The sequence below is a fragment of the Dipteris shenzhenensis genome, chromosome 17, assembly GCF_047967505.1.
Source record: "Dipteris shenzhenensis isolate YYH24624 ecotype China chromosome 17, Dip_SZ_1.0, whole genome shotgun sequence".
NCBI lineage: Eukaryota > Viridiplantae > Streptophyta > Polypodiopsida > Gleicheniales > Dipteridaceae > Dipteris > Dipteris shenzhenensis.
The window spans coordinates 10,383,696-10,450,782 of NC_141612.1; the positions used below are offsets into that span (position 1 = coordinate 10,383,696).

The window sequence follows — 67,087 nt, forward strand, 5'->3', positions numbered from 1 at the left end:
TCTTGGCTAACGTTTGAGCCAATTGATTATCACAGTATATTGTTGTTGGCTTTGATTCATCAAAGTAGTCTATTTTTTACTATAGTCATCTGAGCCATATAGCCTCACATGCACCTGTTGTGAGTTCCCTATATTTTGCTACAAAGAAACAGTTGGTTGTTTATTTGACAACCATGATATAGCACCTTTACCAGGGAAAAATGCATATCCTTATGTGGATCTCATGATCTCCTACATAGTCACTATCACAGTATCCATGTAACCTTGGATGACTTCCTCTATATTCAATTCCAAACTATCTTGTACCTCTGATGTATCTCAAGACTCTTTTAGCTACATTCCAGTGAAGCTATTTTGGATTTGCCATAAACTGTGCTAGTGAGCTTACTACATAACAAATATCTAGCCTTGTGATAGCCAGTTATATAAGAGATCCGATGAGTTGTCGATAGTTCTTGTCAATCGACTGTAGGCTTTTTTGGATCTTTAGTAAGTTTCAAAATATGTTCCATGGGAGTGTCTACAGTTTTGCAATCTGCCATATGAAACTTCTTCAGGAAACTATCAACATATTTTAGCTGACTCATTAAGATGTTGTCTGAGTCTCTCCAGAACTCAAAACCAAGACAATAGTGCATAAGTCCAAGATCTTTTATGTCAAACCTATAAATAAGTTTTGTTTTAACTTGTTGATGAAGCTATCATGCTGCCTATCACAATCAGATCACCTACCTACAAGAGTGCAATAGTGATGCCTTCCCCTTACTTTGTAGTAGAGAAAATGATGTACATTCGACTTCATGCATCCTAGATTAGCAAAATACCTATAAATTTTGCTATACCAACTTCTGGGTGCTTGCTTTAAGCTGTAGAGACTTTTCTTGAGATGGCAAACCTAATACTCTTTCCCTAGCTCAACAGAACCTGCTAGTTGTTAGGTTACTTGTCTAGGCTTCCTTGTCTAGGTTACTATTGAGAAAAGCATTCTTGACATCTAGCTGGTACACATTCCATTTGTTGAGTGTCACAAGTGATATCAAAAATTTTATGGAATCCATCTTTGCTACTAGAGCATAAGTCTCATCATAATCTTGACTATATTGTTGTGCCCTTTTACACCTCGTTTGGCCTTGTATCTTTCAATGCCTCCATCTAGCTTATACTTCACTTTGTAAACCCATTTGTTTACTATGGCCTTCTTTCTTGGTGGAAGGCCGCATAATTCCCGTGTTTTTTTTGTACAAAGCTTCCATTTCTTCATTCATAGCAGTTTGCCATTCCAACTTGTCAGTTGCATCTTCGAAGTACACTGGCTCTTTTGTAGCCATGATGGTAGTCATAAGAGCATAATTGGTAGTGTTAACCTGAATTGCTTTTCCTTTCTAAGCATATGTCAATCTGGATCGTGATTTGCTTTCCCTTGTAGACTATCTGAGTTGTTGCTCTTCTTGAGGTGTTTCTAGCAATTCTTGCTCTTCTTCATCAACCTTTTCTGTAGGTGACTGAGTAATTTGTGTGTCTATCTCTTGTGTATTTGATGTTTTCTATTTTGATTCCTCACATCAAAAGTACGTCTCTGGAGATTATAACCCAGTTGATGGGATCATACAACTTGTATGATTTGCTCTCTTCACTATAGCCAACCATGGTGTATTTACGTGACTTAATATCCAACTTTCTGTGATGATCGTTGTGGGCATATGTTATGCAACCAAAAATGTTGAGATTCCCAATACATGACTTGTATCCAGTGAATTTTTCACAAGGTGTGATACCCTGAATCGGTTCAGTAGGAAGCTAATTCAACAAGTAGTTTGCACTGGCAATTGCTTCTGCCCAATAATGATTCGAAAGGTGCTTCTCACTCAGCATTGATCTGCTAAAGTATCGTTCTTCCTTTCAACTCTTGCATTCTTCAGAGAAGTATCTGCACAAGTGAATTGTCTTTGAATGCCATTACTTTTGCAAAAGTTCATAAATGCTGAAGACATGTATTCACCTCCTCTATCTGATCTCATGACTTTAATCTTTTTGCCTATCTGGTTCTCTACCGTGGCTTTGAATTCTTGAAATCTGCAAAAAACTTTAGATTTCTCTTTCAAGACCCAACAACATCTGTTGTAGTGGTCAATGAAAGTCAAGTAGTAAAGTGAACCATTGATGTTGCGGGTCTGTGCATAACCCCATACATCTGTATGAATCAAGTTAAGAATTACCAAAGTTGGTTCAATTTTGTTTAACGAAGCAACATGCTTTGTAAACTTTTTTAAGAAACTGTAGCTTAGGAATTCCAATTGCCATATTCTGATTTCTTAGCTGAATTAGGCTTTTGAAATTGACGTCCATATCTCTTGTACCATACTCCAGAAAGTGGCATCAGTTGTTGCTGAGCTAACATGGCATGCAAATCTGGAACTGAAGCTAGCATTTAAATAAGCACCCTTCCTTGATTGCTTTTCCTACTAGCTAATATCCTCTAGATTTATCTTTGATATTGCACTCATCCCCATCAAAGATGACTTAGTCGTTGTGTTACATCATGTTCCATCGAAGATGACTTAGTAGATTTGTTCCATCATTTTCCATCGAAGATGACTTAGTAGTTGTGTTCCATCATTTTCCCAACTAACTAGACGTTCTTGCTAAGCTTTGGAATATAGAATACATCTTTTACCAATCCTTTCATACCAGTGAAATTGTTCATAGGGACAATCCCTTTCCCTTGAACTTGATTTAGTGTGTTCTCTGTGGTGTAGATAGCATTCTTATGTCCTTCTAATGGTTTCATCTCTATGATCCATTCTTGATGCTTTGTCATGTGAGATGAGGCACCACTATCGATGTACCAAGGATCTTGATCTGCTTAATCGACTTGATAACTGCATTCCCCTTTGGAATCACAATCAATGTCAAGATACATTGTATCTGTCTTTTGCATATCCTCACTAGCAAGAAACATATTCTGAGGTTCATTGACATAATGATTGTGACTTGAATGTCCACTGTGGGGATTTGCTTTTCCAACAAAATTCCCTCGGTTGCTGCTGGATTGAACGCCTTGGTCGTACTTCTTCTTGTGGCAATCTCCTTCATAGTGTCCAAACTTTTGATAGTAGTTGCATAGAATGTTTGACACGTTGGTGGATGCATTTCCTCTTCCTTGAAATCTTCCTCTGTTGGAATGATTTCCTTTTCGTTGTTGATGCTGATGCTACTGAGGATGATGCTGACCTTGATGTTGACTTTGATGATGACTTTGTTGCTGATGATGACCACTTTGCTGAAATGCTCTACCTCTTCCTCTGCTTCTATCTAAAGTTGTGAATGCTTGATTATTAGAATGACCTTTGCGTGCTTGGATGGCATGAGTCCTGAGTTCTTCACCACTAGATTCTTGTATCCCTCTCCTAGTCCATTCAAGATGACTTGGACCATTTTTGCGACATCCATGGTCTCTCCTCCTGGTGCAAGGTGATTGTTGTAATCCTTGATCCTGACCAGACTCATTACTATTGCGAAAACTCTGGTTTATTGGTTTCTCAGTATGAGAATCCTGGAAGTGTTCTTAGACACATAAAGAGTTGTGAACATATCCCATGCTTCTTTTGATGTCTTCATTGTGTTGAGTTGTCCAAACATGACATCTTGCACATTTTGCTTGATCAAATGATATGCATATTTGTCTTTCTTGTCCCATTCTACCTATGCCTAGGCAATGGCAGGATCTACTGTAGGTGCATGCATAGATCCCACTACTTGTGCTATGGCAATGGTGGGAGTTGATGCTAGACCGTTAGATGTTCTAGGTGCAGATTCATTGACATACTCCCATTTGTCTTGAAGTACAAGAATGGTATGCATTCAATATTTCCATGTGCCATAGTTGGAATTGTCTAACTTGTGATGACAAAGATGGCATCGACCAAGCCTAATAAGCTAAGTTCTTGTGAAAAAGATGTTGGAAGAAATGGCTACTAAAAGAAAAGACACGTCAAGAAAAGAAATGGTGTAACAAGTGCTCCAGGAAGGGACATGCGGAAGATGATTGCAGGACAAGATACTGTGGGATCTATTCCAAATATGGGCATGACGAACCTTCTTGTTGGTATGCTTAAAAGGACCTTTACAGATACGTTATTACTTATGCAATGGTAACCATACCAAGGCCGAATGCCCTTTGTGGTAGGAACATTTGTGGCAAGAAGTTGAACCTAGATGCTAGGAAATCTTAGCTAAACTTTCAAGTTCAATTGATGCCCATGTAATAACTCGTTCACAACACCAAGTCACTAATGAGGATAGACCAATCTCTCCTATGGGTGATCTCAACTGGAAGGCCCAAAAGCAGATCACCTCTCAGAATTAAAGGGTAAAGCTCTAGTCATAGACTTGCCTCTTGATTTAAGGTACCACTCGCAGATAACTCGGCATAGGCTTCTACAAGTCAGTCTGAGAGATACCAAGTTCTAAAGGAGACCCGAGTCCTGAAATGGCAAAAGCATGGGAAATTTTCCAATAAATGAAGATCAATCTTACAACAGCAGAGTTGCTCAGAAATGCACCTTATTGAGGCAGAGACCTTCTTATTGGAACAACTTCAAGCTTATGAACCACCTATCAATACAGTGGATTCACTTGTTACTATTCAAGTAATTGATACTCCAATGGTGGATGATGAAGTACCAATAATTACTATCAAAATTGATACTCCAATGGTGGATGATGATTTAGCAGTAATTACTGTCAAAATTGAAAAGCACAAAGTCTCAGGAGTCATTGTGGATGGTGGCTCTGGAGTCAACACCTCATTTTTGCAACTGTGGTGAATGAATTGCACTTGAAGAACATGAAGCCATGAGTTCAAATGGCGGATTAACCACCTGTGGAACCTATACCTATGCTTTTTTATGTTGTTCTTACTATTGGTGTTTGCCATTATACATTGAGTTTGTTGGTTATTCCCATGGAAGAGCATGCATATCCCTTATTGTTAGGAAGACCCTAGTTGAAAAGTACCAAAGTACTGCATGATTGGGAGACCGAGTTGATTACCAATCCAAGTAAAGTGTCTAAAAGTTTTAGGCCTCAAAATCTAGAAGTCAAGGATTAGTTTATCAGGGGCCTTCCAAGAAAAGCACTACGAAACGATTGGTGGTTACTTATGAGGTGGGAATTGACCATATACTCCAAATAATGTTGCGATGCATAATCCATTCAATCCCACACACATTGATCTCCCGATATTGGATTTTGATTCATGGTATTAGCTCATTCTAAATCCTAGAAATGGATTTGGGTATTAGTACTAGTCTATTTTCCAATAAATACGTAATCTAAATCCATTTATTTTGTTTTCTTTTGTTTGTAATAACCCGTAGCTCATGATTTTGTATCGTGGAGAACCACTAAAAATTTTTGCCTAGATTTTGGTACAAGTGAACCTAGTTCTCATAGTCTAGAGTATATACTCCCAAGATCAAGCACGTTGAGTCTAAGTTCCTAGTGCCAATGATCTCACCTTTTAGTTTTTCCAAATCCAAATCCCATTTACTATATACCATTTTTTGTGACCTTGGGCAAATGCTCTTGGACCCGAATTGGCTTCTTTCCAAATTGTAGACTAAGGACCACCAAATGTAAATCTTATTGATGTATCACAGGATTGGGAAATGCAAGTCTTACTAGCGAATAACAGAGAAATGTCATTTTCTCTATTATTCGTCAAGGTTGTCATTTCAATTTTTATTCAAACCTTGGTAATGAAGCGTTCTTACAGTCTTCTAGCTATCGAAGTTCAATAGCCTAGTGTCTCATAATGTATCAATTGAATCATATGAATGTATGCATCCTTTTAAATATCATTTAATACAAGATTCGACGCTGTTGCAACCATTGTCACAAAACCTATTGGCGGTTCTTGGGCCCAAACCTTGGGGCTTGAGGGCTACGAATTCATCCGAGTTATGGTTGTTCTTGCAATCTTTCATGAATGGATGAAAATTCACAATCAAGAGAAATTGGGATGTTCCACCACCCCCACCGCACCCACCCCAATCCCTTCTCATAGTAGTCCTTTATTTCCCCTAAAGAACACAAGGATAGAAGGTAGGTCAACAAGGATGATATGTATCCCAATGATGCTTTCGTGAAAGAATGAGCAATCCATGTAGACGCCATATTCTTGAAAGAAAATGAGTGTCACATGGAGACACCAGTCCCAAGGGTTTTGAATAGTCTACAATATTTGTAGACTACAAATATTTGTAGGTTGAAAGATAGGGCATAGAAAACAACAGATATTTGTAGCACTATCTTTCAACCTACAATATTTGTAGGTTGAAAGATAGGGCATAAAAAACAACATGTATTTTCCTCGCCATTAAAATCCCACGAAAAAAGATGTCATGTATCTTTAATTAATTAAACATTGTGAATGATCTACCTCTACAAAATCAAGTAGACTTTCTGAAGCTCATGTATGAAGGCCTATAAATAGGCCTATTTCATGCACATCGTAGTTCAACTAAGCATCTTTCAACCCTAGGCAATAACTCCAATAGCACCTAATAAGCATTGAATATATGGAAAGAACCTTCCTATAATTGCTCAAATCATGCATGGTGCCGCCTTTTCAACAAAGTGAGACGCGAATAAAATGTGTGCTAAGGAGGAGCAAACTATACATTCACTAAATCCAACTATTTGGTCAAACTTTTACTCAAGTACATCTTTACATACGATCTTTGCATACCATGCCCAAGAAAGTGCATTTCAAAAACTTTTCCTACATCCCATGAGTGATGTGAATTGTTTGAAAATACCACTTCCAAATGCTTTCTTGGAAATCGACATCATTGAAGAACACACTACTCCCTTGAAGTATTTTCATCAAATATTAAAAGTAGCGAGTGCATTAACCAAGTGCTTATAGAAATCATAATATTATTTGAAATGTTGTCTTGTTCATATTCTCAAATACTATTGTAATTGTGTAAATTTTTCAAATCCCTTTAACTAATCAATCTATCAAACATATTATTGATTCTCTATATAAGGAATCATAGCTCTCAAAAACCAACAAACTATTTCTAATTAGGGGGTGTCATTTCAAAACATTATTGGTAGCCACTTGCTAAGCAAGGCACACTCATTGAGCTTCGGATTACCTAAGCCCTCGCTTGATTTAGAAGCCAATAATGCCTCCCAAGGAACATATGACAAATATGGAGAAGATGAATCAAATGCTGAAGCTGCTAGCTCTTCGATCCATAGAAACCAAGTACAACAAACTAGCCAACAGACTGTAGGTGCCAATAAGACATGTTGAATAGCACAGATTCTAGCACTCCACCCTAGCTTCTCACTCCATTTACTCTGGAACAAATTGAACCTTTTTCCCAAAGATATATCCCCTCTCCCAACACAGCTAGATACAAAACATCTCGGTCTAGCCTTGAATGTCATAACAAACTTTCAAGACTCGAGCATCACTCCCAAAAAGCTCCAAACAACTTCCTCAAATATGGATGTCTTTATATTTGTGCCAGAGGGTGAATGCATGCTCAGGTCCCTTATAAAAGGTTCAGCCTTCTTTGTTGTTAGGCATCTCTGTGTTTCTTTTTCTTGTACAGGCTTGCCCATTGAATTTGAAGCTGCAATCAGCTGGTCAGCAAGCATATATTCATGTGAGTTTATGTAATGGCATTCCCAAAGTGATAACGGGTACTTGAGGTGCTGCTGAGACCTCCAAATATTCTTCGATTGACAGGTGCACTTGCTTTTATACAACCTTGAAAACATCAAGTCTTTCACATCTTCACCTAATTTTCCAAACCATGGGATTAAGTTATGGGACCATCATAAAGGATTGATGATCCCTTACCTCACTACTCCCAAACTCATCCTCTAGAAACACAACACACACAGTTTCAATCTCATGAGTCAATAATGAGATTGAAAACCATAAACTACATCACCTACAAATAATGGTTCAGTTCAAAGGTGCTGCAATGTTTTCTTCATCCCACTCTCTTGCAAGGTATGAAGATTTGCAGTGTCCCCCCCCCCCCTTTTAAACTACGTACTTCAGCCCGACATCTTTATTGTGGCAAGGCTTTCACAAAAAAGAGAAAGAATGATCTTTTGCTTTGACCCATTGTTTTTAACAAGGTATCACAGCCCCATTAATTTTTAACGAGGCTTTCCCAAATAAGAGAGAAATGACCAAGCTTTTTCTCCTAGTCCACTATACCAGCTACCTCTTTCAGATGTTTGGGAAGAAACTGAGATGATATTCTTCCAGGATTTTCTACTTCCGACAAGAACCACACCGTTCAATCGGTGCAGCGTCCCCTTTGTCGTGGCACCACCATGAATTACAGCTCCGGGGGAGGAATCCTCACTTTTCAACAAGAACCCAGTTCCAGCATGCCCGAGTGCTCCCGTCAGTTCCAACAACAACAGCAATGTTTTCTTCTGGCTCGATTCCGATGGTAATTTCCAAGCTTACGTGTACAGGCTGCACTACATACCTAAAGCGTTCTTCAAATAATATATTTAATAAAAGTTGGACCTCAAGCTTGCCTTACCTTTTTACTTCATCATCATATCACAATTGTGATTTCTTGTGTTCTATGTATCTTCCAATTGCATATATCCATTAGTCCACGCCTAAGGCTTATAGAAGCCAATGTGCAATGTCCACACAAGACATTTACAATAATGCAATCATAATGTAGTGAGAAGAATATCTCCCTAGCAATGTAAACAGGCAGGAAAGTGAATCTGTAAACCAACTCATATCGACCATAGTAATTCATTGGTGCATGGGGACCATACAAATGTTCTCTCAAGGGATGGAAGTTTGGCATAAGCAGCTCAACTTGACAATGGCAATTTTAAGTCAGTGAACTAAAAATTTTCACCATTTCAATATTTATTGGAGAACGCTGTTGGCTCGTACAGTGGTTGGAAGAAATTGAGGCAATGAATGGAACATGTCAATTTTTTATAGACAAGATTAGAATGCAGGTATGTTGAATATAAACAGACAAACCATAGAAAACTACAAATTTACATCTTGGTATGTGACAAGTTGGCCGGCACCACAAGGAAGGCATACGTGAGTGGGCGGGGGGGCAGGGGGGGCCGATAAAACTATGACGAGCTTTCTTTTGAAGCTTTCCAAAAATCACCAATAAAAGCTGTAGTTTTCTTACTATTGAAAAATACTACTACCATGTTTAAATTTTGCCACTCAGACATTTGAACATCACACTAATTTCTTAAAAAAAATTAATTCTTATGAGCTCCAGTAGCAAAAGATTTGAGAGCACACTGGTATGGATATCTGTTGACAACTGTACACAATTCCACTGAAACCTTGAAAATAGGAGTGCTCTCTCTCCAAGATCACTCAAATAGTATACTGAGGGCTAAAAGGAAGATTACTTGTTAAGCTTTTATCACCTCACCTTGTTTTTCCATGTGACAAGATACTCATATCAACTCGTGAAATAAGCCACTGACATTTAGGGATGGCTTGATTAACTCTTTGGCAAAAGTCACATGCTAAAACAACTGGGAAGAAGAACAGCAAATCGTTTGTTCGAGCTGTACTCAAAAAAATATCAGCTTCGACATTGACAGACAAAGCGTTCTTCAAGCATGTCAATGCTTCTATACATGTACAAGTACACTTTGACAACATCCCAAGGACAAATGCCCCTGAGATGTATGAGGTCCTTTAAATGTACAGTGTGGGTTGAAATCTTACCTATTGTACATTTATGTGGCTTTGTAAAAACTGTATATAATTACAGTGTACCGAGTCACTCGTTCTGATGACTCTGATCCTGCTCAATAAAGTACAACGCATCCTCTCTGGTAATAACATCCACCCGACTTACTCGATTTTTATGAGTTACTCCATATATTCTGTCAGCAACCTTTACGAGCTCTGGACGAAATGTTGTAGTGATAAACTGTGTATTTGATGTATCTGCCTGTCTCTTGATCATGTCTATTGCAAACAAATTAAGGTAACAATTGCGAAACACAAAGACTGCACAGAATAAACTTTGTGAAAACCCACACAAAAAGGAAACAACAGAAAAGAAATACCAGATGAATTGGATACTTCCCACAGCAGTTCTGTATTGTGGATCTAATGCTGCATCTATCTCATCAAAGAGATAGAAGGGAGCCGGATCACATCGTTGTATGGCAAAAATTAAGGCTAGGGCTACTACAGTTTTCTGTCCACCAGATAATTGCTTCATAGACTGGGTTTCCCCCTGGCCCGTAAAGGAGACCTGTCAAAGGCAGCAGCAGAAGCATAAAAATACACAAGGTCATACACTAGGGTCCAGAAAATATATCCCCCCCCGGCACTTTTCTATTGATTAAACACACACAAGCACACAAAAGCGCAGCACACACAAATTTGGCACGCCCTTCAACTAAGGGATATTAGCTCTCTAACCTACCTTCACTTTGACTCCAATGTATTTTTCTACACGACCTTCACTGTCTGCGTTGCGATCAGGATCTTCATCTGCATCCTCATCATCCATTTCATCAGCCTGCCAAGGATATTCTTCTTGCATTACAAAGCAGCTTTACATCCAATTATGTTAACTTCAAGCCGTGGATCTACAAACAGCATGGACTGCAACAATATATCACCTTCTTTTTCTTCATCATAACTAGGGATCCATGCCCGCCAGACACAAGTTCAGCAAAAGCTTCCTTGAAATTCTTAGCCACACTCTTGAACGTCCTCTCAATTGACTCATCTTTTCGTTGATCCAAAGCAGATATTAACTCTCTTATTTTCTGCATCCCCAAATTTCCCAAACAGCAAGAAACAAAAATAGCTTGAATTCACATCAGATTATAAGAAAATGAAACATGATAACAAGAGTTATTACACTCTTGTAAGATCACTCATAATTGTTTCATTAGTTTACACAAGTATAGTGAAGTCTTTCCATAGCACAATACCTCATCCCCAGCATCAAGTTCAGCCTGTCGTTTGTGCAGTTCCTCCCTCTGTTCAGTGAAGTTGACATATTGGTCTAAGGCTTTCTTGTTCACATGACTAAATTTCTTGATCTGCTCATTACATTTATGAAGCATCTTGTGCAGTTCCTTTAGGCTTTTCTTCTGGTACCTGAGAGAGCACATTGCTTTTCCAACAATCAGCAAGTGTATGCAATGCAAGCATATTCACAGCAAGTGTTCGAAGTTTCCAGATTGACATTTGAAAGCCAAGATCCAGCTTACTTCTCAAATGCATCTGACGGTAACGAACCCAAGTCCCGGATTTTCTTCAAAAGATCTTCACGTTTCACTTGCAGGAGGTTACGCCTATTAAGAAGTTGTTCAAGATCTTTTCTTTCATCCTGAAGGGTTTTCTCATAGTTGTCTTCCAACGTCTGAAGAGTAAGACACAATTTGAAAATTTTTCGAAATTATGTTAGCTGTGTCCAAAGGAGCTAAGCAAATGTGTGCGAAGCAAAGTTGGGAAAGAACAAATTTCCCTGGATTGCTTCTTATGTTATAAGACATAAAATACGCACCTTGAGGTCATCTTTTGACAGCTTTGAATCCCTTACTTGCTTTGAAAGCTTATCAATTTGATCAGTCACAGCTGTATGAAGAAAAAACCAAACAATATCACACAAAAAAACAGCTGTTCTGCCTTCTAATATTCCCATCCTTGCGAATACTTTAGGACACAAGCAGAGCACAACTTAGTATATAGGCACACACAGTAATCAGCCATCTGCAACTTTAGTCTTCAACAAGCCACCCGAGTCTCTAAGGACCTTAAGCCTTACTCCAAGCTTCAGGGAGCTATGAATCAGTTATACTATTATGCATGCAGACGATATGGCTTTCCTACATGTCTTCATGGTACCAAATCTTCACAATGTGGACACGCACAATTCGCTTCAGCTACATTATTAGCATCTTGTTGCCTGGCATATGAGCTATATCCCTTCAGGAGAAGCAATTACATCCAATTCTTTTCAATTAGATATCTCACTGAAATTGTCTTTTCAATGCAACGCAGAATAGAGTTCAAATTGAAAAATGCACAAAGCAGAAGAACTGATGAAAAGTGCGGTAAATTGCCAGGTCCCTTGTGCTTTCAATATCAAACTGACCTTTCAGTTGCTGTGTTGCCTCGTCTACAAAAATCTTCGCATCCTTTAAGTCTTGTTGTTTCGATTCCAGATCCGCTCTCATAACTTCTGGATCAAGAGATGTAAGCTGGGCCTCAAGCTCCTGTTGCCTCCGCACCAGGTTTGTTGACAACGAAGTTTCAAGTTCGCTCATTTTGGTCTCTGTCTGTACAAGCAAAAAAACAGCTAGGATATTACCAAAACAACGTTTGCAAATAGGCTCACAAAACAATTCCCCCGTACATTTAAAATGCATTCGGAACAATCATCCACTCAGAGGCCCCACAAATCATCCAATTTCATCTTGTTTACCTCCATTCTTGCAGTCTTGCACTTTATAAGCTTCTCCTTCAAATGTGTGATCTCTGGGTTCAAAGAAGAAAGCATCGCTTTCTCTTCAGGGGTCAGATGATCGATAAGATCAGTACCCATTTCAGCTTCTTTAACCGCCAGAGTAGATTCTAACTGCTCAATCTGATTATGGGCATTCAACCGCAATTGCTCCTGTTCAAAAACGTTTAAAAAGGTCAGTCAGCTTTATATTGGCAAAAACAGACAAACCTAGTGCACAGAGTGACTTACCTTCTTTTCTAATAGTTTTAGTATGGATGCCTCCTGTTTCTTGGTGCTTGAACTATCCTGTTTTAGCTGCTCTAACTCAGACTTATGATGGCCCCGCTTGGCCTCCAGCTTTTGTTGTTCACTCACAACAGCTGTTATCTTCTGGTCGGTATGTAAGAATGGTCAAGGACTAGTTCACAAAAGCAACCCAGGATATGAGCACAGAAATTTCACCTTCAACATGCCACACATTGGAATTGCCCCTTCATACTCTCCAAATACAATACAACCTTAGTCAATACATTGAGTGAGACATCAAATGATCAAGCACAAAGTGCAAAATACTTCAAAGGCCAGAACATATTAAGACAGGAATGATATTATTCCATGGGGAGTAGATGGGCATAGGCCTCTAGCTTGACAAGACTCTGCTTAGGGATCACGATGACCTTTAAAACTTGTGAAATGCATGCCCAATCATCATACAATTACAGAGACTATCATCTAACATCTGACCACCTATTTTTTCACATGGTAGCCCGCTGTCGACCTAATAGGAAGGAGCATCCACATCAGAAAAGTAAAGGAACCATAGCTCTCCAAAGGAAAAACAAACTTGTCTCAAGATGCTTTCACCCAAAAAGACAATTATCTCCAAATCCCTCATAAACATTCACCACTTCAACAATCCATGTATATCTATGTGAATCCAAAAATTTAGAATATTTCCAAAGATAATGTAAAAGGAGAAAAAAGAATGCATCCTCTCACAAGTTGTAGACCACAAGATTGCAAACAACCATATTCATCTAGAGTAATATTTAATTGTTCACACCAATGAATGGTGTAGAGCACAATGTGCATTCCGCTACTTATGCTCCCAAATCACAATTTGACATTCTATCAACTCTTCTTGTAGATTAAGTGTCGCACTTCTTTGCCTGACACTGACATATTGAACATAACAGCTGTAAAAACTGAATCAGAATAAGAGAACAATTTGCTCTATCAACATATATCAAGCATTGCTGGTAACGAAAAGGATGGTAGGATATCTTGGAGGGAAAATCTCACTTTCTCCAACTCATCATGCTTTAAATTTATAGACTTTGTGCCTTCCCGTATAATATTTATCAATTTTAACTTTGATCGTCTGTAGTCGTAAAAACCCCCAGTCATGCCACCCTTCTTGCTGACTTGATCACCTGCAAGCAATAAAAAGTTCCTCAATTAAACTTGAATTGGAGTGTGAGCAGCAAAAGTACAATAATGACCTATGTCTTACCCTCCAAGGTGATGCAATCAAGCTCAGCAGTACGAGCTACATTTGTCGCTACATCCAAATCTCGACAAATGACAGTTCGGCCAAACACCTGTCAAGTCAGCATTGCAATGCCAACATTAGCCATGCAGAGCCATATCAGTTGCTCATGGTCCTCTTAAACCATCCGTGTGTTGAATATATAAGGATGTGTTTGCAATAAAGACAACATCACTCATGTTGTATGACAGTTTGCCCTAACTGCATCCTTGCACGTAATGTCTAGATTGAATGGTAGTCCAGACTTCTTACCTGAGCAAATGCTGGTGTAAAGCGCGAGGAAAATCTTAGCTTTCTCAAAAGAGGAACAACGTCTGGGCTATTTGGATAGTTCGTTTTGGGAGCCTTTACTCTATTCAAGGGCATGAAAGTAACTCTTCCACCTTTTTCAGCACTCAGATAGCGAATGATTTTTGTCGAGATTTCATCATTCTCCACCACGACATGAAACAAGCTGCAAAACAAATTGTAGTTGCACAGGGTTTTAAAAAATATATCGGTAATTACAAAATAAAGCAATACAATAATGAACTGCAAACTAGCCCTATTTGTATTTCTTTTGCTTTTCAATGTGTATGAAGTAGTTGAAAAGGCCCTCTAGGGAGGAGAAGCATGCCACAGGGAGGGCAGGCCTGCCAGCAGGTCAGAAGGGGAGAAATGCAAGGAGAAGTTGCAGGGAAGGGTCGGTCTGAAAGCTGTATGCGAGAAGCAACAGCAGCGGAGTGGGCAGATTTCTCCTGCAAGGAGAGCAGGTGGGGACCAAGATGGCAAAAGGGAGGCGAGGATGAAGAAAGTGAGGACAAAGAAGGGAGGCGAGGTTGGATGAGGGAGAAGGGATGCAGGCAGTGAACAAGGTGGACGCCAGAGCATTGAGCACTACAGCATGCTAGTTTTGGGTAAACATAAGTCAATTGATTTGAAGATCTTTAAATAAACAACCTCAATTTCCGTTAGGTGATATGATTTCAAAGTTTCAATCAAGGGAGACCCAATGGGGTGGAGTCAGTGGGTTCAGATGGATATTTCAGATGGATATTTCTGACTAGAATGGAAAGCTGCAGTCATGTAGGGAAGGATGCTAGTAGCACTTCGCCTTTTTCCAATCAAGGCAAGGATCCTTGGCACAAGCACCATTTCTCTCGCATTCTGAGAAACCTCTGTACTCACAAAGCTCTGGAAGTATTCTCTGAAGAGAGTCAGTCCTCTTTAATACAATTCATTTTGATCTCAACATGTTCTCATATTTCATGCGTGAATTTCACATCGAGTTCTCTATGTCTGAATATCTTTTCCTACAGCTATCAAAGGAAAGCTCTACATCATGAGCAAGGGAGACCCGGAGGTTAAACTACCAAATTTCAAGTATGGATCAACATTTCAGTACAGCAACAAGTGGAGCTCAACCAAGCTCTCAAGCAGTGTTGCAAATGAATTGTGTAGACATTTCAAACGTATGAAACATAATACATTTTTTTAATTAAGAAAAAAAAATTTAATTAAGGGCTTTGTCTTTCTGACAGCCCTATCTTGGTATGATCCGTAGTTTTTGAATGTGTATCTTGCAATCTATATTTGTATAATGTTGTATTATGTATATGACATGATGCATACCCTAGGTTTAAATGTGTGTATTTTCACTGTCGAATAAAACCCATTTCATACATTTTACGAAACCCGTTCAAAACCTATGAGCCTGCCATTTCAGAAACACCTGGCAACACTGCTCTCAACTGCAAGAACTCTCAAGTGGTGAACCAGCCATGGCATTAAACATAGCCTCTTGGTGGTGTTTCCATAGGGCATGCATAAGGAAAGCTCCTAGATTTGATTTGCAACCTTCATTAGGCTGGATCAAATGGCACCCGTACCACACTGGCCCAAGTTACTTGGCAGACAATGATCCGCCCTCAACACCAGACGCGAAGATGCAATGCTGAGCCTTACTAGGAAAGCTCATAGTCTGAGACCTGGTCTGAGACCTGACCTTGTACTCCATGGCCTTACCTTGGACTCAGAGCCTTGGAAGCTTCAGCTACAACATGGCCTCCTCATGAAGGCATGGGGGGACATGGCAGCCCACTCACAACTGTTTATACTCAAAGCACCCCAGGCTGACCAATAATCTAGTCGGGTGAGAGTTTGGAAGCCCCCAATGTAGGGATAAATCAAAGAGGCAGCCACTACTTTGGTATGCGAGGTCCATGTCTGAAAGGGGAAGATGATAGGAGCGGGCTCAACAGACGATGGCCTAGCCAAATCCCACGGGCTTACTGAGGGAAAAAAATTATGCAGCACTCCCATCCAAAAGGAGCCAACCAGACGTAGTAGACGTTGAAGCAGACATCCCAAAGGTCTAGGGAGTGGGACTGGTGACGATCCTTCATGACTTGAGGGTGAAAGGTAACCTCACAGACTCCCCCATTGTCCAGGATCTTGAAAGGAGGAGCACTCAGCCATGTTCCCTCTCCTTTTTCCCATAGCCTCGAACTGTCTTCGCAAAGCAGAGAAGGATTGTTTAAATATCTTGTGAGTGATTTTTGTTCTAAGTTTCAAGAATCATGGGTCGATAATTCGAGCCTGCTGGGCATCATTCTATACGTTGAAGATTGCATGGATGCTTCATTTCCATACGGAATAAGTATTTGGTCTTTCCTTGCAGGAGATACCTTGTCTGAGAGTCAAGACGTGCCCACTAGTGCCTCTACTTCCTCCACACATATTCATTGTCACCGGATGCGCTGGGTTTAATAACCCAAACCCAGGAGTAGTTATGGGAGATGTGCCAATAAATCATACTTGCTCCTCAAAAAGTGGGTAAGATGGTGTCAGGAGCTCCGCAAAGATTCAAAATGAATCGCATTGCGCAAGACTAAGGAATGTGCACAATTGCAGTAACAGGGAAAAAGTAAACTGAGGCGTTTTGAAACATATCAAAGCAGCATATTATTCTATGTTTAGCTGTAAATCTCCAGACTCATTCAGCTAGTAATATCTTCCCCCTAAAAATACATAGTTAACATTTGCCCTATCTTTCAGTGTCTTGTTCGAGAGAATTGTCTTGCTGCAACATTACCTGTTGCCAGCAGTGACCTCTACTGCTGTAAAAAACTTCTCGTCGCAATCAAGCAGCTCACAAAGTGGGCCATGAACACCAGGAATATTATGATCTTTGCATATACGCCTCACAGAGTTCAATCCTCTTCTGATATCCTGTGTAAACAAGGAAACATTGTAACTAACAGTAAACAGCAAAGGAGTCAAAAATGTGCAGTATGTCTCTATATCTGTCCTGACATTCAATTACAGTAGACATATACCCCTGGAGCAGCATGATCTAAACTTTTCTCAGCTTTCATAATCTCTGTTTTCAGCTTATCAATTTCACTTGTCAAGTCACTTTCCTGCTTCCAAAGCTGCCTGTTTCATGGCAAGTCGATGTATCAGAAACATACATGAGTTACCGGGACCTTCTGTTAAAAGGAGGACTTCGAATAAAGTAACAATAGCTGAAGGCCCTACTTCCTAATTTCCTGGAGTTCATCCCTCTGGACTTTCAAAGCAGCAAAATCCTCTTGACATTTCTGGATTAGAGACTCCTGCCCATGGAACTCTCCAGAACGATCTTCTTTATTTGTGGCAAGCTGTGCAAGATCCTCTTTCAACTGCCTAATCTCTTCATCAAGCTTCTCTGCCTAATCATCAGGAAGTATATCACATTGAATAAGAACTGAAGGTGTAGGCATTGCCAGCAGCAAGCAAATACTAGACCGTTAAGATTAAAAAACCTACTGCAAACCGTAAGATTAAGTTGATCTTGGCTTGCTTACATATTCGAGTAGAAACTTGAAAGAGCACTATGAACAACATTACTCGGAACATTTCAGTCAACGTGTTCCTTCCTAGCACGACAAAAACAAAGCCATGCAAAGAGATACTACCTGCAACATGTTTGATGCGCGCACAGACTGCAGCTGATCAATCTCTTTCTGCAACCATTTGTCTCTAGCACCTTTGTTTGTAAACTGGGTAGCACGTCCTTGTTTTTGATAAAGAAGGCTCAGCTGTTTCTCCCGTTCAGTTATCCTATGAGATGAATCAGAACAATGTGTCTCATTAACAATAACGAGGAACGCAATCATGTGAATCATAAAGTACACAGATGCCCTTTGCAGTGGGATAAAAATAAACAATTTAGCAGGAACACAAACCCCTTAGTTGTCTCCTCCTCTTCGATCAGCTGCTTCTCATACAATGGCTTCACTTTCTCCAAGTCTCTCTTTGATCTCTGAACTTCCCTTTCAAGTGCCTTAAGCTCTTTTGCAACTTCTTCCTATGCATAGGCACAGTAGCTTACTCTTTAGAATCTACCAGATAATCATAGGTTTGCATATAATTAGATTACATCATATCTACATATTGTTCACTGCCCCCACATATATTTAAAACCGAACTCAGCATTCACTACATACAAAAGCAGACCAAAAAGTGGTTGCACAAATGCAAAAGCATACTTTCACTGTGCAAACATATACTTTAAGATTTTCGTGATATTTTCATTTCAATTTGAGTTCGCCATTGTATAAAGCTCTCCCAAGATCTATACTTTCACTTGCAGTTTGCTGGCCTCTTTGAGAATAGATATAGCCTGGACCCTCGATGAACCAACACCGAGGGGCATAGCCTTAAAAAAGCCAGAGCTAAGCCACTACAGGGAGATCATACTGCTCTGTTTTCTGTGAAAAGAATGAGATGTGGGAGCATAATCCTGTCAAACCTTTTCCTAATATAAGGGTAGGCAGGGCATCCCCCAGGAAAAGGTGGTCCCATTTCTATCAGCTAGGTTCTTCAAGTGGATTTATCCCATCTCCCCAATTTGCATCATGTCCTATACCATTGCTTTATGACCCGTGTAGGCGCGTTAACAGGATACACGGTGACCCAGGGTGATTCCAAGAAAGTTCAAATTACCCACAACTCGCTATTGAATATTATACCCTGAGATTCATCTGCTTTCCTAGAACAAGGGTTAGCAATAAGGCACGAGGCACAGAAGTTCTGAGGCAGTATATTATATTGTAATCTTCCTTGCACTGATTTCCATTTTTTCAGAGTCCAGACTTTCAGGGATGATACAGACATTTTTGAAGGTGTGATCCATTTCAGGTCCCATAGACCATTCTGTGTCTCAATAAAGGACGCTTTACTAAACCACCCATTCTGTCACAAACAATTGAGAACTATAGGTGAAAGAAATCCAACGCAAACCTTTGTTCGAGCCTCAGTTTTTATCCTTTCCTCAATGTCTCGAACATCAAGCTCCACTTTTGTGTATGCTTTTATAGCTTCTGTTTTCTGCATATCTGCAGACTCCCTCTCTTTGGACAACCCTTGCAGCTCTTTATTGATGCTTTTTAAATCCTTCTCTAATGCCTTCAACCGCTCATGTGATTCCAATACTTTGTTGTACATGGCACTCGATTTTTCAGAAACCTTTGCACGTGCATCCTCAATCTAAATCAAAACCAGATGACAACAGGTGGTTAGTAGTACTTTTATTCCACATTAAATCTATTGACCTCCCACAATCATCAGAATCCTTAGCCTGGCATCCAAAATCTGCTATGAAATACTATAGGCACGACAGATTGGTCGTGAAGGAAAATCCATAAGAGCACTTCAGCAAGACAGCAGCAAATAATTCCCAAATACTACCAAAAACTTTAGCAGCTACAAGAAATTGTTTACTAATCCAATCCCAAAAAGTTACACCTCTTCAAGTTTCTGCCTTGCATCATGCAATTCTTTTTCAAAAATTGTGTACTCAAGGGACCTCCGCTGCTTGTCAAGTTGCTGGTACTTCCTCAGTTCCTCTTTTTCTTCATCCAACTCCTTTAACCTCTCTTCGATATATTGGACAACTTCAATGATCTGTTTTCTCCTGTTTTCTGAACGCCAGGTACATAATTGGAAAACATGGTTAAGGACCTTAGCATATCAACCATAGTGTTATTTTTCCCTTGCTTTAAGTGTTTGTGTGGTTCATAGAGAGGGGGGTGTTTAGGGGGCTGCCGGGAGGAGGGGGCAAGGGGGGGGGGGGGGGGGGGGGAGCGCTGGAGGCATTTTTAATTTTCCCATTTCATTGGGTAATGATAAGTCGAAAGAAAAGTTTCATGTTAGGAGCTGGCGCAATTAGAAAACCTGGGGCATTGGAGAGGGGTTATCCACACAATTGTCAATGAGTTACAATTTACTCATTAGCAACACATCTCAGTCAAGCATCACAACAGTAACCACCATTATTACACCAAAACCTCCTTTTGTGTAGATAGCTAGAGCTTCATTAGTAGATGAGTTTAGAGTCATAGCTGATGTTATTCTAAGCACCAAGGACCCAAATATGGGATCTTTGTTAGCTTAGGCACAATATACATTACAAAGGGGCAATGATCAACTTGTTTGTGTGTGCGTGCGCATGCAGGCGGGCAGGTGGGCGTGCATGCGTGCATGCGTACGTGCGTGTGTGTGTGTGGTTTCACCAAAAAAAAAATGTGAGTGTGTGTGTGACCCCCAAAAAAAAAAGTGGTGTGTGCATATACATGTATGTATGTACACGCGCGTGCGTGCGTGCGTGCGTGTGTTGGGGGGGGGGGGGTGTGCAGCCACCATGTGTCAATTAGTACTGATCTCGGACCATATTAAGTATCATGGATTGTAAGGTCATCGTGCAATAAACAATCGCATTATACAGCTATTTAAAGATGCTAAGAGTATCTCCTTAAACCATTAACTCAACTCGCACTCTTCTTTTCCCATCTCCCCCTTGCCAGCTTTAACCAGTTTTTTTTGCAAGTATTGTATGTTATGTCCCAAATTAAGCCTATACCTAACTTGGGTGAATGTATATCAGCTAGGCATCTTGGGTATTGGCAAGGGAGAATAACCCTAGTTAAGGACGTGATAACTAGCATCATAGGGAAGGTTTAGGGTGATTAATTAAAGCCCCACCAAATATAGTTGTAGGGGTTATGGCCACATAAGTGGCTCATCTGTCATTATTTAGGGATCCATCATTGCGAATCCTAGATTGGTAGCCCTAGAGTCCAGTAGTGGCGTAAATTGGTATGAGACATTGTAGGGTGATCCACCGTATATCTGGAGGTGAATCTCACGCTTGCCTAAATCTATCATCCTTTATCTAACCCTATGTCTTCTCTAAGTGCACTTTTTAATGTGATGTTTTGGGCATGTTCTTGGACTCGTCTAGGTATATTTTTATGTTGTATTAGCGGACAAGAAATTTTTTGTCCAAGTTTGTGGCTAGATGATATTGTGATAATTCTTTCTATCTTTTAGTGGTGAGCATGCCCTAACAACTACCCTCTTTGTTGTAATAAATTATTATAATTCTTCCTATTTCTTGTTTCCTTTTTTATGTAGGAGAGATTAAAATGAAATAATTACATACATGTTCTTTCACAAGCCATGGTAGCTTGGATGGAGTGATTGTGGAATATTGTTTGATAGCCTTTTACGTAAGTGTTAGGCTTCATTCTGGCTGAGTTAGCCTTGCATCTTCCTATCTTTGATAGAAACTGAGTACACAAGCCTTTGTATGAATGCATGTTCTTGCACTCATTAATGTGAGAGAGCATATGGACAAAGGGCAATCCTAAGAGGAGAAAGAAAGAAAGAAAGAAAGTTTTTTAAAGTCTTCGGAAGACCGATGGATCTATGAGACTGTGAAAATCCTGATACAACGAGCTGTGGTAGTGGAGCTACTAAACGAGCATCCATACCAATGCAAAATGCAAAAAAAGCAAAAATGCAGAATGGCAATACTAAGTCCTAAGTACTTATATGCATAACTTTGTAAGGAATATATCCAATCGTACAAATTCAGATCTTTGAGAATTTTTCGCTGTTGGGGCTTCCGCATCCGCATAAGATATTTTGATATAGTTGAACAATTGCCCACTACTTGGACAAAAATTAAAAGAATTTGCATGTCTACTAAGGTGATAGAAAGATATACCTTCGTAAGACTAGAATATATCCAATCGTACAAATCCAGATTTTTGAGAATTTTCAGCTGTTGGGTCTTATGCACCCGCGTAAGATATTTCAATGTAGTTGAACAGCTGATCACCACTTGGATGAAAATTCAAATAATTTGCGGTGATAGAAAAGTAACACTAAAATATATCCAACCGTAAATTCAAATTTTTGAGAATTTTTAGCCATTGGGGCTTCTGCACCCGCGTAAGATATTTCAATATAGTTGAACAGTTGAACACCACTTGGACAAAAATTCACAAAATTTGCATGTCCACTAAGGTGATAACCTTTGTTGTACAAATTCAGCTGTTGGGGCTTCGCAGCCGCATAATTATAGGCATGATAGCAGTGTTGACTAGAAAGAAGGCTTATCTTGCAAATTGTGATCTCTTGTAGAGTGCTTATAGTTGATGGTCGGGAGCATTTTGGTCCTATAGAGATTGCATTTGCAATTTGAAGAGGGATGGTATGTCATACTTGCAGTTAGCTTGAAAGGCCGCAAAGGGATCACGAAGATCCAAATAGCAGTGCAACTGCTGCATACAAATTTGATGTTTAATTGTGATTTGTGAGGGGTAACCCCTAGAAGCAATCGTAGGGCAATTGGGCATGCACAAGCAAAAATAAGCATGCACACGCAATTGTGATTTGTAGGTTGTCTAGCACCAATGACGGTGATTTGTAAGTGTGCATTTTACATGCTCGTGATTGTGAATTGCACATAGGGATGTTGTCCACAAGTCGTGGTGCAAGCTTGGCTAATCTGGAACCTAGTGGCTCGAGGATCTACCGCAAGCTCGTAGAAACTTGTGGATCTAGCTTTTCTAGTAGTCAATCTAAATTTGTTCCCACATTCCATGGATTTTCTTACCAGGGGTGGTTTGTGCTGCCTGGAGTCAATTTCAAGTGGAATGCCATGTAGACTATAGAACAGCTAGTACTAGTCCTACGAGGGCAGGACATTTAGTCCTAAGTTGGGCCATATAGGCCACACTTGTACACTTGGGGCATCTTTAAAAAGAAGTATAAATCCTCTTGTCGAACTTGGAGATTAGCTGTTGACACATCCCAGCACTCCTGAAACCCCTGATCTGCAAAACAACCACACACAACATCAGAACAGAGCAGGCTGCTCACCACCCAACCGTGACATCTACGGGATGTGATCCCGAATCAGAAGATGTCCCCTCCGAGCCACGAGCTGAGCTACTGGCACGAACTCCCAATCAGATCCAAACCAGCCTGGTGTCCCATACCGCCAGGTGGCGCTGTGAAGCCCTGGATCTGCCACTGGGCCTTGGGCTACGCTAAGATGCAGGCGCGCGTCCGCGACACAATCCAGGATCAGACCTAGCACCTGGGAACGAGACTTGCTCCCAACTGCACACTGAGAACTGAACCCCCTGGGCCTCTTTTATAGACTCGGGCCCCGGCGCCAAAAATAGCGAAGACCTATAAATAGTTCGTACCCTTGCCACTCAACCCGAGAATCAAGCCTGCCTAGCTCTAAGCCTCCCCAGGCTAACCTGAGCTAGTTCTGTGTACCTAGTACACGTCAGATACCAATCCGTGCACATGACATACTCCCCCTCCTCTAAGAACTCACTCCTGAGTTCGCTGAGAAATCTGAAAATGTTCTTTGGAGGTTTTGTAATGTCTCCCATGTTGCATCCTCCTCAACACGATCCTTCCACTTAATCTTGTATTTCGTGATAGTACGATTTCGAATCTGTCTTTCACGAAATTCAAGAATAGATTGAGGTTCGTGAGGAATAAAAGTCAAATCTGTAACTTCTATAATCTCATGAGGAGAAACAAGTTGATCATCTGCACCCAATACTTCTTTCAGTCTACTGACATGAAAGACTGGATGTACTTTAACATCAGGAGGCAATTCTAGTCGATATGCAACTGGTCCAATTCTTTTAATGACCTTGAATGGGCCACAGTATCTGGGGGATAATTTCGGAACGAAACCAGTACTTAGGCTCTTGGATTCCTTAGGAATTCTCAAATATACCATCGTTCCTTCAAAGAACTCTCTAGGTGAACGATGTCTATTAGCATAAAATCTGTCCCGATCTTGGGCACTTCTAATAGACTCCTTGGCAAACTGCAACATTTCCTGCATGTCTTGCAAGAAGTTCTTAGCAGCATCATTTTGAATTCCTTTTAATCCAACCATAACTGGTGACTTAGGTTGAAACCCGTACATAAGCATAAAAGGACTGTAACCTGTACTAGAATGCTTTGCACTGTTGTAAGCAAATTCAATCATAGGTAGATAATCTTCCCATGAAGACTGTCTCTTAGATACATATGCCCGAAGCATGTCTTCAACCTGTACTGCCATCGGATTGTGCATGATCTGAGGAACTCATGCTTAGAGTAGTTTCCAACTTCTCAAATACAAGTGTCCAAAAGTTACTTGTAAACTTTGAGTCCCTGTCACTGACTATGTCAGATGGCAAACCATACAGCTTGAACAAGTGATCCACAAACTCGTGAGCCAACTGAACAACTGAAATAGTTGTTCTTGTAGGTAAGAATCTAGCCATTTTTGTCAAACGGTCGACTATGACCCAAATAGAGTCATGACCCTTGCGCGTTCGAGGTAAACCAGTAATAAAATCCATGGAAATACTTTTCCATTTATTACCTGGAATCTGTAAAGGCTGTAATAAGCCCGCGCTTCTAAGGCATTCAGCCTTAGTAACCTGACAAACTCGGCAACCTACTACATAGTTCTCTATAAATGCACGCATCTTAGGCCAATAAAAGGTATGCTTCACAAGAAACAGAGTCCTATGTATACCTGGATGTCCCGCACTAGGAGCATCACGACACTCCCAGAGAATCTTGGATTTAAGGTCCAGAACATCAGGCACACAAATCTTTTCATTCCGGAACAGCAAGCCGTTCCTAATCATCCACTGACCTCCCGCCGCCTGTATCCTAGGTGGCACAATCCCTGAGTCCTGGTCAACCATGGAGCTCCCATCCTGGACTCTCTGCCAATAAGAACTGAAATGACTATCAGTTGCGTATAGCCCTCTCAAGGATTGAAATAGGTCTGAGGAGATTTCCGTAAATGACAAAGCATTTACAAACTTAACTCGACTTAAGGCATCCGCCACACTATTCAACGAACCCTTACGATAACGTATTTCGAAATCAAAATCCTGCATTAACTCTGTCCATCTAGCTTTCCTTCCTCTCAATTCTGAGCCATCACACACATACTTAATTGACTGGTGATCAGTCAATACAAGGAACTTTGAACCATACAAGTAGTGTCTCCAAACCTTGAGAGCATACACTACAGCATAAAGTTCCTTCTCAAGTGTGGGCCAACGATATTGAGTGTCGTCTAGCTTCTTACTCTCGAAAGCTACAGGTCTGCCCTCTTGGAATAGAGCTGCCCCAATCGCATAATCACTCGCATCGGCCTCCAAAACATAAGGCCGAGTAGGATCGGGTAATGCAAGAACGAGTGCTTCCTTGATAGAAAACTTCAAGGTTTCAAAAAGCCTTGTTCATTGCATCATTCCAAGAGATCGGCTGGGTAGACCTGCGTCCACGACCTTTCAATATGTTGGTCAAGGGTGCCGTGATACGTGAATAATCACGCACTGACTTCCGAAGAAATACTGTAAATCCTAGGAAAGAACGAAGTTGTTTCACAGTCTGAGGGATAGGCCATTCTAAAACCTTCTGGATACGATCCAGATCAATGCTAATACCTTCAGAAGAAATCTTGTGTCGTAAGTAAATGATCTCCTTCATAAAGAAGTCACATTTACTCATCTTGGCATAAAGCTTATGCTGTCTTAGAATAACTAAGACAACCCGGAGGTGTCCTATATGATCCTCAAGCGTTTTACTATATACCAAGATATCATCTAAGAACACTACAACAAATTTGCCCAGAAAATCCTTGAACAAATCGTTCATCATCTGCTGAAAAGTAGCAGGAGCATTGGGCAAACCAAAAGGTAATACGAGGAACTCGTAATGACCATACCTATTCCGGAATGCGGTCCTATCTATGTGTTTAGCATAGATACCGATTTGGTGATAACCCGTACGCAAATCAATCTTAGTGAAATACTTCGCTCCGGCCAAACAGTCTATCAAATCATCGGAACGAGGTAAGGATAGCGGTTCTTAATTGTGACTTTATTTAATCGTTTATAATCTATACACATTCTCCAGGAAGAATCTTTCTTCTTTCTTAAGAGGACAGGTGCACCCCAAGGTGATTTACTTGGGCGGATATAGCCCATATTCAGGTAATCCTGAAGCTGGATAGCTAACTCATCCTCCTCTACCTGGCTCATCCTATAAGGTGGTACACTGATAGGTTGAGCCCCTGGGACTAAGTCTATACGATGATCTACTGCCCGTTCTGGAGGTAAACCTTCCGGCAGTTGAGCTGGGAATACGTCCTTAAAATTATCTAACAACATTCTCAATTCCCGGTGTTCAATCACACTGTTCAAACACACTCAATTCATTCTTGTTAATTACCGAAATAACAAATGAAGAAAGTGGAATCAAAACACACTGATAGACATCATAATGAGAATTGTTTAATATATTCCGAAGCTGCATCGCAGATACAATAGGCCCCTGAGAAGGGGGGATTTGATCACACTGAATACAAAATTGGGTGTCCTTATCTACAAAAGAAAGCGTATGCTCCGTCCATCCGATCTGAATATTGTGGGTTTTAAACCACTCTATCCCGATCAACAAGTCTACATGCTCCAGATGCATAACATAGCATGTAAGAGCTCCCGTGTAGGCCTGAATCCGGATAGGAAGCGCTTCAACCTTGCGATCCCAAAACTGATTCCCAACTGGAAGCTGCACCTCATAGGTATGGTCGCTAGGTACTGTGGACAGCCCCATCTTCTGCATAAATTTGTAATTAACAAAATTGTGAGAGCTGCCCGGATCAAAGAGAATGTGAACCTGTTGGTCCCTAACTTCTCCATAAACTCGGAAAAGATCATGGGAACCAAACAACGAAGTATTGAAAGTACAATTACAAGAAAGGGGGCAGGTAATGACATTTACTGAAATACCTGTCATCGTGACTTGGTTTGCTCCCTTGGCTGCGGTACGTGGACCTGCCTGGAGCTTCGGTCCTAGCACCAACTTTTGGTTCTTCCGCTTAGGACACTCATTCTTTGTGTGGCCCCGCTCCTCGCAATAGAAACATCGGCCTTCTTTCTTGAGCCTGAGAGTGCGAAGGAAACGGGCCTTACCATTCTTTGCTGGAGTTAAGCTTTTCCTGGAGGCGGCGTCCGTAGACTTCGTCTCCGCAATACCAATCGTATGCTGAAAGAACTTGCGTTTGTTCTTTCCACTCGTATCGGTAACTGTGGTTGCCTTGGTACCGGCCATGGTATCATCATATATGCGCGCATATGTCATGGCCTCCTGCAACGTTGTGCACTTATTGTTCTTTATCTGCTCTTTATCTGCAACTTGTAGGAGTCTGGCAAACCATCCACGAAGAAACCTAACAAGGTTACTGGATCCATTTTAGTGGCCCTGGTTTGCAGATCCCTAAATCTTTGAAGATAAACTTCAAAGGTCAAGTTTAATTTTGACATATCGAGCGCTTTAAGCTTGCCAACGATATCGTAGTCATCTTCCTTTTTCAGGAACTCCTTCTTGAAGATGCCCTCAAAATCTGTCCAAGTATCAGGCTTAGGCTGGAGTTCTTTCCACCATAGCAAGGCTTTACCTGACATAAACCCTGCTGCAAGCTGAATCTTTTTCTCATCTGGATAGGGGTGGAATTGGAAGTGTACCTGCCACTTGTGCAACCAAGTGTCAACTACCTCCTTTGTTCTTAACTTTTGGTCACCTGGAAAAGGATATGGAGTTATATTCGGGCCTAGCACCGAAGCCATGGCATCCACATGAGTGAGTGCCTGTACAGTGCTAGCCAGAAGAGTGAGAGTTGCTTGTATCTCCTGGAGTTGCTGTGTCAACCCCGATTGATTAGCATTGACCTGCTCGAATTTGCCATCAAGAGCAGTCGTAAATTCACTGAAGGCTTTTTTAGTTATCAGGTCGTCATAAAGACCCTGATCGTCCTCTCCCACTGGAGTGTAATCCAAGTCCTGCTCTCCCATGGTGAACTCGGGATTTTGAGCATCAGACATGGCTGAAATCTGATTTGAATACAAACGGAGAGAAATAACTGACTGCAACAAAGCACAGAGGAGGATGGAGCAGAAGAAAACCGTCCCGAATGATGCTGACGGAAGGAGATGCTGGAACCTGGCGAATCGGAAGCCCACGAATCCCGGGACCTCTCCGAACCTGCAACCGGATGCGCGTGCTGCTGGAGTAGCTGTACGGTCTGCTGACGCAGGCTGTACGGTCGCTGACGTGGCTGTACGGCTGCTGACGCAGGCCGTACAGATGCTGACGGAGGCCGTACAGTGCTGACGTAACTGTACGGCGTCCGTACAATGCTGCAGGTACAGGGCGCAGTCGAATTTTGAAGCAGCAGCAGGTGCAGGGGCTGGCGAAAGTAGTCCGTACAGGCTGTACGGACTGATGCAGGGCCTTCGATGGCTGCGCAGGCTGACGCAAGCAGAGGTCGGATGCAGGGGTCTGCACGAGGCAGGGCGATGCTGACGCAGGTAGGGTACGAACGAGGCTGACTGGCTGGCGCAGAATTCGAGGTGAAGGCTCGAAGTTTGAGGCTGCTTGTGGGTAGGCTAGCACCCTGCCCCCACCTATATAGGGTGCAGGGCAGCCTTATTTGGAAGCTGGGCTTCCAAAAAAGGCCAAGCCCCTCCAGCTTTGGAGGGGTGCTTTTTCGAAAAAAGCACCCCCCTGCGCAGGCTGCACGCAGCCCTATGCGCAGGCTGTTCGCAGCCTGTTGCGCAGGCTGTACTCAGCCTATTGCGCAGGCTGTTGACAGCCTGTTGCGCAGGCTGTCAAGCCTCTACTTGCCCCGCCTACTCCGTACCTTCCTAAGCGCTGCATCCCCGCCTCCCTTGCTGCCTTTTTCCTGCCCATCTCTCCTACTTTTCTGCTCTATTTCTCCTCCCTCTAAACTTCTCTCAGAGGCCTTCAGAAATCTCGATTTTCTCTCTCCTATTCTTCTTTCTTTTCCAGATATCTCTCCACCCCTTCTATCCCAGGTAGCCAGCAAAAACGCAGCAACAGATTTCGAAATTTAGGGCATACCTGGAAGAGAAATCCATCAAAAATTCTCGCATCAGAAGTTCCTACCTCAGGAGTTGGCTCTGATACCGACACATCCCAGCACTCCTGAAACCCCTGATCTGCAAAACAACCACACACAACATCAGAACAGAGCAGGCTGCTCACCACCCAACCGTGACATCTACGGGATGTGATCCCGAATCAGAAGATGTCCCCTCCGAGCCACGAGCTGAGCTACTGGCACGAACTCCCAATCAGATCCAAACCAGCCTGGTGTCCCATACCACCAGGTGGCGCTGTGAAGCCCTGGATCTGCCACTAGGCCTTAGGCTACGCTAAGATGCAAGCGCGCGTCCGCGACACAATCCAGGATCAGACCTAGCACCTGGGAACGAGACTTGCTCCCAACTGCACACTGAGAACTGAACCCCCTGGGCCTCTTTTATAGACTCGGGCCCCGGCGCCAAAAATAGCGAAGACCTATAAATAGTTCGTACCCTTGCCACTCAACCCGAGAATCAAGCCTGCCTAGCTCTAAGCCTCCCCAGGCTAACCTGAGCTAGTTCTGTGTACCTAGTACACGTCAGATACCAATCCGTGCACATGACAGCTGTCCACCTCTAAGAGTTCAAAGGTAAAGACCGCCCCTGAGTTTTGCTTGATGAAAGTACTTGGATCAGGCATATACTCTTCAAAATGTATAAGCCTTCTGTACTCCAGCCTTTGTGCCTCGAGAAGAGCTTCGTCAATTCAGAAGACCTTGCCTGCAGAGGTACAGTGATAAAATGAAGTCCTTTCAAACAGCTTGGGCTGCAGCGTGTGCTTCAGGATGCCGCAAACAAGGCCATTGTTGTCGAATGAAACCAAAATCAAGCTTGCTACCATAACGAAAACAGTAGGAAGTGGGCTGTGACTACAAAGAGAGAGGGAGAAATGATGAGCAGACGCGGGGAGAGCGAAACGAGCTGTTGCAAGCACCCACTTATGATGGCTGTGTTGAATATTCATATTTGAAGCTGTGTTGAAAGGGAATGTGTACTCATTTCTAATCACTTGAGGCAAGAACACAGGTTGGACAAGAAACTTAGCGCAAAGGTGAATGTACATTAAAGAAAATGCTGGTAACCAGGCCACAACTTCCCTGGTTGTAATATTCAAAACTAGCAAGAGTATTTACGAAGCACACTAGAAAGCTCTGAATTATGCTAACATCAGCTCAGATAAGTCAATGAAAATTCCGCATCCCATATCCTTTTTCAAGCTTAGGTCAACCGCATAGTCTGGAGCAACACAAAATATATCTCTCATGAACTAGAAGACTAGCTCAAAAAGATGTAGGGACAGCTTTGAAAGCTAACAATCTTCAAGAGAACCTGCATGAGCTCATTGGAAAATATCCAAGCCATAATCTGTATTATGCAAAAGTAAAGGCAGTCTTCTACAAGATCTAGATTAGAAGAAGTCAATCACTTGAAGTTTAAAAAAGCCAAAACTTACCTGAAGCTTTCTCTAAGGTACAGTTGAAAATCTCCAAGGTCATCAATAAATTCACTAACTCGCTTGATCCCCCCCTCTTTTTGGAAAACGACCCCTTAATAAGCTTGCTCATGACTTATGTGAGAATGTGAAAATCACCTTTTAACATTCAAAGACTTTCTTACTATAGATGCTGTAAAAAATAAGATGGAGATGTATGAAAACCTTTCGTACAAAAGAGGGTTTCACATGAGGTTGACTGATTCAGCAACAGTAAAATGTCAGCCCTTCAGATTATATCCCCTCCCTTTGCTCACTTCATGAACATTCTTAGAATTTTCCATACCAATTGCAATGTCAACACAGTTATTAGTTTGCAAAGATCCAACCACAGAGCTGTAATCTTGTCAATAAAGCCATAATCTTGTTAACCAAGCGTCATGCCAGCAGAAAACCATGCCTGGCTAGAGAATGCACACACTAGTAAAAGGTTCAACACTGTTATTGTCCCCAATATCACGCACAACAATAAGAGAGCCAATCAATTTTCTTGTCCCGTATGTACGTGGGCTGTGTTAGAAAGTAAACTTATATCATTTCTAGTGAGAATGCACCAAAGTGTTTGACAAGCACTTGCCAGTATCTTGCATAATCTTCAAGCTCTCCTTCCTGCGTTCTTCATAAACACGCGTCCCACCAATCTCTTTAAGCAGATCCAACCGCTCTGCATCTTTCATCAACGTCAAGGAAGCAATCTGTACAAATAAACTTTCCTACAGGCATTAGCTTTATCCCAGCATTGTAGAACATACATTTAAATAATAATATTAAAAAAACTCACCTTTCCTTGTTGTACAACATAGTAGGGATTTGAGCGAGAAAATCCAGCACTTTCTAACAGATTCATAACCTCTGTTTTCCTGAGAAACAGAAACATCTGCAATTTCACTATAGTACTTTTCCCAAGGCAAATCTTAAGCACCAGATCTCTATGGTAAAAAGTAAAATGAATCTGGACCTTTGTGATTTACAAGGGTAAAATCTTACGTGATATGCTTCTTGTCCAGAAAGTATTCATCTTTTTTTAGCCCAATTGTTCTCCTCAAACGAACCTCGTCTCTGTCAACCTGCATAACAGGATTCAAAAAAAGATACAGAAGCCATATACATGCACATGTATTGCATGTGTCGAGAAAAGGTTCCATAACTGTCAGTAACGAACCATCTCTCCCAGCAAAAGAGTATCCTTGGTTTGGAGACTCAAAACTCGATAGTAAGCATCAACTTACTGGAATACGATTATCACTGTTGTCAAATACGATCTCAACAAAAGCAGACAACACTTGATGTCCTGCACCTTCCTGCAAATAATTCAACTCAAAATATGGTTCATTAGATAACTGCTCAAATGAATGTACTATTAAAAATTTAAAAAACACGTTACTGCGATGACAATGTAACCTACATGAAGAAGGGCTTGTCTATCTTCAGCTCGCAAGTTGTGGAAAAGATCACTAAGAACAAACCGAATCGCTGCATAATCCAGATCAATATGATCAGGACACTTGCTTCAAGAAATACAGCTGCAATCCTACCATTCAAATAATACAGAACTTACCATGGAAAAAATTGGTCTTCCCAGAACCATTGGCTCCAACTACAGCATCCCACAAAGCAATGTCATATGTTAATAAAAAATATTTGACATCTCTCCCACCAAGTGAAATTCTGATATTCCAATACTACATCTCATTCCAGAACAAGTATAAAGATCGAATCAACCATTATACTGTGTAACTACAGCATGCCGCCACAATTTCTAAAGACACGATGACCAAATGGAATATATCAGCATCACATTCCCAAAATTTATTTCGCTGAGCAACAAAACCTCATTTGCAGCAAAATAATGTTACAAATATATTTATGAAGAAGGGAGGGTTTTACAGACTTCGAATCAAGTACAGTGTGCAAAATTGGTAACTTGATGAGATTTTTAATGGTCTAGTCCACATGCCTAGGGTTGAGCAAAAAAGAGAAATATGCCAAGGTAAGAGAAGTATTACTTCAAAACTATTTTGAATTTGCATATAACAGATCCACAAATCCAATGTTTGCTGAGCACTCGTGGTAGTAGAAAATGAGAACAAAGATACCAAAGAGACCACATTATCAAACGCTAAGCCAAGCCAAGGAAAGCATTCGAGAGCTCCAGAGAAAGCTAAAATCTTGGTGGATCAGAATTAGAAAAAATGGAGGCAGTGAGAATGTCAGAGAAATCTGTCCTACAAATGCAAGAAACTGTGCACTCCACCAAATCATGAAATGAAGGTATAAGATGCTGTTGAGCCCAAGCTTAAGTGCTCCTGCTGCTCCGTCTCCTTAAATGTGTGGCTTTGGAAAGCCTTGAGTGGAGAGCACTGAAGTATGCAATAGGCTACCACGTCTCACTGTCACAAACAAAGAAAGAAAGTGCTTCTGCTCCCCCCTACAGCCAGGCCGACCTGTCCCCCTATCCAATCAGATTACCACCGACCAAGGTTGGGCCCCAAAGGGACCTATTATGTGCTGGCCAATGTCGGGCAAAACTTTAAAGCGAAAAGATGCACACATAGCAAAAAGAGGCACCCAAAACAAAGCGAAAAGAGGCTCACATAGCCTCCACCCTCTACCTAGTCCTAAGCCATCTATCTTCATAAGGGAATTTAAAATTAAGGCTCATGCTGATAACCCTTTTTACTTTCACTCTCGCAACTTTGCTTGCTCCATGCATTGTTCTCCATCTCCATGTCATGTCCATGGATTGTATCTAACGCATGCGCTGGTCACACAGACTAGGCTCAAGAAGCTTGGTAGGCTTGGGGCTAGGCAAGCGATTATAGAGTTGAGTTGCAAGGGCACGGTTGAATTAGGGTTTTCCGTTATTTCAAGCATATTGGGCTGGAGCCTAAATAAGGATCGCAACAGTTCAATTGTCAAGGGCACACACAACATGAGGAAACTGAGCAGGCTGCTCACCATCCAACCATGACATCTACGGGATGTGATCCCGAATCAGGAGATGTCCCCTCCGAGCTGAGCTACTGGCACGAACTCCCAACCATATCCTAACCAGCCTGGTGTCCCATACCACCAAGTGGCGTTGTGAAGCCTGGGATCTGCTGCTGGGCCTTGGGCTACGCTATGATGCACACGCGCGTCAATCCAAGATCAGACCTAGCACCTGGGAACGAAACTTGCTCCCATCAGCTCTCTGAGAGCTAAACCTCTGGGCCCCTTATATAGACTCGGGTCCCAAGCGCCAAAAATAGCGAAGACCTCTAACTGGTTCGTACCCTTGCCACTTGTCATGTGCACGGATTGGTATCTGACGTGTACTAGGTACACAGAACTAGCTCAGGTTAGCCTGGGGAGGCTTAGAGCTAGGCAGGCTTGATTCTCGGGTTGAGTGGCAAGGGTACGAACTATTTATAGGTCTTCGCTATTTTTGGCGCCGGGGCCCGAGTCTATAAAAGAGGCCCAGGGGGTTCAGTTCTCAGTGTGCAGTTGGGAGCAAGTCTCGTTCCCAGGTGCTAGGTCTGATCCTGGATTGTGTCGCGGACGCGCGCCTGCATTTTAGCGTAGCCCAAGGCCCAGTGGCAGATCCAGGGCTTCACAGCGCCACCTGGTGGTATGGGACACCAGGCTGGTTGGGATCTGATTGGGAGTTCGTGCCAATAGCTCAGCTCGTGGCTCGGGGGGACATCTTCTGATTCGGGATCACATCCCGTAGATGTCACGGTTGGGTGGTGAGCAGCCTGCTCAGTTCTGATGTTGTGTGTGGTTATTTTGTAGATCAGGGGTTTCAGGAGTGCTGGGACGTGTCAGTTGGTATCAGAGCCAACTCCTGAGGTAGGAACTTCTGATGCGAGAAATTTGACGGATTTCTCTTCCAGGTATGCCCTAAAATTCGAGATTTCCTGCTGCGTATTTGCTGTCTACCTGGGGTAGAAGGGGTGAGGAAATATCTGGAAAAGGAGGAAGAAGAGGAGTGAAATTGAATCGAAAAATCTGAAGGCTACAGAGAGAAGTCTGAGGGAGGAGAAGGAGAGCAGAAAGGAAGGAGCGTAGGGCAGGAAATTGACAGCCTAGGAGTAGAGTATGCGGGGAGTAGAAGAGGCGAGGCTGTAGGGGCAGGACAGCCTGCGCAACAGGCTGACCACAGCCTGCGCAACAGGCTGCGAACAGCCTGCCTAGGGCTGCGTGCAGCCTGCGCAGGAAGAAGGGCAGGGGGAAGGTGCTTTTTTGCGAAAAAGCACCCCTCCAAAGTTGGAGGGGCTCAGGTGCTTTTTTCGTAAAAGCACCCCTCCAAAGCTGGAAGGGCTCAGCCTTCTTTGGAAGCCTAGCTTCCAAATTAGGCCGCCCTGCACCCTATATAGGTGGGGGCTGGGAGCTAGGCAACCCACAAGCAGCCCCAGTTTCGAGATCTTACCTTGAGATCTGAGCCAGCCCGCCTCGCCCTTCAGCTTCGACCAGCTCCTCTGCTGCAGCCCCTGCCTGCGTCAGCCCAGCGCTGCTCCCAAGGCTCCCGTACCAGCCCGTACAGCTGCAGCTACAGCCGTACAGCCTGTACGGACTGTACTGTCACCTTCGGTACCTGCTGCTGCTCCGTACAGCAGCTGCGCCTGCACCTACAGCCACCGTACGGACTGCGTCAGCAGCCGTACAGGCCACGTCAGCAGTCCGTACAGCCTCCACCATTGACTGCGCATCCGGTTGCAGATTCGGGGAGGCACCAGGGTTCGTGGTCTTCCAGATTTCAGCATCCTTTCTGTCAGATTTATCTGGGACGGTTTTCTTCTACTCCATCTCCCTCCGTGCTCCGTTTCAGTTATTTATTTCTCTCAGCCTGTAATCGAGTTAGTATTCAGCCATGTCTGATGCTCCGAATCCCGAGTTCACTATGGGAGAGCAGGAATTAGATTACACTCCAGTGGGGGAGGATGATCAGGGTCTCTATGACGACCTGATCACTAAGAAAGCCTTCAGTGAGTTCACGACTGCTCTAGATGGTAAATTTGAGCAGGTCAACGCTAATCAATCGGGGTTGACACAGCAACTCCAAGGGATACAAGCTACCTTGACTCTTCTGGCTAGCACGGTTCAGGCACTCACGCATGTGGATGCCATGGCCTCCGTGCTAGGCCCGAATATCACTCCGGATCCCTTTCCAGGTGACCAGAAATCAAGAACAAAGGAGGTGGTTGACACTTGGCTGCACAAGTGGCAAGTTCACTTCCAATTTCACCCCTATCCAGACGAGAAAAAGATTCAGCTAGCAGCAGGGTTTATGTCAGGTAAAGCCTTGCTTTGGTGGAAAGAACTCCAGCCTAAGCCTGACACTTGGACAGAATTTGAGGGTATCTTCAGGAAGGAGTTCCTGAAGAAGGAAGATGACTATGATATCGTCGGCAAGCTCAAAGCCCTCGATATGTCAAAGTTGAATTTAACTTTTGAAGTGTATCTTCAGAGATTTAGGGATCTGCAAACCAGGGCCACCAAAATGGATCCTGTAACCTTGTTAGGTTTTTTCGTGGATGGTTTGCCAGACTCCTATAAGTTACAGATTAAGAATAACAAGTGCACAACATTGCAGGAGGCCATGACATATGCGCGCATATATGATGATACCATGGCCGGTATTAAAACAACCACAGTTACCGAGACCAGCGGAAAGAACAAACGCAAGTTCTTTCAGCATGCGACTGGTATTGGGGAGACGAAGTCTACGGACAACGCCTCCAAGAAAAGCTTAACTCCTGCGAAGAATGGTAAGGCCCGTTTCCTTCGCACTCTACAGCTCAAGAAAGAGGGCCGGTGTTTTTATTGCGAGGAGCGGGGCCACACGAAGAATGAGTGTCCTAAGCGGAAGAACCAGAAATTGGTGCTAGGACCGAAGCTCCAGGCAGATCAGCGTACCGCAGCCAAGGGAGCCAACCAGGTTACGATGACAGGTATTTCAGTAAATGTCATTACCTGCCCCCTTTCTTGTAATTGTACCTTTAATACTTCGTTGTTTGGTTCCCATGATCTTTTCCGAGTTTATGGAGAAGTTAGGGACCAACAGGTTCACATTCTCTTTGATCCGGGCAGCTCTCACAATTTTGTTAATTACAAATTTGTGCAGAAGATGGGGCTGTCCACAGTACCTAGCGACCACACCTACGAGGTGCAGCTTCCAGCTGGGAAGCAGTTTTGGGATCGCAAGGTTGAAGCGCTTCCCATCCGGATTCAAGCCTACACGGGAGCTCTCACATGTTATGTTATGCATTTAGAGCATGTAGACTTGTTGATCGGGATAGAGTGGTTTAAAACCCACAATATCCAGATCGGATGGACGGAGCATACCCTTTCTTTTGAAGACAAAGGCACCCAATTTTGTATTCAGTGTGATAAGATTATCCCTTCTCAGGGGCCTATTGTATCTGCGATGCAGCTTCGGAATATATTAAACACTTCTCATTATGATGTCTATCAGTGTGTTTTGATTCCACTCTCTTCATTTATTGTTTCGGTAATTAACAAAAATGAATTAAGTGTGTTTGAACACCGAGAATTGAGAACGTTGTTAGATAATTTTAAGGACGTATTCCCAGCTCAACTGCCGGAAGGTTTACCTCCAGAAAGGGCAGTAGATCATCGCATAGACTAAGTCCCAGGGGCTCAACCTATCAGTGTACCACCGTATAGGATGAGCCAGGTAGAGGAGGATGAGTTAGCTATCCAGCTTCAGGATTACCTGAATATGGGCTATATCCGCCCAAGTAAATCTCCTTGGGGTGCACCTGTCCTCTTGAGAAAGAAAAAGGATTCTTCCTGGAGGATGTGTATAGATTATAAACGATTAAATAAAGTTACAATTAAGAACCGCTATCCTTTACCTCGTTCTGATGATTTGATAGACCGTTTGGCCGGAGCGAAGTATTTCACTAAGATTGATTTGCGTACGGGTTATCACCAAATCCGTATCTATGCTAAACACATAGATAGGACCGCATTCCGGACTAGGTATGGTCATTACGAGTTCCTCGTATTACCTTTTGGTTTGACCAATGCTCCTGCTACTTTTCAGCAGATGATGAACGATTTGTTCAGGGATTATCTGGGCAAATTTGTTGTAGTGTTCTTAGATGATATCTTGGTATATAGTAAAACGCTTGAGGATCATATAGGACACCTTCGGGTTGTCTTACTTGTTCTAAGACAGCATAAGCTTTATGCCAAGATGAGTAAATGTGACTTCTTTATGAAGGAGATCATTTACTTAGGACACAAGATTTCTTCTGAAGGTATTAGCATTGATCTGGATCGTATCCAGAAGGTTTTAGAATGGCCTATCCCTCAGACTGTGAAACAACTTCGTTCTTTCCTAGGATTTACGGTATTTCTTCGGAAGTCAGTCCGTGATTATTCACAAATCACGGTACCCTTGACCAACATATTGAAAGGTCGTGGACGCAGGTCTACTCAACCGATCCCTTGGAATGATGCAATGAACAAGGCTTTTGAAACCTTGAAGTTTTCTATCAAGGAAGCACCCGTTCTTGCATTACCCGATCCTACCCGGCCTTATGTTTTAGAGGCCGATGCAAGTGATTATGCGATTGGGGCCGCTCTATTCCAAGAGGGCAGACCTGTAGCTTTTGAGAGTAAGAAGCTAGACGACACTCAGTATCGTTGGCCCACACTTGAGAAGGAACTTTATGCGGTAGTGTATGCTCTCAAGGTTTGGAGACACTACTTGTATGGTTCAAAGTTCCTTGTATTGACTGATCACCAGTCAATCAAGTATGTGTGTGATGGCTCAGAATTGAGAGGAAGGAAAGCTAGATGGGCAGAGCTAATGCAGGATTTTGATTTCGAAATACGTTATCGTAAGGGTTCGTTGAATAGTGTGGCGGATGCCTTAAGTCGAGTTAAGTTTGTAAATGCTTTGTCATTTACGGAAATATCCTCAGACCTATTTCAATCCTTGAGAGGGCTATACGCAACTGATAGTCATTTCAGTTCTTATTGGCAGAGAGTCCAGGATGGGAGCTCCATGGTTGACCAGGACTCAGGGATTGTGCCACCTAGGATACAGGCGGCGGGAGGTCAGTGGATGATTAGGAACGGCTTGCTGTTCCGGAATGAAAAGATTTGTGTACCTGATGTTCTGGACCTTAAATCCAAGATTCTCTGGGAGTGTCATGATGCTCCTAGTGCGGGACATCCAGGTATACATAGGACTCTGTCTCTTGTGAAGCATACCTTTTATTGGCCTAAGATGCGTGCATTTGTAGAGAACTATGTGGTAGGTTGCCGAGTTTGTCAGGTTACTAAGGCTGAACGCCTTAGGAGCGCAGGCTTATTACAGCCATTACAGATTCCAGGTAATAAGTGGGAAAGTATTTCCATGGATTTTATTACTGGTTTGCCTCGTACGCGCAAGGGTCATGACTCTATTTGGGTCATAGTCGACCGTTTGACAAAAATGGCTAGATTCTTACCTACAAGAACAACTATTTCAGCTGTTCAGCTGGCTCACGAGTTTGTGGACCACTTGTTCAAGCTATATGGTTTGCCATCTGACATAGTCAGTGACAGGGACTCAAAGTTTACAAGTAACTTTTGGACACTTGTATTTGAGAAGTTAGAAACTACTCTAAGTATGAGTTCCTCGGATCATGCACAATCCGATGGCAGTACAGAAAAGGTCAACCAGTTGGTTGAAGACATGCTTCGGGCATATGTATCTAAGAGACAGTCTTCGTGGGAAGATTATCTACCCATGATTGAATTTGCTTACAACAGTGCAAAGCATTCTAGTACAGGTTATAGTCCTTTTATGCTTATGTACGGGTTTCAACCTAAGTCACCAGTTATGGTTGGATTAAAAGGGATTCAAAATGATGCTGCTAAGAATTTCTTGCAAGACATGCAGGACATGTTGCAGTTTGCCAAGGAGTCTATTAGAAGTGCCCAAGATCGGGACAGATTTTATGCCAATAGACATCGTTCACCTAGAGAGTTCTCTGAAGGAACGATGGTATATTTGAGAATTCCTAAGGAATCCAAGAGCCTAAGTACTGGTTTGGTTCCGAAATTATCCCCCAGATACTGTGGCCCATTCAAGGTCATTAAAAGAATTGGACCAGTTGCATATCGACTAGAATTGCCTCCTGATGTTAAAGTACATCCAGTCTTTCATGTCAGTAGACTGAAAGAAGTATTGGGTGCAGATGATCAAATTGTTTCTCCTCATGAGATTATAGAAGTTACAGATTTAACTTTTATTCCTCACGAACCTGAATCTATTCTTGAATTCCGTGAAAGACAGATTCGAAATCGTACTATCACGGAATACAAGATTAAGTGGAAGGATCGTGTTGAGGAGGATGCAACATGGGAGACATTACAAAACCTCCAAAGAACATTTCCGGATTTCTTAGCGAACTCAGGAGTGAGTTCTTAGAGGAGGGGGAGTATGTCATGTGCACGGATTGGTATCTGACGTGTACTAGGTACACAGAACTAGCTCAAGTTAGCCTGGGGAGGCTTAGAGCTAGGCAGGCTTGATTCTCGGGTTGAGTGGCAAGGGTACGAACTATTTATAGGTCTTCGCTATTTTTGGCGCCGGGGCCCGAGTCTATAAAAGAGGCCCAGGGGGTTCAGTTCTCAGTGTGCAGTTGGGAGCAAGTCTCGTTCCCAGGTGCTAGGTCTGATCCTGGATTGTGTCGCGGACGCGCGCCTGCATTTTAGCGTAGCCCAAGGCCCAGTGGCAGATCCAGGGCTTCACAGCGCCACCTGGTGGTATGGGACACCAGGCTGGTTGGGATCTGATTGGGAGTTCGTGCCAGTAGCTCAGCTCGTGGCTCGGGGGGACATCTTCTGATTCGGGATCACATCCCGTAGATGTCACGGTTGGGTGGTGAGCAGCCTGCTCAGTTCTGATGTTGTGTGTGGTTATTTTGTAGATCAGGGGTTTCAGGAGTGCTGGGACGTGTCACCACTCAACCCGAGAATCAAGCCTGCCTAGCTCTAAGCCTCCCCAGGCTACCTGAGCTAGTCTTGTGTACCCAGTACACGTCGGATACCAATCCGTGCACATGACATACTTCCCCTCTTCTAAGAACTCACTTCTGAGTTCGCTAAAACACCCGGGAATGTCCTCTGGAGGTTCTGTAATGTCTCCTATGTTGCATCCTCCTCAACACGATCCTTCCACTTGATCTTGTATTCCGTGATAGAATCTGTCTTTCACAAAATTCAAGAATACACTCAGGTTCGTGAGGAATAAAAGTCAAATCTGTAACTTCTATTATTTCTTTGGGAGAAACAAGTTGATCATCCGCACCCAATACTTCTTTCAGTCTATTGACATGAAAGACTGTCGATATGCAACTCGACTAATTCTTTTAATAACCTTGAATAGACCACAGTATCTGGGGGATAACGTCGGAACCAAACCAGTACTTAGGCTCTTAGATTTCTTGGGAATTCGCAAATATACCATCGTTCCTTCAGAGAACTCTCTAGGTGAACGATGTCTATTAGCATAAAATCTGTCCTGATCTTGGGCACTTCTAATAGACTCCTTGGCAAACTGCAACATTTCCTGCATGTCTAGCAAGAAGGTCTTTGCAGCCTCATTTTGGATTTCTTTTAACCCAACCATAACTGGTGACTTAGGTTGAAACCCGTACATAAGCATAAAAGGACTGTAACCAGTACTCGAATTCTTTGCACTGTTATAAGCAAATTCTATCATAGGTAGATAATCTTCCCATGAAGACTGTCTCTTAGAAACATATGCCCAAAGCATATCTTCAACCAATTGGTTGACCTTCTCAGTACTGTCATCGGATTGTGCATGATCTGAGGAACTCATACTGAGAGTAGTTTCTAACTTCTCAAAAACAAGTGTCCAAAAGTTTTGAGTCCCTGTCACTGACTATGACAGAGGGCAAACCATACAGCTTAAACAAGTGGTCCACAAACTCGTGAGCCAGCTGAACAGCTGAAATAGTTGTTCTAATAGGTAAGAATCGAGCCATTTTTGTCAGACGGTCGACTATGACCCAAATGGAGTCATGACCCTTGCGCGTTCGAGGCAAACCAGTAATAAAATCCATGGAAATACTTTCTCATTTATTACTTGGAATTTGCAATGGCTGTAATAAACCCGCGCTTCTAAGGCGTTCTGCCTTAGTAACCTGACAAACCCGACAACCTACCACATAGTTTTCAATAAATGCATGCATTTTAGGCCAATAAAAGATATGCTTCACAAGAGAGAGAGTCCGATGTATACCCGGATATCCAACACTAGGAGCATCATGATACTCCCAGAGAATCTTAGATCAAAGTTCCAGAACATCTGGCACACAAATCTTTCCATTCCGGAACAGCAAGCCGTTCCTAATCATCCACTGACCTCCCACCGCCTGTACCGTAGGTGGCACAATCCCTAGTCAACCATGGAGCTCCCATCCTGGACTTTCTACCAATAAGAACTGAAATGACTATCAGTTGCGCAAGCCCTCTCAAGGATTGAAATAGGTCTGAGGATATTTCCGTAAATGACATAGCATTTACAAACTTGACTCGACTTAAGGCATCCGCCACACTATTCAACGAACCCTTGAGATAACGTATTTCAAAATCAAAATCTTGCATTAATTCTACCCATCTAGCTTTCCGTCCCCTCAAATCAGACCCATCACACACATACTTGATTGACTGATGATCGGTCAATACAAGAAACTTCGAACCATAATACAAGTAGTGTCTCCAAACGTTCAGTGCATACATGACTGCATAGAGTTCTTTTTCTAGTGTGGGCCAACGATATTCGGTGTCATCTAGCTTCTTACTCTCAAACGCTACAGGTCTTTCGGCCTCTAAAACATAAGGCCAGGTAGGATCGGATAATGCAAGAACGGGTGCTTCCTTCATAGTTAACTTCAAGGTTTCAAAAGCCTTGTTCAATGTATCATTCCAACTTCCATAGAAATACCATAAATCCTAGGAAAGAACGAAGTTGTTTCACAATCTGAGGGATAGGCCATTCTAAAACCTTCTGGATACGATCCAGATCAATGCTAATATCTTAAGAAGAAATCTTGTTTCCTAAGTAAATGATCTCCTTCATAAAGAAGTCACATTTACTCATCTTGGCATAGAGCTTATGCTGTCTTAGAATAACTAAGACAATCCGGAGGTGTCCTATGTGATCCTCTAGCGTTCGGCTATAAACCAAGATGTCATCCAAGAACACTACAACGAATTTGCTCAGAAAATCTCGGAACAAATCGTTCATCATTTGCTGGAAGATGGTAGGAGCATTGGTCAGACCAAAAGATAATACAAGAAACTCGTAGTGGCCATACCTAGTTTGGAATGCGGTTCTATCTATGTGTTTAGCATAGATACGGATTTGGTGATAACCCGTACCCAAATCAATCTTAGTAAAATACTTCGCTCCAGCCAAACGGTCTATTAGATCATCGGAATGAGGTAGAGGGTATCGATTCTTAATTGTCACTTTATTCAATCGTTTATAATCTATACACATTCTCCATGTGGAATCTTTCTTCTTTCTTAACAGGACAGATGCTCTTACTTGGGCGAATATAGCCCATATTCAAATAATCATGTAGCTGTGAAGCTAACTCATCCTCCTCAAGCTGACTCATCCTATAAGGTGGAACACTAATAGGTTGAGCCCCAGGGACTAAGTCTATGCAATGATCTACTGCCCGTTCTGGAGGTAAATCTTTCGACAGTTGAGCAGGGAATATATCCATGAAATCATCTAACAACGTTCTTAATAGAAAGTGCTTCAATCTTGCGATCCCAAAACTGCTTCCCAGCTAGAAGCTACACCTCATAGGTGTGATCGCTAGGTATCATGGACAGCCCTATCTTCTGCACAAGTTTATAATTAACAAAGTTGTGAGAGCTGCCCGAGTCAAAGAGAATGTGAACTCTTTGGTCCCTAACTTCTCCATAAACTCGAAAAAGATCATGGGAACCAAATAACGAAGTATTAAAAGTGCAATTACAAGAAAGTGGGCAAGTAATGACGTTAAATTCAGCTTGGACATATCGAGGGCTTTGAGCTTACCTACGATAGCGTAATCTTCCTCCTCCTTCAGAAACTTTCTTGAAGACCCCTTCGAATTCTATCCATGTTGCAAGCTTAAGTTGGAGTTCCTTCCACCACAATAAAGCCTTTCCTGACATAAACCCGGCTGCAAGTGTATTTTCTTGTCCTCTGGATAAGGGTGAAACTGGAAGTGTACTTGCCACTTGTGCAACCAAGTGTCAACAACCTCCTTGGTACGAGACTTCTAATCTCCAAGAAAAGGATTTGGAGTGATGTTCGAACCTAACACTGAAGCCATGGCATCCACATGCATGAGCGCCTGAACAGTGCTAGTCAAAAGTGTGAGTGTAGTCTGAATCCCTTGGAGTTGCTGTGTCAACCCCGTTTGATTCGTATTAACTTGCTCAAACTTTCCAACAAGAGCAATGGTGAATTCATTGAAGGCTTTTTTCGTAATCAGATCATCGTAGAGACCCTGGTCATCCTCCGCATGGTAGTTCAAATCCTGATCTCCCATCGCAAGCTCAGGGTCTACAGAATCAGCCATGACTGAAATCTGATCTGAAAAGAAGATAGGCTAGAGAAGAGAAACAAGCAAGTGGCCTCGAAGCTAGGACGTAGAAACGAAGTGGAAGCTGGCCAAGAAGGAGGCGATGGAAGAAGGGGAAGCTGGTCGATGAAGAAGGTAAGCGGGCTGGGCTGAGCTGACGATTCAGCTCAGATTCTGGAACCTGGGACTCCACTCCTGGCTGTCCATACGGAGGACTATAGCAGGCCGTACAAGTGTTCTGGCTCCCGGGCGTGAAGGTGTAGAGGGGCTGGAATTCTGCGCAATCTGCAAGCTATGGGAGAAGGCAAATTGGCCGTACTAATAGCGGGAGAGCAGGCTTTTAGTAAAGCCCTGCTTTTCCAAAAGCTCACCCTCCAAAAACGGAGGGGTAGCGCTTTTTTAAGCCCCCCAGGCCCCCCGAAAAGCAACTGGCCTAGATTGCGATCTAGCCCTATCCTGTTGCGCAACTTCCTGCGCTCCCCTTCTACCTGCCATCACAACCCCTGAGCAGCCAGCCGACATGCGGGATCCCCTTTGATTCGCCCCAACTCTACGCTCTCTCCTGACTCCCTTCTGACACCTCTACCTGGACCCCACTACTTCCTCCTAACTACACCTCTCTCCCTCTCTCTCAACCTATCACTTCTTGCACCGAAATCACCATGCACTCTCTCTCTCTCCTTCCTTCTATCCCAATCTAATACCACTTCCCTTAAGCGATGAACCAACAGACACTTGCAGGGTTTGAGCGCGAATTTCAAAATTAGGGCATACCTGGAGAAAGAATCATCCAAAATTTTCAAAACAAAAGTTCCTACCTCAGGAGTTGGCTCTGATACCAACTAACACGTCCCAGTACTCCTAAAACCTCTGATCTGCAAGCAAACACAAGAACACACACAACGTGAGGAAACTGAGCAGGCTGCTCACCACCCAACCATGACATCTACGAGATGTGATCCCAAATCAGGAGATGTCCCCTCCGAGCCACGAGCTGAGCTACTGGCACGAACTCCCAACCAGATCCTAACCAACATGGTGTCCCATACCACCAGGTGGCGCTGTGAAGCCTGGCATCTGCTGCTGGGCCTTGGGCTACGCTATGATGCACGCGCACGTCCGCGACTCAATCCAGGATCAGACCTAGCACCTGGAACGAAAATTGCTCCCATCGGCTCTCTGAGAACTGAACTTCTGGGCCCCTTATATAGACTCGGGCCCCAAGTGCCAAAAATAGCGAAGACCTCTAACTGGTTCGTACCCTTGCCACTCAACCTAAGAATCAAGCCTGCCTAGCTCTAAGCCTCCCCAGGCTACCTGAGCTAGTCTTGTGTACCCAATACACGTCGGATACCAATCCGTGCACATGACAGTGCATGTGGGAGCGAGTCATGTTTCCCCTTGCTGGTCTGATCCTAGATCTTACTATCTAGCGTAGCCCAAGATCCAGCAACAATTCCAAGGCTCTTGGCTGCCACTTGGTGGACAAGGGCGAAGCTAGAGGGACGGAGGATAAAGTGGTTGCTAAGCGGGGTCGTCGTCTTTCAGGGGATGAGAACCCACTAGCCCTACTCATTCTTCACGAGGCCCTTGTTCATGTCTTGCCACCAAAAGGGAGGAATAGGGAGTGGAGGAAGTCGAATGACTAATTGACAAGGGCGGGCACGAGTGTTTCACTCGCAAACGTCATGGTTGGGTGGTGAGCTAGCCTGCCTTGTTTCTTTGTGCATGTGTCGCAGCTTCGTGTTTCCAAGAGCTATGGGACCGTGTCTATTGGTATCAAAGCCAACTCCTAAAAAGCAAAGCCCTGTAGATGGAGTCGTTGGCCAAGGCCTTCCTCACGTATGCACATATTTGCAATCTACACATTTCCTACAAGCACAACTGAAAACGTCTGTCAAGGTCAGGGGAAATTCACTTTTCGAAGGAAGGAAGGTAGGTTTAGTGCAAGACCACCCTGATTGTGACGAGAATATGAGCTACAAAGTTGAAATCATCCAAGAATTGTAGAAAGGGGTGCATTATCTTGGAATCTTGGGGAAATCGAATTCGGGGCTGCAAGAGAGAAGACAAATTTCGTTTTAGGGAGCCGATTTGCCGATTTCCAGTGTTAAGGCAAGGCTGGGGGTGTGCGATTGAGGACAAAGAACCTAGTTAGGTTGCCCAATTGGTACACTGCTGCGGGTATTGCTTTAGGCTAAGCAAGCAGGATGGTGGGCGCCTAGGAGAAAGAAAGTCTATTAACGTCCACTGGAGACCAAAAGGTCTATGGGACAGCAAGAAACCCTCTAGTACATCTGCTTTAGGGAGAGCACATGGGCAAGGAGTGCAAAAAGCAACCCATATTATTTACATGATAGTCTGGAAGAGTAAAGAGCCATAACTTGTAAGATTGTCAAAGAAGCTTGATCCGCATATCTTTTGACTTCAGTATAAATGACCTTTATAGTTCAAAATAGAAGCTGGCTTGAAGTTGTCATCATCCTGCTCATCAGCATTCACCCATTCAATGTTAGGCAAGCTTGCTTTCATCTTAGTCAATGTTTCACTATGTGTGTGCTCCTCTTTGTACCAATCTTTTGGGAGTCCCCCTATTCTAATCTTCAGCACATTATCACATCTAGCTTCGTGTTCCTTAATCTATGTTTGAATATCAGACTTACTTCTTAGCAGTTTGTACTTCAGCGTGAACAAGATCTTTAACTGAAGAGACTAGCTATAGGGTAGGGGGGGAATCCTTACAAGATTTTACAGCCTCATCAATTATTGCTTGTTTACCAAGCCCTTCCAAAATGTGAACTCCGGCCTTTACTTCTACCAGCTCCAATCATACTCCCTCACTGCCTGCTGCAGATAAAAAATCTGATCCTGTTGCTCGAGGATGGGTCGTTTTGAGTCTTCTTGTTGGTAATTCCGTGCATATAGAGAGGGTGTCATGGCTGCAACTGTAGGGTACCGAGTCCCAATGGATGTTAAAGGAGTTGAGGGGGTTGAGGGGGACTTGGAGGAGAGGGTAGGACAGTCCATAAGTTTGGTTGCTTTTAACGGGTACGGAGGGATAGGTACAATCGAAGAGGTATGGGCTGCTACTAACAGACTATAAGGTATAGGCTGCTGCTAACGGGTTGTACGGACAGGGGGACTAGGACTAGGTACGGACGGGAGGTATGGAGACATGTTAACGGGGGGAGGTACAGAGGTACGGCTCCGGGCCAAGGTACGGACGGAGGTATGAACGATGCGCTGTGGTAGTGACAACGAAGGTACGGACAGAGGTACAATACGAGGAGAGGCTGAGGCTTGAGCGGCTGTACGGGGAGCGGTTGTACGGAGAGGCTAAGCGACTGCACGGGGAGCGGCTGTACGGGGAGAGAGAGAAGGGGGGGGGAGCAAACTAAAAGCACAAATGTTCCCCACTTTTTGGCCATACATGGCTGAGGGTCTCTGAAAAGCTTTTGTGCTTTTGGGAAAAAGTGTCCTAAAAGCTATGCTTTCCACAAGCAATAGGTTTTTGGAACAAGAAAAGCAATGTCTTTGTAAAAAGCAGTCGCTTTAGAGGAAAGCAATGCTTTCTAAAAGCAGTTAGCTTTTAAGTTTTCCGAAAGCAAAGCTTTAGCAAGATTTTTGAACGATTTTAAAGGCAAAGAGCTAGGCCAAACCCACATCGTTCCCTTGTCCAAGAAGAGCTGATTTTTCTGTACTTGAAGTCGTCCAACTGCTACGTTGCTACAATTTGCCACTTTTCATCTTCTACCAGCTTGCACATCCAGTTCAGATTTTGCCTATTATCTTCCAGCTCTTGACTTGCACCAGAATTGATTAACCTGCATCCCAGGTAGATTTTGAGCTTTGAAATGGGATTTCACTGCTCGAGTACAACTAATCTCATTTTCTCTCTACTTGAACTCCTCACGGTTATAGACGATTCGCAGGAAATTTCTACAACTGATCAAACTACCTCCTCCCACGATGAAATTCAAGGTATGGACATACCACGGGATGATGATCAACACTTATATGACGATTTGGTCACCAAAGTAGCTTTCCAAGAAATTTGACGACTCGGGATGCGAGATTTTCAGGGCTACATTGAATCATGATCAGTTGGTTCAAAGATCCAAGCACTTCAGACTTCAGTCACATTAATGACAAATACATCCAAGCTCTCACTGTGGATGCGACATTCTCTGCGGCTGCCTTGGATGTTGCTTCAACAGGTCCAAGCACTTCAAACTTCAAACTTATTTGGAAGAGTAGAAAGTAAGAACGAAGGAGGCACATAAGTGGCAGGTACACTTTCAGTTTCACCCCTACTCTGATGACAATAAAATTCAGCTTGCAGTAGGTCATTTATAAGAAAGGCCCTTCTTTGGTGGAAAGAACTTCGACCAAAACCCACCAATTGGGCTGAATTTGAAGAAACCTTAAGGACATGAGCAACAAAATGGATCCCACTACTTTGTTGGGTTCTTTGTCAATGGGTTACCTGATTCTTACAAGCTTCAAATTAAGAATAATAAATGTACCACTTTGCACGAGACTATAAATTATGCGAGCATATATGATGACATGATGACCTTAGCAAAGGGAACAGCCACTTGTGGAAAGAATTAAAAAAAGTTCTTCTAGCAGGGAGGTAAAGTCTCAGGACAGCCCTTCCAAGAAGAAGGAAGAGCACTAGAGACCGCTTTCTACGCAAGTTACGTCTCAAGAAAGAGGGGCGTTACTTCATATGCAAGGAACGTGGACATACAAAGTCAAAATGTCCAAAAACCGCAAACAGGACCGAAGTCAAAAGCAGCTAACCACAAGTATTTCTGTCAATGTTATCACTTGCCCTATATTTCTTGTGATTGTACTTTTAATCATAAATAGTTTGGCCCCCATGGCCCTTTCTAAGCCTATAGAGGAGTGTGGGATCAGCAAATACATGTGTCTCTTTGATCCAGGTAGCTCTCACAATTTTGTTAATGACAAACTTGTGCAAGGGGGCTCTGTTAGAGAAATCATAGCCAAAGAGAGTGTGTGATTTGTTGTACAAGGAGAACTATTAGTGGTTTGATGTGTGAGTGCCACATGTCATCTTGGGAGTTATCCCATATGCACTTGGTGCTAGTGTGTGTGTCTAGCCTATAAAGGCTTCACTTGTCTCATTGATGATGAATGAATGAATGAAAGCCTTTCATGATGTCTTCATTAGAGTCTCTCTCTCTCTCTCTCTCTCTCTCTCTCTCTCTCTCTCTCTCATACCATGTCTCCATGTTGTTATCAGAGCAAGTCAGCTCTACCTTAATCTGCCATGTCATCCCTCTTCAAGCCCTAACCCTAACTCTGCTCAGCTCTCTCCTGTGCAGCTGCCTAATTTCGCCTCTCCTCTTCCAGCCATCTACTTCTGTTTTCGCCACCTTCTCTCAGCCATTTACATCAGCTAGGGCCTCTCCACAGTCTGCCTTCATTGCCACCTTCATTCGAGCCCTCTTGGAGCTCTAGGCACTCCTGCTGGCCTCCTTGCTTGCTGGTCGGCACAGTTTTCAAGGCGTTTTTCACACGTGTGGTTACCCGACGTCTCTGTCAACCTTTCATCGACAACTTTAGGGGTTTCTCTGCTCCTGCTGCATAGCCGACTACCTGTGAGCATTTTTTGCAGCAGTTCGAGGTATTTGAAGGCAGCTCCAAGCTATTTCTAGCCCTCCAGCATACATATACCAGCCGACTTTCAGACTGGTGATCTGCCTTTGCACTTCGGAGCTGCCTTCCACATTTTGGACCTTGCGTTTTGATTAGGGTTCGCATTTGGAGCACCACCAGTCACCTATCCCTGCCCTCTTGCACACATGGATTCTGCTATTTTGTTTTGGAGTCCTAGACCAGCCGCCATACTTGCTGGTTCATCTAATGCTTCATCTGGAGCCTCGTCCTCATGGTGAAAACCAATCAGTAAAAGTCACAGCTTGGGAGAGAATTGTTCATTCTTGCCCAATATTCTGCCCACAAATTATTGTGTTCGTGGATACAATTGTGGTCATCCTTACACCCTAAACAAGACCCTAGGGTCTATGAAAGAATGTAACATTTATTCTCCTTAATGCAAATCTCATTTGTAATTGTAGAACAATACCCGGCGCTAAGAATAAGTATTTTATTTCACAGTTGACTACAACATAAGCCTTTTGGCATGTGCCAATTCGATTTCATTTTTAAGCTGGAACCTAGAGCTTTATCCCTCGGCACCATAAAGCTTCGGTCACACAAGCACCCATAAAGCTTCGGTCACCTAAAGCCTTTCTATATACGAAACTAATCGAAGTAGTTGCAATCATTGATGCAGTTTAATTTGCATAAAGAGACACATATAATAGTAACAAAAACATCATTTATAAATCACATTGTACATTCGTAAGTAGTAATGATAAATACCAACACAATTGTGCTTAGGACTGAAAGGCTCGGTAGCAACTTGCTCCTTGTAACTTTTGAAACCTTCAATTATAACCTGAGTAAAACAGAAATTCAGCCCACAAAAGAGTCTTAACATATAAATTCATTTTTTGCAATCTTCAGAAAAGAAAAGCATAAAAATCTAAATTTAGTAGACAAAACATTATATTTATTTTTTGCAATCATTCCATAATCTGTAATGAAACACGTGTCTTAGGAGACAAAACATTTTCTGCTAACTACTGAATCGGAAAAGAGACGTGTTAAAGTATTGCATCAACTCAAACGCAAAAGGTAACCCTTCAACAAAAACTACATTGCCCTGTAGAAGCATCACATGTGGCAGATAAGAGCACGCTTTCATGCGAGGGCATCGTGCAGGAAAAAAGCCAAAATTCATGAGTGTGATGGGTGTCATCGCCTAATGGAGTAACGTTTTACGAAGCAGATCCGCATGTCATACAAAACTCCTAACGCATAAACACAACATTCTGACTCCCTTGAGCAAGCGTAGTCACTTGATTTCTCCCGTTCAAAACAGATTTGGAAAGCGTTGCTCGATAAACCCAAAGACCTAGATGTTATCCATGCATCCCTCTGCCCGGTGCCCTCCACGATCGTGCCATCATCCGCACCATAATTCGCCACAGTACATCGAAAGCCATCCGCGTTATTCGTGAAACAACGCTTTGTCCAGACCCTTGCGTGCAGGCTATAGCAAGCCTGACATGTTGGTGGACGAAAAGCGGTTCTGCTCGAATATGCGCATAGCGTAACATATCGTGTGGCGAGCTGTAAAGCGAAAAATTCTACGTCCGCGAGAAACTAGTATAAGTCGGGGAAAACCAGGAAAAGGAGCACAAGGGAGCTCTGAAATGAATGTGAAGGTGATGAAAGAGCGAATTACCAGCTTGATATACATGGTAGGGAGCAGGAAAAGGTCGAGAGGAGTGGAAGGAGAAGATGGACCTAAGCATGCAGCAGGAAAGTTGAAGGGCGTGAATGATCTAACGCGGGAAAAGAGTCTCGAAGAAGCCTTTCCCCATACTGCCCTGCTGTCCCCTTTCCAATTTAGATAGTTCAAATTTGCTTTATATCTTTTGCTTACTTACACGTCATCACCTCACCTCCACGCTGGCACCCGAGCCAAGTTCTTGGACCCCCCCAATCCGTGCCACTTGGGTGCCAAGTTCTTGGGCCCCCCCCCCCCACACATGAGTTGGTAGTTTTAGGGCCTTATGTCATGGAAGGGAAATACTTGAGAAATAGTTGTTTCTGTTATGCTATGCAAATGCACCGTGGGAAATAGAGGGGAAATAGGAGGGAAATAGGGTGGGACCATGGGAAATAGCACTCCATGCTCTAGACCTCAAGGTGCTATCTCTCACACTCTTGAGAACCATTGATGTGACGTTTCTCTACCATTGATGCAACATTTCCTTATAGCTCTCTCTCATTTCCCCTCCATTTCCCTTGGATCATTATGTCATGCATCAAGGGAAAAATGTCCAAACTAGGCTCCTCCAAGGGAAAAACATCCAAAATAGCCATCCTTATTTCCCACATTTTTCCCCTCCATGACATAAGCCCCTTACCATGGTCTCAAGATCTAGATTGCACGTGTACTCAGGAGAATGATTCAAGATCGAACCATGTATGATGATATAAATCTCAAATGGAAGCTTAGGAGATCGCCTAAATGGTCGGCAGACTTTCTTGTTGTGGAAAGCTATGCACATGTGGCTACCCCTTCACTCTAGGTTGGCGAGATGGAACAATGTCAATGATTGCTGCCCGTTGTGTGGGAGAGACAAAGAAAATATTACCCATCTGTTTTGGGTTTGTTTAGTGGCAAAAAGAGTATGGAGCTGACTGGCGGGAGCAAAGAGTTGGCCTTATGGGTAACTTCAAGCTCTTTGGCCAAAAGGAAGCTGGTCTTGTTGGGGGAGAGTAGAGGGCTCTCACCTACATTAGCTGCGTGTTGGTTGTTTATTAAGGCCGTCGGGTTTGTTATGTTAAGAATAAGATGGTTTTTGAGAGGGGAGTGAGTATGGGCTATATGGAAGAGTCTATTAGAAGAGCTATCAGGGTGTGTTTGCGGGATATGGGGTCGATTGAGGCTACCAAGGATAGCTTGATCAATGAGAATCTAAAGGGTTTAGCTGAGGTTATATGAGCTGCTTGCTAGCATAGGAGGCTATGGGCATAGTGTCCCTAAATTTGGCCATCTTTTGTATTTTTTGTAAATTTTGTTTACATTGTAATACAAGCCGATAGTCTTACCGCCCCCCCAAAAAAAAAACATTTACATGTGCAAATTCATAAAGGAGAATCCGATTCTCCACTACTCTTAAGAGGTAGTAAGTCTAATCGAATCGCCACAACTACTTTGCACGCCAAGGTCTACCTGCCCATCTTAATGCTAGGAGCCAGTTGGATGCTTAAATGGGCGCCAAAATTGGAGAGACTTCAGTGGCACCTATGATGAGATGGGTAGCTGAATTTGGCTACGAGAATCCAACCAATTTATGAATTCTGTAGATCGATCGGATTGTAATCTTCCAAAATGCTATATTACCAACATACCACTGAATGATCACTATTCAAGGGAGGGAATGGGATTAGACAACTTGTCCATGAATTCAGTAACCTTTTTTGAGGCTACAATAGCGTGGCAGGCGATCTTCAACAGACTGGAGGCACACAGCTTGAATCAACAGAGCCACCTCTGGGTCATGGAGGGCCTGGTAGTAGCTGGCAACAATTATGATAATAAAGCTTAAAGTCTTTTGCACCACAGCGGTATTGGGAGTGCACCACGAGCAAATCATCGCCAAGGGGTGAGAAACAGGTGATTTGCATCCCGTGCTCCATGTGATTGGTGATAGTCTCTGCATTGGTGAGGTGGCACTTCTTTTGGGAGCGAGAGGTCGATTGCTAAACGGACTACTCAACCTCAGGATAGGGCTATAAATCGAATGGGTCCATTTGAGAGGGCAGGAGAATGGAAACTCTGCGGGAGCTGGAGGGAATAGTGGCGGGTGGGAAGGAGGAGGCCTCGCAGCTAGGAATTTCTCTCTCAGAGCCAAAAACTAGCTTGTTGATCGAGAAAAGGTCGACAACTCCCATGAAGCACGTGGAGTCATCCAACATAGGATGGGGGAGTGGGGAGGCAGTCTAGAAGGTAGATGGATGTTGTGAGAATATTGTATAAATTTTGGTAGGAATCTGGTACAATTGCTAAAGCAGTAATTAAAGAGTGAAATGGCTCCTTATATAGAAAATATGGTGATGCAGTGGGTCAGCATTGCCTGTAGCGTAGCAAGAAGCGTTATAGCACATTGGTTTCGCATTATATGACTGCGAATTAGGAGTTACTACATTGCCCGTAAAGCATTGTCGTTGTGTTAGCAGTGTCACTATGTTATTGAGTCATGGAATTAGGAATCATTGCATTAGCCTTATCACAATGAGTCAGTGTTATATTGTAGCAACGCGTTCTGTGTCGTTGCATTGCCTGTAAAGCAGCGAGTTCGAGGTCACTACATTAATAATAGGTTGAGTTAAGCTTAAAGCACTGAGTTGGTATTTCTTTGGGTTGTTTAAGGTTTTGACTGGCATGCTGACTTTCCTAGACTTCACTTATGGACTCGTGAGTGCATCGAGAGGGGTTGCAGACACATTATCCCAAACCCTAGTCACCTACGTTGCCTTGTGAGGTGTTGATCCACTTATTATGGGCTTGTAGTGCTTGAGTTGACATACGAGCAACCAAGGGGTGCTATTTCACCTGAGAGCTAGTATCAGACACATTTTAGTCTCAGCGAGACAAATCCACGTCTACATCGACGCATCTGACCCAGCACCTAAAACAAAATAAAGAAAAGGAATTCTTTGTTGTTTTTCCATCGCTCGATAGTTGGTCTAGATCTAGTTTAGAGTAGATTAGATCATCCTTAGAGAGGGAACCCAAAAGCAACCGATTAAAGCCATGCTCAAAAATTCCCAAATAGTACCTACTCGGAGTCAATCCCTTTGCTCGCATGCAGTTTCACATCATTACATTTCATGAAACCCAATGTTCCATAGTTCAATGAGCAAATTTTAGAGTTTTTAGAGGCACTGGCTGATTGATTAGAGGGCAGATTGCATATTACACACACATGTCACCATTATAAAGCCTTATAAGCTATTTTCAAGCATTGTGCACATCATTTAAGCCTTGTAAAGCCTCTTGGCTATTCCCGGCATGATTTGCCACAAGACTTGTAACATATTGGATTATATATTGTAGTTCTATCTCCACTGATAGTTCATATTTCACTTGATACAGACAGTGTTTTGCAGTTGATTCAGACAATGATTTTCACAGGCACTATGAGTACTATCTTGCACCACGTCTACCATGAGCAACCTCAATTTGGAGGCATCTGCTAAGCTAGACAATTCCAATTACGACACATGGAAATACCAAATGGAGACGATTCTTGTACTTCAAGACCAATGGGGGTATGCCGATGGGTCTACACCTAGACCATCGAATGATCTAGCATCCACTCCCACCGTTGTGGTAACATAAGCAACGAGATCTACAACTGCACCACCAATGTCTGCACCTACAGTAGATCTTGCCATTGCATGAGCACAGGCTGAATGGGGTAAGAAAGACAAATATGCATATTATTTGATCAAAAAGAATGTGCAAGATGTCATGCTTGGACAACTCAACACAGCGAAGACATCAAAAGAAGCATGGGATATGTTTGCAGCTCTTTACGAGTCTAAGAACACTTCCAGGATTCTCACATTGAGAAACCAGATCAACCAAAGTTTTTGCAACAACAATGAAACCAATCATGCTAATGTACTTAGGATCAAAAATTACAACAATCAACTCGTAGCACCAGGAGAGAGCATGAATCTTGCAGAAATGGTACAAGTCGTCCCAAATGGGCTAGAAGAGGGACACAGAAACTAGTCCAGAGTATTGCCATTCAACAGCAAATTCCAACACTGGAAGAATTATTAGTGTTACTTGGTAAAGAACTCAGGACTCAGGCCATTCATACACACAAAGGTCATCCCAATGATCAAGAATTCATGGCTTTAGACAGAAGCAAAGGCAGAGGCAGAGGTATAATATTTTAGCAAAGTGGTCATCATCGAGAATAGAGTCATTCTCAAAGTTAGCATCAACAACCAAGACAAAATCATTCCAACAGAGGAAGATTTCAAGGATGAGGGAATGCTTCCACCAATGTGTCAAACATCCAGTGCAACTAATGTCACAAGTTGGGACACTATGAAAGAGATTTCTGCAAGAAGCAATACGACCAAGGAGGTCAATCTGGCAGCAATCGAGGGAATTTTTGAGGAAGAGGAAATCATCACGATGGACATTCAAGTCACTGACATTATACTAATGAACGAACATGTTTCTTGCAAGCGAGGATATGCAGAAGACTGAAACAAGATCTCTTGACATAGATTGCAATTCAAAAGGGGAATTATCAAAGTCAATCAAGCAGATCAGGATCCTTGCTACATCAAAAATGGTACATCATCGCACATGACAGAACATCAAGAATGGTTCACAAACATGAAACCATTAGAAGGACATAAGAATGTTATCTACACTGCAAATAACACACTGAATCCAGTTCAAGGGAGAGGCATTGTCCCTATGAACAATTTTACTGGTACAAAAGGATTGGTGAAAGATGTACTCTAGCTCAGCAAGAACCTCTTGTAAATTGGACAAATGATAGAACACAATCTTTGATGAAGAATTAGAATGGAAAACATCAAATACACATGAGATAGACACACCGATTACTCAATCACTTACAGAAAAGGTTGATGAAGAAGAGAAATAATTACTAGAGACACCCCAAGGAGAGCAACAGCAGCTTAGACAGTCTACAAGGGAAAGAAGACCACCATCCAGATTAACATATGCTTAGAAAGGTAAAGCAATTCAGGTTGAAACTACTAATTATGCTCTTATGACTACCATCATGGCTACGAAAGAGCCATTGTACTTTGAAGACGCAGTTGTGACAAACTGCTATGAATGAAGAAATGGAAGCTTTGTATAAGAACAATACTTGGGAATTATGTGACCTTCAACTAAGAAAGAAGGCCATAGCAAAGAAATGGGTTTACAAAGTGAAGTACAATCTAGATGGAAGCATTAAAAGATAGAAAGCCAGACTTGTGCAAAAGGATTTGCACAATAATATGGTCAGGACTATGATGAGACTTATGCTCCAGTAAGCAAAGATGGATTCCATACGGTTCTTGATATCACTAGCAACAATCAGTAGATGGAATTGTACCAGCTAGATGTCAAGAATGCTTTTCTCAATGGTTATCTAGACGAGGAACTCTACATGCACCAACCATCGAGTTATGTTGAACCACGAAAAGAGAATCAGGTTTGCCATCTCAAGAAAAGTCTCTATGGCTTAAAGCAAGCACCCAGAAGTTGGTACAACAAAATTGACAAGTATTTTGCTAATCTTGGATACATGAAGTCCAATGCAGATCATACTCTCTACTACAAAGTTCAAGGGGAAGACACTACTATTGCACTTTTATACGTAGATGATCTGATTGTGACTGAAAGCAATGATAGCCTTGCACCCTATAATTCTAACATTTTGGGGTTGGTGCCGTATTCTTTAGCATTTATCCGTATTTCCCCCGATGAACCAGATGACCTTGCATCCATGCCTTACAATCCGGATTTGTTGCCATCTACACTCGTGACCACCTCCTTTATAGTGCCGTTACCCAATACCATTCCTCTAGCATTATCACATTGTATAGTAGATTCTATGAGGCCAAGGTAAATATGGTCCAAACTGGGTGGACACCCTCCATGTTGCATATCATGAATCTCTATAGGAGGAGGAGCAATTCAAAATGCCATTTTTGAATTCAACAAACCATAAGGATTTGACAATGTTTATCGCCTGCCAACTCGAAGTCATAACCTTAATACCACTAATTTACACACTTACTTAGGCCATCCTACCCAATTCATATACACACCACACATTGTTTAATACCATTAATTTGCGCACTTACTAAGGCCATCCTACCCAATTCATCCACACACCACACATTACTTCTAACCCACTCAACTGTTGTGTGCTTCTATGGGTCCATGGTGTTTGTTCTTTCTTCACTTTCATGCCTTTTGTGATTGCTATGCTTGCATCCTCTCCCTTCCTCTTCTTTCTCTTACACTCCTTCTCCTCATTCTCTCCTTTTCCTTTCCCCTCCCCCTTCTCTTCCTTATGGAATCACAATTGCAACAACTCAAGAGCCACATGAGTGACACTTGTGGATAGCTCTTGCTTGCATTGCTCTTTATGAGGGTAGCTTGGAGGTGAGCTCTCCATTGGTATTCCAATAAGATCCCCATGACACATGCATCACCATTGAGGATTACACACATGCTTGGGCTTATTGGTACCATAAAGGATTGATGTGGAAGCACTCTTAAGTACATTGGGTTGCACTTTGGGTTCATTTCTACCACAAAGGCTTGAACACTCATAAGTACATTGGGTCAAAGTGCAACTGAGGATGTCCATGCACCTTACTTCAAGGAGAGAAGACAACATCTTAATGGTATTAAAGATTAGTTTGTGTGGTTTTGAAGTACCTATGTAGACCCCATACATGGAGTGTTGATCAATCTATCCTTGGTGTGGTTGGTTTGGCTTGGGGTGTGGAAGGGTTCCATCGAGAGTTTTGTAAAAAACATGAAAAGAGTAATTGTAGCAAGTAGGTTTTGTGCTTGAGGAGGATGAAATTTTACATGTGCAAGGACCAAACACGCAGAGGATACATCATCATTGAGTCATATTCGGGCTTGTCAAAGGGATAGTATAATAGCGAAGTGGAGATCCGAGAAAACAAAATGCATCTTTTCCATGTGCATATAAAAGTTTCTATTGCAAAGGGTATGAGATATGCAATGACAATATCAAAGTTTCCATGTTGCTCCTATCAAGGACTTCATGCAATGAGATGGAATGAAAGGGATGTATGTTCCATGTACACATCTACTTCGTCTTCATTGTTGTTTTGGGATTGACTGATAAGGTGCACAAGTTCATGTACCAAGTAGCTCTTACAAAGGTTGGATTGTTCTAAGCACTAACTTCTTGTAGAAAGCCAAGTATTGACCACCCACATGGTTGAATTTTGAGACTGCATAGGTTCATTTTGGACCAGTGTCGTGTATTTAGGATAGGTATGAGGATGCATTATCTTATTTTTAGAGAAGCTTTTTGACAAATAATACTCTAGTTTTGGTATATCTACATGTAATTTTAGGAGCATCTATTGAATTGATTTGTACATTCCCAATGATTTAGACGCTCAAGTGGTTTTGGATTTTCACTCTTTAAGCAATATTATTTTTGGTATGTACGAAAACTCCTTGCTCAAACTTTTATCCTTTAATTTTTGGACATTAAAATATCATGGGCAAGACATCAACAATAAATAAAGCAATGAAGGCTGTATTTAGAGATGTTTAAAAAAAAAAAAAAAGCTAGTGATATATTTCAATGTAATTTTTGGGAACACATAAAAGTCATAGCTAAATAATAGAAAATTATACTTTTGATTATAAATATAGGAGTCAAGGTCATATTTGGGACGTAACCAAGTAGACTAAAATGGCTAGATTTTGTGAAATTTTATGAAATTCTTCACCTGACCCACTACTAGCTTGTCTGATGCATCTTTTTGTGGGTGGGTTTTAAATTGACTAAACTTATATAAATATCATCCTCCAATAAATGAATGAGAGAATACTATATTCAAACTATTGGATAATTTGTGTAGAATCAATCTATTTATATATATTTCCATTGATCTAAATGCTCATTTGGGTCTAAATTTTTTGTCTTGAAAAAATTATTGTTCTTTGTATGTAAGAAAAATTATTATTATTTGTTCTTTGTATGTAAGAACAATGATTATTCACTATATAACGGGTAGGACATCAACTGTAAAAGTAAGCCGTTCACATTACTTTTTCAACATGAATCATTGCACTAGAATGTTAAATTAACAGAAGTCTTCCCTCAAACCACCACCTCGTGCAAGCACAATCACTAGAATTCTAGGTAACCCCCCAAAATGGATAATTTCACTACCATTTCAACTCCAACAATGAACCAAGGCCATAATCCACTCCTTCTAATCCAAGTCTAGCATAGCTCTTTCAATCCCCTTTTGTGTGATAATGGTGTAATTGTGAAGAACCTATTGAAAACCAAGATTATCCAGCTCTTTAGTGGCTTCTTCTTTACTGACAATAGAGCAACATGCAAAGCACTATTAAGGGGGATCTTTTTAGGCAAGCTGATCACACTTACAGTGTCCTATTTGGCAAAAGGTGTAGTCTCTTGTTCCATGACCTTCCTTACAAAGCATGTGCCCCAGTACTTAATTCCAATTAAATACATGAATACCACCCATGCTGGTAGTAGTGCAAGAGCAATTGGACTATGCAAAACCATATCATAAGTGACAAATCAAAGTGAGTGCAAGTGTACCTAAACCATGCTACCATGGATGTATGAACTCCTAGTCCCCTCTAGGAAAAATTGAAGACCTTATGGAGTTAAGCCCTAAATATACCATATGTACCTACAACAACAAAACCTTACCCCTCATACATTCCCTATCTCCTTGGTAGAAATAATCCTTTCAAGCATTGCTAACCATTCAATGAAAAACCTATCTAATCAGCATCCCATAAACATAACCCCAATGAGATAGTTTCCCTAGTGCCTAAATACCATCGAGTGTACCCCATATGTGATAGCAATCATCACAGCAAGTGGATAAACATACTAAAAACATAAGGTGATAAATACAAGTGTGGTGCATGGTAGCCCCTTACAGGTAAATTTGCGCTATGTAGCCAATGGAATAACAAGCATACAAGTATCCTCACCCTCTCATCAGGTCCTTAACCCTCATTTGCATTATTTGAGAACTCCACTCAACTACAAATCTAGACATTCACCACCCTTGCACATACTCAGCTAAGATAATCCTTCACAACCTCATGAGAAAAACCCAACATAGACAAACATCCATGCTTAAACATAAGGGTAACACCATTAATCAATCATATAACTCATCTCTATTGAAATCCAAACTAGAGATAGGATGCTCTATTGGTATGATTGCCCCATTTATATAATCCATCCTTAACAATGGCAAATAAGAGATGCAATAATGGCAATAAACTCCGATCTTCGACCACTAGTGACCATCATCCCTATACACAACATATCGCTTATCTAGGCAACCATATTCCCATGTTCATCATACTCTAGGTCCATTTTGAATCTAATTGAGGAATACGTTTATCCATTGTAGAAGATAGGATAAATCTTTGAATATAATCATCCTTACCTCCTTACCTTACAGGATACCAAAGATGGCCACGCACACCATCGCCTTCCAAACATACAAAAACTAGGGAAGAATCCAACAAATTTGCAAGAGGAACAAGTTAATGGTCAAATAATTTAACCATACCAAAAATTCAAAAGAAGACAGGTCACAGATGACAACAAACACCACAACATAATCTCAAAATACCCATAAAGTAATAACATATGCATACATAAGATGCAAAAAAATGAAAACAAGGGGTAGCACTTTTGAGTTTCACATAGCACCATGTTTGTTCATACAATTAGAATTGAAACTCAAGTCACGCTCTGTTATGTTTTGAGGTAACTCTTTGACATCTCAGTTCTTGAGAATTTCTACTTCTCAAAAACACACTTCTTGAAAATATATTTTCAATTCACTTCATTAGCACGGTATGCTTGCAAAAGAGCATACATGGCACTATGCAAGAGTATAAAGTGATAAGCAATGCATTTATTAAAATGCACATTTGATTATTCACATATTATGATATGATTTATTCTTCATTAAAGCACACATGTGCAATTTGAATACTTCTTTTCACATTGTAGAAGAGTGTTTTGGAGAGTTTGTGAGCATTTTTCTTCTCTGAGTAAAGCTCCACCATTAATGAGGAATATGAAGGGCGAGATCACAACCTTATATCTTTGAGGGATTTTGGGATGGAACTAGGATACTACCATATTTTAGAACAATAATATTTACTTTTTATGGCATCTAACATGCTTTTATCATAACCATCATAGGCATGTTTGGTACTTTTTCATTTAGTTTTCCACCACAAGAAAGTCTACATGTTGAGCATGTATGAGTGTAAGATGTTAAAATGTCATGCAATCATAAGACATAAATTATTATGCTTTTATCATAACATGAATATTAGGAAAGCTCTAGATGTATTGAGAATGTCATGCACTCTGCCCCCACAATGGAGTCGCAAGCTCTTATGGAGTCGTCTCAACCACCTCATTCATAAAACGTCTCTAAGTAAAGGAGTTCCCTCCAAAGCTGTCTTCTATATATTCCAAATTATGTAGGGATAGAGAATGCTCATGAACTATCAAAATCAATTATGCCACCTACTGAAGCTTATATTGGCTCTTGCCAAAGGATTGACTATAGAAGTTGTTGTCTTGCATGATGATGGATGGAAGTTAGGGCATATTCCAATTGATGAGCATCTAGAAGACTGGAAGGAGCCAACAAAGACCATTAGGAGTTCAAGTTCGCTAAGGACACTAACCTATCAGATTTCATGACACATGTGGTCAAAGAGTAGTCATGGTCTGTGCAAGGATTGGAGATGGAAGAATATCCATATATGTGACCGATAGCTGAATCTGGATGACAATGCATTTGGTGTTCACTATTCGAGTGCTTCTAGCTTCACCCCTACAAGTAAGAATCTATTGCTAGATTGTATTTGAAAGGAAATTACTAGTGTCTTCTTACTGAACTTCTTCAATAAGATATCTAAAGCATACTCCTTGGTGAGACGATAATAATCTAATGTCTTTAGTGATGATTGTTTCTTATATAATGTGATACTGAAGTTCAATGCTTTGTTCTAGCATGGAACATGCAATGGCAACACAACTCTACTTGTTGAATACACAATCATGGACCTTTCCTACCCATAATACATAGCATCCAAGGTCCATCTATGTGCTTAGCATGCCACATTGCATGCAACTAGGTACTCTTGTTTGTGGAAAAGAGTGCAATTGTTTGCTTCTTGCTCTATCAAGAGATGTAGCTACTTGCTAGCATAAAATAATGCCTTCGATTAGACATCTTGGTATACAGATCTCCTCCCCAATCTAAATCCCAAAATCCCCTAATAGTGTTTCCTAAGCTGTACCTAATGTCAAACTTTTACTCTTAAGGCTTATTGCATGTGGACTACAAGTTGTGCATTTTCACAACCAATGCACCTTCCACATAGTCTTCCCTAGGTCCTTTCCTATAATCATCTTCTTGGATTGATAGGATTATCAACTCATCTGGCTTGAAAGCCATGCCTTTTGCAAACATTGGCAGTTCAAGGCCTTGAAAGGGTAGGAGTAAACTCTATACACTCTACAAATTCAAAGTTTGTCAATCAAAGCTATATCTGGTTAGTTTATCCTTGAGCACTTTCACCTTTTTTAGATGATTTATGGAAGCATCTCCATCTCTCATATTGAGATTGGCTAATTGCATATTTAAGTTGGGGTGGGTCACCAGAGTTTTACCCTTGTACAAGTGCCTTCCATACCTTTCTGATGCATTTGTTAGATGCATCACTTGGGCAAATACTGGCTCTTAAACATGCTACAGAAATCGTACTAGCTTCAGCATTCAACCCTCATCCTTTAACCAATGACCATAACTTTCATCCCACAAAGAGATTCTTTACCCGACATTTCTAACATTGAAGTTCTTCCCATCAAATGCTAGGGTGTCACACCCTAAACACTATCATGGACGTCATCCATCACCTAATGCACTTGTGTAAGGCAAGGGGACATTATAATATGAAGTCCTAAGGCATATATTGTGTTGAGTGTGAAGGAAAGAAGGCATTTGAGTTGTAAGAGAGTTTGAAAATATGAAAAAAAGGCTGCTAGTTGTGTGGTTGCTTGACTTATGTCCCCCAACTTCCCCCATGTTTATCAATGCCCCTTCCTCGTTTCTAAAAAAGGTCTCTTTTTGTTAGAATTATGACACTTCCCCCCTTAGGTGAACTTTGATGCATTTAAATTAAATAACATCACACTTTGAGTCCTCCACCATTGAAACGATTTCTCAACCTTGACTTAAAAAAGACCACAAAAGTATCAGAATTTAAGGTTCCACTTTTGGTCATTGAAGTTTGTTGTTTGGGAAATATAAACTTCCATGGCCTATGCTTGCATGCATTTGTGTGTTTGTGCCCATGCTTACTACGAATTATGGCGTGTTCAATGCAATTAAAATGCTTTGCATCTAGCTACGAGGTGCGCTCGTGCCGATGCTTTGCATCTAACTACAAGGTATGCCATGTCCAATACAATGTATTAAGGTCTTTTTTTGTTTGGGTTGACCATTCTATAATAAATCCAACGAGTTTATATTTAAAAAAACAAAAAACAACGAGGTGTGTCATGTCCAATGCAATTGATCGAGGAATCAATGTCAATCTTTTCACTAATATTAGTTGGGACAACAAAGGCTGAGCTTATTTTTACTATGTGGGAGTTTTTCAAGTCCTCAATCACCATCCAAAATACAAAAGAGGGTGTTCAAATACAATCCAAATGTTCCATCGCCTTGCAAAACCTATCCACCACCTCAAGGAGATAAATATAGTATGGAAAAGCATTCAACAAAATATACAACTTATACTATGATTATTTGACTTCTAATACGTTGCATAAAATTGTCATAAGCTACATATAAGTTAGGATGGCAAATATCGATATATGAAACACTTTTTAAATGTCATAAGGTACATGGAAGTTATGATGTAACATATCGATAGTTGAAACACTTTGTAGAAAATCACATGGGGCCATGTGATCACAATCTTTATCATGTGAACTTCACGTGAACACCACGTGAAGTGCTTAAAATATGGCCTTCTTAAGGACATAAGTACTAATAGATCGCTCCATTCAAGAATGTGGAGTCAATACATTGAATGTGGGTATCATCCATTGCTAGTAGTGCACAGAGCCAATAAAAAACAAGAGTAAATAGTACAAGATACTCATCAATCACAAAACCACCCAAAAGTCCAGAGGCTACACAAACCTATAAACCATTAAGTTCCCTAAATAGCTCAAAGATAGACATGACAATGTTCATGTGTAAATGAAAATCAATTTCCCAAATGCTCTCATATATTAAAAGGAGCATGGGGTGAACTAAATGAGATGAAATGTGTTGGATACAAGTGTGTGTGTGTGTGCACACGTGCACTCGCACACACATGTGTGTGCGTGCACGAGAGTATGCATGCATGCACGTGCATGTGTATGGACAACACATGTTTTTTGTGCGTGTGTGCATGTGTGTGCAGGTTTATGTTTGATACATACATGTGCAAACTTTAATATAAGACATATGTCATGAAGCTAGTGGGAGAGAATGGATGAGGGATAGAATAAGTGCTATGCACAAGGTCTAGTATGGAAAAGTGTAGGTTTAAGCCTCATGGAACACAACTCGTTTGATCACATTCTTCTTTCAGAGATCCCTAGTCTAAGAATTTGGTATTATTCATTCACGAGTTTTTGGTTTTTTTTAAGTTTGATAGTTTAACAATGTTTGACATTTTCAAATGTGATTTCAATAGCTTTATTGTAGTTCAGAAGTCAAGTGTGCCTCTAAATTTGCTAAATGCAAGTCAAATTGTTTTTTTTTTGGTGATATGTTTGTGTGTGATATTAGTTTTGTTTTTTATGGTATATGTATTGATGTAATTAGCATTCATAATTTATTTTAGCATGTTTGTATGTTGTTTGCTAATGTCAATGTTATGTTAATTAGGTGGAAAGTGTATGAAACCATGGAGTTCCTTAGGAAAAAGGTGGACATCCATTTTCAATGTGATGTAGAGATGCACCATTTCTAAGAGGAATGAATCTTTTGTAGCAAGTGAAAGTGATTTAGCAACTCTTTGAAATCAAGGAAAAACGTTAGTATGAATTTGCGGTTAGATGGAAAGATATATCCAATAAATTCACAAACTTGTTAGGATCCTTTATTCCATGGGTTGACTAGCTTAATGAAGTTTTTGTGTAAGGGTGAGAATGATTTGTTGGCCATTCTAAGGGTCTATGGAAAGTTGGGGGTTTTTTTAACCTAGTGGGCTGATGTTTGTTTAACATTGTTTGTAGTCAAGCAAATTGTGTTAGAAAGTAGGTTAGTGTTTGATTTTGTGTTAGTTGTTAATGGTATTAAAAGATAGCCTTTCTTAGTATGACCAACAATTCCTTTTCCTTTCATTAAAGGAGGGTCGTGGTGGTCAGCATCCATGAAAAACCACTAAAATTTCAACATAAGCTTTTAAAATCTTCAACCTAAAGGTTTTTGTATTTGTTAAAAAAAATCTATATAGTGGTTTTGCCACCTTGTTTTTTAATCGAAGAGAGAGAGAGAGAGAGAGAGAGAGAGAGAGAGAGAGGGGGGGGGGTAGAGAGAAATGTGATAGAGTTAGACATAGATGGAGATAGAGGGTTGCAATGAGGACGAAGAGAGAAAAGAGACCAAAGAAATATTTTGTGTGTGTGTGTGCGCGAGAGAGAGAGAGAGAGAGAGAGAGAGAGAGAGAGAATTAGTATGGTGATAATTTTAACTATGAACCTCTATTAAGGGAGTACAAGACAATTAAGTCCCTGGTGTTGATTGGGTTAATATGCCAATTTCTACCCGTGCTTGCCTTGTTGCCACCTACTAGCAAAATTCAGCCTTGGTGGAGATGCCCTACCTAGGCATTTTGAGGCTAGGCATTGAGAATCTCGTGAATTGGGGAAGCTACAAAGCCCTCTTGCCGATGAGTTTTCCTGCAACATTTTCATGCACCACAAACGATGTAGAAGAGATGGCAAAGGTGGGACCCAAAAACTAGTATCGGAGGTAGTGGGAATGGATGCGAGGCCATGCATGCCTTGGAATGGCAAATATAGCGGGAGAGTGGGAATGCTCTCTAAATTGAACACATT

At 41.9% G+C, this 67,087-nt stretch overlaps 1 protein-coding gene across 1 annotated transcript; it reads right to left on the bottom strand.

Moving 5' to 3' along the window:
* Positions 1-9,280: 9,280 nt before the first annotated feature.
* TTN7 (Structural maintenance of chromosomes (SMC) family protein) lies at positions 9,281-51,968 on the bottom strand. Its single transcript, XM_087387924.1, has 28 exons — positions 51,829-51,968; positions 50,901-50,976; positions 32,423-32,461; positions 32,270-32,337; positions 32,094-32,165; positions 31,852-31,931; positions 31,646-31,724; positions 31,442-31,559; positions 19,843-20,018; positions 19,339-19,584; positions 18,282-18,403; positions 18,012-18,156; positions 17,593-17,765; positions 17,391-17,490; positions 17,147-17,283; positions 14,326-14,527; positions 14,038-14,125; positions 13,805-13,957; positions 12,774-12,922; positions 12,504-12,695; positions 12,174-12,357; positions 11,583-11,653; positions 11,287-11,438; positions 11,005-11,173; positions 10,687-10,836; positions 10,488-10,583; positions 10,139-10,313; positions 9,281-10,021 (listed from the first exon to the last, which is right to left on the bottom strand). Exons 1-28 carry the CDS (start codon positions 51,841-51,843, stop codon positions 9,831-9,833), a joined length of 3,618 nt encoding a protein of 1,205 aa, XP_087244050.1. The 5' UTR covers positions 51,844-51,968; the 3' UTR covers positions 9,281-9,830.
* Positions 51,969-67,087: the final 15,119 nt, after the last annotated feature.

What these genes read in the sequence shown, in the direction of transcription:
- TTN7 (XM_087387924.1), bottom strand. An exon ending in TAGATCATGCTGCTCCAGGG is followed by an intron (nt 17,284 to 17,390) that starts GTATATGTCTAC and finishes TTGTTTACACAG; the next exon opens with GATATCAGAAGAGGATTGAA. An exon ending in GAGATTTTCCCTCCAAGATA is followed by an intron (nt 12,923 to 13,804) that starts TCCTACCATCCT and finishes CATTCTTACATA; the next exon opens with CCGACCAGAAGATAACAGCT.